We start from the raw sequence: 72,089 nt of genomic DNA on the forward strand, positions 1-72,089 counted from the left end.
TCTCCCCCACCCCACCTTTCTCTCTCTTTTGGTTCTTTTTTCTTTCGGTTCTTTCCCCTTAAACTTTCAACGCTAAATAAAGAAAGAACAACAACAATTGGCGGGAAGGTACCCTAGACAGGGATTTTTTTTTTTTTTTGGGAAGAACAAGAACCAGAAGATCAACAACAAAACTAAAGTAACTGGATATATAGAAATATCAACACAAGGATTCAAGTACAGAACGCAAATTGTATTTTCTTTTTTTCTTTTTATAAAGAAGAATATTAACAGTAGTGATTAATGGAGAGATCTAGCTCAAAACTGTAATCACTGTAGATGTATCCTTGACAGGAAAATTTAATAGAAGAGGAAGCTGCAGCTACAGGACCTAGAAAGAAATCAAAGTAGATATGCAAGCAGAGCACAAATATTGTCTGTTTCTTTTTTTCTTTTCTGAATTTTGCTTCTTAAAAAAACAACAATAACAACGATTAATGGGATCTAGAGATCAAAGAGACAGGAAGAAATCAAATACCAAGAAGCAGGGCAAACAAAATGTGAACGAACAAGAATATATAGTAAGAACAAACACAAACAAGATAGATCTGACAGAGCGTTCTAGAACATGTACTGAATCGTGAATAGGCAATTTCATTTGAAGAAGAAGAAACTATTGTGGCTGAAAAGCATACTCAAAGCGACAACCCAAAACGCAAAAACCTCAGAGGGGAAGAAGAGGCTGTGGTATTGGCTCAAAATACTTAACATGAATTAATCTCTTGGCTCTATAAATCTAAATTTTGAAGGAGTACTGTTCATCTGGAAAGATTTGCTCTTGCTTTTGGTTTGGTTAAAGTGGGTCTTTTTTGGATGAGAAAATGGGGCTCCCCTCCCCGTATTTGCTCTAAACGCGGGTGAGTATTTTTCATTTTTTTCATTATTGTTTTTCCTCAACTTCAATCATATTAATAAAAAAATCATTAAAAATAAATTTGTTTGAGTAATAAGGTTGATAAATGATCATAATTAAAAAAATAAAAAGAAAATAATTATTACCCCAAAAAAATGGGGAGTCTCTTCTAAATTAAGGGTAGAAATATGTTAGACTGAATTAAATTTTAATCAAATAGACCTGAACCTGTTTAGTAAATTACAGGTATGATCTTGGCTTGAAGCTTGTATAAAATTTTTTTTTCACAGTTCAAGCCCAAACCTATTTAAAGCCTGGCTTAACTTGAAAATTTACTTAAATGTAAATATTTTAAATAAACTCACACTTTAGTTTTAAACATCTCAAATATACTTTATGACTATTATAATTTATAATATATATAATTTGATTTATCAATTATAATATATAATAATTGAAAGGACTTACCAACTACAATACAATATAACGATAAAGTAACAACATTAAAATTAATATATAAATCTACTATGATTGAAAACATAACTGAAATAAAACAAAGAATAGATTAATTAAAAATCAAATGGTGAAATTGATGTGTTTGTGATATATGATATAATATACATATATACATATATATGTAAATAGGTTGGTTTGTTGGACTCGTAGGCTATACCTTAAAAAATAAACAATTAAATAGGCATAATTTAAGACTTGAACTTGGCTCAAACCTATTTAATAAATATGATAGATTAGGTCTGAAGTAGATCAAGTTATGTACTCAGAAAATTGACGTATTCTCACCCCTAGTCTTCTCTCTCTTTCTTTCCTCACCTTTTCTTCTCTTTGTTAAAATCCCTTTCTTCTCTTTATGATATATTACATAATATACATATATACATATATATGTAAATAAGTTGAATTATTAGACTCATAGGCTATACCTTAAAAAAATAAATAATTAAATAGACATAATTTAAGACTTGAACTTGGCTCAAATTTATTTAATAAACATAATAAGTTACGTTTGAAGTAGATTAAGTTATGCGCTCTTGCTAGAAAATTGATGTATTCTCACCCTTACTCTTCTCCCTCTCAACCCTGCCTCTTCTCTCTCTCTCCCTCCCTCCCTCCCCCCCCCCCCCCCCCAACCTTTTCTTCTCTTTGTTAAAATCCCTTTCTCCCCTTTTAACCAAGCACAGTATTAGAGGCAACTTTGGTGTTTTGTGTAATTAAATAAAATCAGTTACAAAAACGGTGGGCCTCACACGAAGAAAAGAACGAACCAAAGAAAATAATGCAATGATGGAGACAAAGCTCTATTATTTGAGGATCCTTCAACTTTCCTGTGGGGACGAGATATTTCCGTGTGTTCCTGTTACAAATCATAGGAACTTTTTTATTTTTGAAGTAATCAATTTATTTAATATTCGGCTCACGCTTGTATAAGCTAATGCAGAGTTTAAATCGGATAAATTATAATGCATAATGTCAAAAATATTACTCTTTTCATATCATATTATAAAATATTTTTAAATAAAATTATATATATCAATAAAGTATATTAAATACATTTTATAATTTTTTTAAAATAAAAATATAAACTTTTAAAAATATGTTTAATCTATTACTCTATATGTGAAAGAATAATATAGAGAGAGAATATAATAATAAAAATAATATTAGAAAAGTATAATTAATAAGACCTTATTTTTATTAAAATATCTTATATTTTGAGGTGTCAAATCTCTTAAAAAAGTATCTTATAATTTGAAATGTAAGGAAGATATTTTTCTAAAAAAGTAGTTACATTAAAAAGCGAAAATGATAATTATGAACTTAGATATTAATAACAATTGAAGACCTCATAATATTAAAATAGTAAGGAAGGGCTATAGTCTTTATTTTCAATTAAAATGTATTGCTGATTATTGAAATAAATTATAGAAGGTATGATCGTATATTTAAGAAAAGTTGGTTATAAATTTAAGAAAATTAAGCTCACTTATAAATTTATAAAATGTTAATTATAAATTGATAGATATTAAATAGTTTCATGAATGCACACATCGTAACTTGTAAATTTAAGGATAACCAATTATAAATTTGTAAAAAATTACGTGTAAGAAACATGAAGTGGGTCCTTAAATTCTTGATGTTTAATTAAAACTATTCATATCTATTCACAATTAACATTCATTAAATTCACAACTCTCCATCCCTAAATTACAAGTGGTACATAAACTCATGATACTTTATATTCATTCACAAGAGAATTTTTATAAATTTATTTATAATTAATATTTATATAAGACATGTATAAAATTTTTATCAATAACTTTTTCTTCTACTTAAGAATTAAAAATTTTTTATTTAAATATTTCTGTTTTGTAATCAAATATAAATACTTTATACATCTAAATTATATTATATTATTTTAATTATGATTAATTTGATTCCACGTTAATTTTTAATTAGATCAATAACTCTTAAACCACAGCCCCACTATCAACGTAAGAGCACGAACTAATTTTATCTGCCTTTTTTATTTCTTTTATTTTTATTATTATTATTATTATTTTGTCTGCTGCCTGGGCCCAACATTAGTATCCTTTGCGTGAACCTTTTATGCGGGGCTTTGCGAAGCCGAAAAGCATACTTGCTTTGATAGAGACCAGAGCGACGTGAAACGCTTGAAAATGGGAATGCCACAAAGAAATGGGATTGGTGTGACGAGCAAGAAGAGAATAATAAAAAGAAGAGAAAGCATACAATACAGTGTCTGTTTAATTTCTTTCTTCATTTCTCATCTTTCTCTTCCCTTCTTTTTAGCATCCGACAAAACCCTTGCCAATAATGTGGAGGGCCCACTCAGGAAATAAAGTGACTTGCTGTTTATCTTCATGATCACCCACCCTTCTCAAGTTCGGCTAGGGAGAAAATTTTTGGGAAAATTTTAAATAAGGATCAGAAATATAATTTAATTATTAATAAATCTTAAAAAAATTTAAAATTTCAGTTTAATTTATAAAAATAAAAGTAAAAAGGAAAAATTTTAATTGAGAACTGCCAAAAAAATTTATATCATTTAATAATTATTTGTTGTTAAAATTTAAATGAATACTTATCAATTTGAGTAGTTTTTTTTATCAACAATTATTTATTTAATTTTAACAACAACTTATTCCAAATTAATAAGTGTTCATTCAAGCTTTTTTCTATCTGAATTTTGACAATAGCTAGTCCTTAACTAATATAAATTTTCTCTGATAGTCCTTCATTGTTATTTTCCCAAGTAAAAATAATTTCAACTATAAAAAGACTAAAGTACCCTTTACTTGTTATGCAAAATCACTGGTTGTTAATTTTTTTACTTCACTTGTTAATTTACTACTATGAATTACAACTTATATGAGTTAACATGTCAATGATTATATAAGACTTGACTTTAGTTTTTCAATCATAAACAGCAACATTAATTGTTAAATTGCAAGTTTTATAGGTTAATTTACTAATATCAATTGTAAATTATTGATAAGTCTTGTAATTTACTAGTATTAATTGTAAAAACCTAATAGGTCTTGTAATTTACAACTAATATTAGTAAATTAACAAGTAAAGTTAGTAAATTAACAACTAATATTACTACTTGTTTGAAAAACGAATGCAATTTATGTTGGTGGCAGGTAGGAAATCGAAGCTACTTGAGTGGTGCCGAAGGACACTATCCTTAAGAACTATCCCAACACACTAGTAAGATAGATCAGCCATTCCTTAAGATTAAACAAGCATGTCTTGCGCAAGCAAGGCAACAAAACATTAGGAACTAACAGGAAAGCAACTCAAATAGAACACAGCATAACAGCTAAGGCAGAGGAGGGAAGAAGTAGCTCGAAAACTCAAGAGTCTGGCACTTAGTTCTATCTGCACCCATACCTATATATGGGCCAAAACCATAAACATGAACGTTGGGCTCATAATAACCGGATTAAACACCATTAAGCCTTAGTTACACACACATAAAGTGCCATTAATCTGGAGCTGTTGAGGAACGGACGCATTTAAGAAACTAAATAATCTATTTAAGAATTTTGGTTAAAGTCAGAAAACGATTAAGGTTTGAATCTAAATTTGAATTAGTCAAAAAATAAAGTTTTTTAGTAAGCTCATTTAAATAAATAATTATTCATTTTTGCAAAAATAATTTAATAAAAGGAAGCCAGTGACTCTTGAACTCACGTATAGGTGCGAATTGGTTGTTTTCAATTGCGATTGCTTTATGTAATGTCATCTCTGACGTTACCAAACACACAAAACACATAACATGGAACAACATTATGATAATTGAGATTACATTACATTAATCCCATAAATAGTTATCATGACCCAAGAGTTAAAAAAATATTTGAAAAAAATGGGATCCTAAGAAAACCCTTTTCATTAGTCGTTTGAGCTCAAACTATAGTTCAAAAACCAATTAAATGAGACAACAAAAGTAGGAGAAGTCATCACATAAAAATTTAGCAAAATTGAAAGTTTTTCAACCACTGAGGCACAGTGCACTGCGGCACAATACATTGTTCACCACAGTAGAATGCATAAAAGGAAACACCCCTTTTTGTGCCTCGTGTCGCAGCGCGCAACCAGTGTCATGACAGCTCTTCGGGCCAACTTCCAAAGCATGCCATTTCGCCTTCTGACGTCCAATTCAATTGATTCAAGTATCGACACATAGCTCTTAGAGCCACCTAACTATTAGCATTAGTCTCACACCTAAACACTAAACCAAATGAGATTTGAACATATAAACTTAAAATGGCTCATTTTCTTTAAAAAATCACTACCAAGGTGCCCAAACTCCCAACCCAATTGCCAATAGCTGCGAAATCACTTGAACCAACTCAAATGGACTACAAACAATATATTCAAGCATTTAAATCACAATAATAACAACCCAGATAAGAATTGGTTACCAAAACTTCAATTTTAATATAATTTCCATAAAGGGTAACAACTTTTGAAAAACAACACTATGGTCAATCTAGCACATAAATCAATACAAAACTAACATTTGCACTAGTATCTCGACCTCTCACAGTCATTATAACTCATATACAACAAACTCAGGTTGAGATATCTACAGTTAACAACAAAAATCATGCAAGTGTAACACAAAAAAAAAATATATATATATCCTAAGTTGGCATATGCATATAATACTTGTTACTATTTGTTACAAACCAAAAATAAATGAAAGGACTATGCAACTGTGAGTTAGTCTCCTCGATGCTCAGTTGCATCTTTATTTTTCTTACTCTTATCAGAGCCTTCACCTATAAAATGTAAGCATGGGGTGAGTTGAGGACTCAATAACTAAATAATCTAATCAACTACTCATGTGTGAGAACAGTTTATGCGTATGTGAAGTGACATTCAAACATATAATGAATCATATATCCACACACTTAGTTGTAATATGAAACGCATGATCAACGCACCTCCTTATGCCCTCTTTATGTCCTTTGAATGAATTTGTGGGTTGATAACTCGATAAGATCAAGTGCATGTGACTGAATTAGCCCAAGCTCACCATTAGTAGGAGGCAGCCCCGGCCGAGAATGCCTTCACCTACTATGGATCACAGATTCTCCTTGTCCACGAATATTAAGAATGTCGATGCTCAATCTACCACTCATAGTACTAAGACTTCTAAACAATATAATATTGAGTATCGAGGCCTCTATGATGTTAGTGTACCATATAGATTTTTAAATAATGTCCTAATAACACACTACGATGAATTCCCACCCCCTCACAATGCTCATGCCAACATGCTTAAGGATTCCAACTTATAGTCGTAACATATAAATTATTATAATTTCTCATTTTCACATAAACTATAGAATTTTGCAAGTAATTATACATAAAAATAACATTTAGCTTTTCAAATACAAAAGCATTAAAACAACTTTTCATTCAACTTCATATAATTTCACAATCATAACTTTATATTATTACTAGGCTAGTATCAAACCAAAACATTACTTTTAAATCTAACATACTACCATCCAAACATACAAAAAGAGAGATTAGACAATCCAGTTACCTCAACTCTTTTGTCACTAAAAGGGTTACTGTGCTCAACTAACGGCTTCATACGTGTTCACTAACACCATAATGCTTGATCAAAGGTTAATCTATACAATTAAATCCTTAATTATTAATTCACACACTAACTACCCCATTCATAACACAAATTTGGGTACCCATTATACCCAAAACCTCCATTTAAGCCCAACCGTTCTTACAGCACACTTCATTAATCATATTTAACATCCCAACACATAGATAACACCATTACATTACCCCATATTATCCTCTATCTTCCAATTTCTACCTAGAGTTCATCCAAACAACTCCAAATCAATATATAATCTATAAATCTAGATTTAGAGGCTTGATTTAACTTTCCAAGGCCTTAACTAAGGCAATGGGTTTAGCCATTACCTAAGAAAACACAAAATAAAAGCTCCACAATACCCAAATCATCAGAAAGTTTAAATATAGGGAGAAGGAGGAGTGGAAGAAGCTTACCCAAAGCTAAATCTTGCTCTAAATGCTTCTAAAATGACCCGAAGGCCAAGCCCTAGCACTCATAAGTTGTCTACCGTTGTCTCATCGTGATCTTTCTTTCTCACTTTTAATTTTTTGTTCTAATTCATGAACTGATAAATGTAAATTTATGTACATGCGTCGCAACACGCTTCACACTTAGATTGAATTTCTCCCCGTGCCACAGCCTGCTCGTACTCCAATCTAGCCCTCTTCTACAGCTGTCTAATGATCCATAAGCTCTATTAGTCTCCCAAAAATTTATTTAATTTGACTAAAATATCCTTATAAACATTGAAAATTTTTAAAGTTAAAATCCAGGATGTTACACCCTGAGTTGGCCTATTTCATGCGCATAAGCCCACTTCTCCAAGCCCATTTTACTAGCCTATTTCATTCTTTAGTATTTATACATTAGGAGTTCTCTTCATTTAGGCAATGTGGGACTTCTTTTAACATACACATACACACACAATTACTACAATAATTTACAAGTGATATTGGTAAACTAATAAGTGAAATAAGAAAATTAGTGATTAGTGATTTTGTATAACAAGTGAATGGTAAGTCTTTTCACAATTAAAATTATTTTCACTTTTATTTTCTAGATTGAACTGAAATTTTAGAATTTTTTTGGGGACCCACTAATAATTAAGTTACATTCTTAATTTTTATTTGAAATTCTCTCAAAATTTTTTCAATAATGTGAATAGCTAAGAGTATGACCTCAGACTCTTGGTCCACTTTGTTAACAGCATTACACTTATTCGATGGATTATTCCAACAAGTATTAATGTATTGTCTAAAAAATGTTTGATATCTTTCTTAATCTTGATGGGTTGGACACATTATATATTCTAATTAACAGTTCAAATGTTCAAAGCTTATGTGAAGGCGTAAACCCCATATTCTTGAGGATGTAAGCTATGGAGGAAGATTTCATGCCAATAAGTATAACTAGCTCTCAAGTGTTTGATTTAGGAAGAATCACATACAACTCCTAAAAAAGTAAATTAATTATCAATACCTCATAACTTCTTCTAAATAAAGATAGATGTTTGACTTGTAAATGAAATTAAGGAAGCGATTTTTTTTTTTAGTTGGGATGTGTATGCATGTAATTCTCCTTTTCTTTTATTATTATTGGAAAATCTAGTGAGAAATATGATTCGAGTCGTGCTTAAAGATACTATCTTTAAGAGCTATTTTGCCACACACAATTTAATGTGACAACTCCCTAGATTAAAGGAATCCTTCTTGTAGAAAGCTGTAGGGTCTCAAAATAGAGGAAATCAAATAATAGCTTGGGAAAAGCAAGGGGAGGGGAGGGGAATGCTTGAAAGCTTAGGACAGTCTATCCAACTTTGCAGTATGGACTACCTTTTATAGGCAAAAATTCATGAACATTGGACAAGTAAACACCATTAATGACATCTTAATGCTATTAAAAATAGTTTCAGGAAATAATGAGAAATAAATAGTTTTAACTTTTAAATAGTAATTAATATTATTAATCAATTCATAATTTCTTTTGAATACCACAAGATCGATAGTATTAAATATCCAACAATTATCACATAGTTGCTTATTTTAATTTCTATCATACCTCATAATCAGGAAATTAGAATATTGAGAAGATATAAATACTTTGACCCAATTAAACTTCTCTCCCTACACCCTGGGCTCTCTGGGTTCATGGTTTAATTAGGTGGTTTTTAAATAAAAGTGTGACAGCTATACCATGAATATTGCTTTTTTCTATTTTTACATCTTATTGTGATAATTTAAAATTTATATACAGTTAAAAATCAACTATTAAACCAATAAAATCAACTATATATCAACAAGGACCTCATTAATCATCTTCCAAATTTTTCAACATAGCTATTATAAATCAAGCCTATACATAATTTTATGGATGCAAAATGGCTCAGAGTTGAAACTAATAGTTTGCTAGGATCAGGGACGAATCCAGGGGGCCAAGGGAGATGTTGGGCTCCCCACAATTTCACTACTCCTTGGGAAATTTTTCTCATTAAAATTGTAAAAATTAGTATATTTCCCCATATTTTAAATAGTTTTTCATTTTGCGCCCCATACATGTTTTTGAATTCGTCACCAGCTAGGATTGTTATTGTACATATTAGATCTACATCATCTATTTCACTTTGTTATTTGCACTCTTTTGTGATCTCATTCACTTTGTGTGAACTATTTGTTAAGGAGATTTATTTGAACTTAGTGTGACTGAAAAAATCGCTCTTTAACTTTTGCTTACCAATTTTTAGAACTTGAGTTTACGTAAGGCTATTATGTTCATGGGCTTCTTCATAATTCACTACTGTAGATTTACTAATATATGACGAGACTTATTGGACAGTTATATGATAAACCATCTAATAAGCTTATGTGGGGATGAATATTGGATGATTATGTGGTCAACCATCCAATATTTAGAGATATATTGGACGGTTATCTTTAGAACTGTTTAATATAAGATTTGAATTTTGAATTTTTGACAATTTTTTCATTCTGGCATTGATATTAGACAGTTATGTTGTATAATTGTCCAATATGTGGCACGTTTATTAGATGGTTAAGTGGATAACCATCCAATATACGTTTAACTTATACTTTTCCTCTCCTATTTCAGATCAGATTTCAGTTTTGCAGCTCCTTCTCCGCCCCTTGTCTTCTCTGTTTTCTAGTCTCTCCTCTCAATCGAGCAGCATCTTCTCCCTTGAAGCTCGTGTTCTTCAATATTCCTTAAGCTTGCATGGGTCTGCTCTTCTCTTTCATTGACTTCATTTTCTGAACTCCATAAGTGCTTGCCTCTTCTCTCCTTATTTCTTCATATTTCTTCTTAATCTCTTGAGTGTTATTTGAAACCATTTAAATGGATTTTAGTGTTTGATTGTTGTTTGGAATTGATTAGGCATGTTTTATTTTTGATTTGGTTTGGGTTTATCAAATTGCATTATGTTGATTTGGTGTGTTATTTGTGTTGCCCATAAGGTGTTTGATAAAATATCTTGTAGAAAAAAAAAATTATCTTTAGCCAAAACCCATATGAAATTTAAATTATGGATAAGTTTAAGACGTATGTTAGACTAATAATATTTGATTAGATGGGAGTTATATATAGTTTTTACTTTTATCCGAATTTACAACCCATTTTTTGTGTATTTTTTGTTTGAACAATATTTAACTGATTTAATTGAAAATTTTTTATCGTTTGATTCTTTAATTGATAGTTGAGTAGTATATGAAGTTTTATATTAATTGAAATTGTGTATGAGTACTATGAGATTATTCAAAATTGTTACTCATGTATATCTTTTAGCTTAAAATACTATATATTGCTGTTGTTGTTGCTGTTGTTGTTATTGTTATTGTTGTTGATGGTGTTCTGATTGAAATGAGGCAAAATGCCTTAGAAAGTTTCATTTTTATACCGTTATGTTGCCTAATTTTTATTTAAAATTTTGTTTAATTTTTTTAAGTAAAAAGCATAAAACAATTAGGACTGTATGTTAATATTAATATTCAAATATATATTTTTCTTATTATAATTATAAGTAATTTTTTTTTTGTGATTGTAACCAAACATAAAACAATTACATTCCTTTTTTTTAAATCTCTAAATTATTTAAAAATCACTTATTTTTTATTTTAAATAAAGGAGCCCTAATGTTGTTTGGATTATATATGTTCAAATACAATGCCTAAAGAAATCATGAAAATAAATGTTATAAATTATTTAGAACTTACAAATTAAAAAATTCACTTATTGGCAAGTTTTTGTTTAAAATAAATTACTTACAATTAATTTAATATAATTATAAATATTATCTTAAATTTAATTAGCTTAGAGAGGGATGATATACATGTGAAAGCATGTGGCTCATGATTGATTGAGTTAATAGTTAATTTATTCATTAAACTAACTCTTCCAATATGATTGAGTCACTAATATCATTTTCCTCGACAATTCTTGTTAGATTGGGAGGGATTATGGACAAGGAATGGATGTTCGTGAATAGAGTCTCAAAAGAATATTTACATGAGGTAAAGGAGTTCATTAGATTTGTATTAGAGCATGAAGTAAATCATAATAGCATTATGTGCCCTTGTATCAAGTGTGGCCTCTTGAAGTGGGTTAGTATGAGTGAGTTGAAAGACCATTTAGTGTGCTATAGAATTGATCATACTTCCACATGTTGGCATAAGCATGGTGAGTCAAGGGATACAATCGATAAAAGCCATAGGAATAGTGGTTCAACGTATGCGTCACATGATTTCAAAACAAGTATAAACAAGGAAGATCGTGTTGAAGAGATGATGAATTCTGTTGAAGAGAAACTCTGAGATTGTCTTGAAATGCTTGAGAGGTTGAGAAATAATGCGGGAACACCTTTATATAATGGTTGCACTGGATTCTCAAAATTAACTGTTGTGCTAAGATTGTATAACTTGAAAGTGAGAGGGGGTTTAACTGATATGATCTTCACTGAATTTCTTTCTCTTATTCATGAAATGCTATTGAAGGGTAATAAGCTTCCAACCTGAACATATGATGCAAAACAAGTATTGCGATCTGTGGGCATAAGCTATGAGAAAATACATACTTGCCCCAATGATTGTACTTTGTTCAGGAATGAATATGCATTATTAACTGAGTGTTTTAAATGTAATGCATCACGTTATGAGGATAATGGAAAGAATTTGGACAAGGTGGTATGGTACATTTCCATAGTGCCTAGGTTTAAATGCTTATATAGCAGTGTAGTAGATTCCAAAATTTGACACGACGTGTAGACAAAAGGATTAGATATGGTATGCTAAGGCATCCTGCTGACTCTGCTCAATGGGAAAAGGTTGATTGAGAGTATCCAGACTTTGCAAGAGATTTTAGAAACCTATGCCTCGTACTAGCTACTGATGGAATGAATCCACATGGCATACAAAGCAGTACTATAGTACATGGCCAGTGATGTTAATTATTTACAACCTACCTCTATAGTTATGCATGAAGCACAAGTATTTGATGATGTCTGCGTTAGTTTTTAGGCCAAAACAACCTGAAAATGACATAGACATATACTTGGCTCCTTTAATTGAAGATTTGAAGATATTATAGGAGATAGGTGTCAAAGTGTATGATGGGTATAAGAAGGAAACATTTAATTTAAGAGTCATGCTATTTGGTACAATCGATGACTTACTAGCTTATGGTAATTTGTCTGGGTATAGTATTAAAGAAAACTTGGATGCTCTATTTGTGAAAATAGTTCACAGCCAGTGAGATTAGAACATGGTATGAAGAATGTCTACATGGGACATCGCAGATGGTTGCCTCAACAACATTATTATTGAAGATTAAGAAAATCTTTTGATGGTAATCCAAAAAAAGGTGGGCCTCCCCCATTTTTATTCGGTGATTAGCTGTTTGAAAATGTTAAGGATTTAGGTATTGAATTTGAAAAACCTTTATGTGTTACACAACTCTAAAAAGGTGGATGAGTATGCAGATAAGCTCAAGTCCAACATTAGGAAGGATAATCGAGGAAGAACAGAAACTTGGTATGAGAAAGAATATAATAAACATTTCACAAGTTGGCTAAACAAATATGTTTTTGACAAGTATAATTCCAATTATAATTCTGTTTCTCTGAATAGAATCATATTGAAACAATTTGCCATTAATGACTATTCAATAACCACATGTTCCTTTCTATCAAGCACTAGACCAACCCTTCATTTGATGTGGAAAGAAAATAGATAGGAGAAAAGAGTAGAAAAAATATTTTTTTCCTTCCTAACATAAAAAATTTTCTCCTCTTTGGGAAGAAAAAATAAGGGTGAAAAATGTTTTTCTCTAGTTTTCTCTTCTTTATGATTTCTTCTCTTTCCAAACAAAGCTAAAAGTGTTTTTGGGGGAAAAAATTGCAAGAAGAAGGCACAATTTTTTTATGTGGAAAACTCTCTCAATGTGACAGATAAAATGAAGCATTTTTGCTTTTTTCCATCAAATTTTTAATGTTGATTGTTAGAAATTTTTACTATGCCTCAAACATTGATTGTTGGAAATTTGATGGAAAGGAAAAAAAAATGCTCCATTTTAATTACTTTAAAAACAAATTTGCTTTAAAAAATACATCAGGGTATTAGGTACTCTTTGAAAAATACTTCAGAAGTAAAAATACACTTTTACCTATAATTAAATAATGAATAATTAAATAAGTATTTAGTAAATTAATACTTATTTAAGAAGTAATTAGCAATAATAAAACAATAAGATAGTTTTAATTTAATGATTTATTTACTAATATTTATTAAAATATAAAATTATTTATTAGTAAATATTAAAAAGATGATAGGTGGCTTCTCCCTAGATCATAAGTGCCACCTGTCAGTATTTTTATATAATCAATTTATTTTTTTATTTATTTTTAAAAAATAAAATTATTACACAAAGATGGAAAATAATTACCTTCTATAACAATTTATCCAACAATAATACATTTATTCCATTTATTTGCCAACATAGACTAGCATCCTCATATTGAATATTTTATCAAACACATTTCGTGCATTCAAAATTAAAGCATACAACAACCAATTTATTCATTAAATCTCTTCCCAAAAATTTTCTAGACATCTAAATAAATTTTCTATACTTACAAAATTCATTTATTTATCCAAAGTAAATTTAAATCCGTTAAAACAGAACCTAAGTCCATAGAAATCAAAATTTGCATTTATAATTTAGCATTCAAAGATGAGAACATGACCATAAAAATTCATTATATACAGAAAACAAATTAAATGTCTTGGACCAACAAAGTGAAATATTTTTGGAGAGAAAAGGTTTAGAGAAACTTGTCTATCTCCCCTCAAAATGTGAGACAGTTACAATATTGATGGAACATGACTCATTATTTTCTAGAGCTTTCTTTGCTGCACAAGACATTGTTTGCCTGAAGATGAATGCAGGTTGTCTTGGTGGAGGAATATCTATAATCTCACTTTGAAGCATTGACATTACAAATGCCATAATGGGCCTGTCCTTTGCAAGTTCTTGCACACACAAAAGACCTATATGAATACACCTCAATATATCGTTCTGAAAGCTTGGATCATAAATTTGTGGATCTATTAGAGGTATAACATTGGCATCCATCCATAATTTCCACGCCTAGAAAAATTAACAAGAAAAAATGGTAGCAGTTATAAAAGGTATTTTGGAGCTTTTGCAATAAAGAAAGTTGCAAATGAGAGAGGCTTACAAATCCTAAAAGTGTCAAACATTCTGCATCTTCATAAAAACTTGTGTTTTTTCTTCCACTAATAATTTCTAGTAGCAAAACACCAAAGCTAAAAACATCAGATTTCTCTGAATAGAATCCTTCAGTTGCGTATTCGGGAGAAATGTAGCCACTGCATTCAAAGACATCTTTGAGCTCACAATATGCTGTTAATATTATTTTCAATGACAAAGGAAAAGGAGAACTTACAATGTTCCAACAACTCTTTTTGTATTAGCTTGATCTTGATCACCTCCAAAAAGTTTAGCCATCCCAAAATCTGATATCTTTGCATTCATCTCTCCATCTAACAATATATTACTAGCTTTTACATCTCTATGTATAATTCTTAATCTTGAATCTCTATGAAGATAAAGTAATCCTCTAGCTATTCCTTCTATTATGTTGAAGCGCTTCCCCCAATCTAAATGCTTTTGTTGCAGTGGATCTTCCAGTTGAATTAAGAACAAGGATTAAAAAAAAAAGCATAATTAAGAGAAACACAGATAATTTTGAGCCATATCTAATTAAAAATGACAAAATTTTGATAATGATATTATACATTTTTAAATATCCATTAATTCATCCCCTCATCCAACAGTATATTATTTTGTACCACATCTCTATGTAAAATTCTTAATATTGAATCTTTATAAAGATAAAGTAATCCCCAAGTTATTCCTTCAACTATGTTGAAGTACTTCACCCAATCTAAGTACTTTTGTTTCAGTGAATCTACAAAAGATTATTTTAGGAAAAAGAGAAGGAAGGCAAATGTTCATAAGACTTTATGACTCTTCAATCATTTCCTACAATTTGCTAGTACATGGTGGCAGTATTTGGTAAGCTAGGTGATCTTGTGACTTGGTTACTTCAACCTGAATGAAGACTCCATTAATAAACCACATCAAATGCACATACACTACATTGAACTTCCATACCAAGAGATACAAAAGCAAAAAAACATGGCAACCATTGCCACAAATGTCAAGCGGCAAGATGGAAAATTAAGAGTTGAAGTACTAAACTTGTGACATTCATGAACACTGTGAATCCAGATTTCCGTTGTTTGTTTTTCGGCCCCTCTCTACCACTTTTAATGTGCAAGGCGTATAAACATGGGATTAATTAGTATACTATCATATGCTTATAGAAGATGAGCACTAACCAAAGATATAAGCATCTAAACTCTTGTTTGGCAAGTATTCGTAAACTAATATCTCTTCTTCTTCAATGCAACAGCCAAGAAGTCTAACAAGGTTTCGGTGTTGAAGTTTAGAAATCAATTCCACTTCATTGATAAATTCTTCCACACCCTGTCCAGATGATCTTGACAATCTTTTTACTGCTATTTCTTGTCCAGCTTCCAACTTTCCCTAAAATAAAAAAAAAATGTCTTACAAACACTAATTTTTTACAATTGGAAAGATAATAAACTTAAAAATAAATGAAAATCACCTTGTAAACTGGGCCAAAACCACCCTGCCCGATTTTATTTGCCAAGTCAAAGTTGTTTGTTGCAGTAGCCAACTTTCTAAAATCAAACAAAGATAACTCTTGAATTTTGGCTTGCTTCAGTTTTGTATTCCTTCTTTCGTCAACAATTTGCTTATGTACTCCCCCTGTGTTTTACACACATCTTTTCCTATTTAATAAACATAACATAAAATTTTGTAGCAAACCACAATATTTGCAAATAATTACTAGTTCCCCTCGTTGTTCAGACTCCATACATAGGCATAAGAAAACTTGTGTAGTTTCATTTTAGAAACATATACTGCTATCTAATATAAGGTTATTAGTGTCATGAATTAACTATATGTTGTTCTCATATAGTATGTATAGGGAAAGAGGGAGAGAGTGTGTGCGTGAGAGAGAGATGGGGGTTTGACTTCAATCAACAAAAATTACTTATGCTATGTTTGGATATTCATGGATTTGAATTTGGATTTCGATTCAAGCTAAATTCATTGTTTGAATAATTAAAAATGTATGGATTTGGTCCAAATTCAAATCCAAGTTCTCCTTTAATCTCTTTATAATTTAAAATCCTTTCTAAACTCTCATTATTTCAAATCCTAACTCAAACTCTTTTATTATTTGACCCAAATACATTAAAGCTTGATCAACCTGTTAATGGTAATTGGACCGAACCACCAAAGTTGACAGAAAAGAACTGCCACTGTTGATCGAGACGAGACGATCGACTTCCACTGGGGCCAAACCGATGGTGATGACGGGGACCGGATGGCTGACTTCTTTTAGGGCCAGACCGATGGCGACGAAGGGGATGGGACAACCAACTTCCAGAGGGACCGGAGCGGCGACGGCGATATGGACTGGATGGAAATTGGCCATCTAGTCCCCATTGTTACCGTCGGTCTAGTCCTGATGGAAGTCGGCAGTCTAATCCCCATCGTCATTGTTGGTCCAGCCCCAATGGAAGTTGGCAGTTCGTCCCCATTGTCGCCGTCGGTCTAGTCCCGGTGGGAGTTAGCCGTCCGATCCTCGTCTTTATCATCAATCCGATTTCGATGGGAGTTAGTCGTCCAATCCCTGTCGTTGCCATTGGTCTGGTCTCGATGGGAGTCAACTGTCTGGTCCCGTCATCGCCATCAGTATGGGCTCTATGGAAGTCGATCATCCGGTCCCCATTGTCGTCGTTGGTCCTACCTCAATGGAAGTCGGCCGTCTAGTCCTCGTAGTTGCAATGGTTCGATCTCAGTTGAAGTCAGAGGTCCCGTCCCGATTGTCACCAATGCCACAGTCCCAGTCAACTTTGTTTGTCTAATCTCGTTAGAAGTTAGCCATTCGAATCATCAGGTTTGATTAATCTTTCAAATTTCTTTTAAATTCAAATATAGAATTTAAAATTTAAAATTTTACTTTAGATCCAAACAAAAAATTTTAATATTGTAATTTAAAATTTTTATATCATCCAAACAAAGAATTTAGAATCCATAAATTTTAAATATAATATTTCAAATATGTGATTTTAAATCCAAATTTTCAACTTAAATTCAGCCATCCAAACACACATAATATTTTATGATTATCTAATTACCTCTCAGTAACCCGTTTCTTATATTCATATATTTATTTCAAGCAAGAGCTAACAATCAGAAACAAAACCATTGATTCCTTGAATAAAATCTAATATTAAAATAGAATTTTACCTTTTTGCTTTGACCATTTTTTCCATAGGAAAAATCCAGAGGCAATAATGACAACTGTTCCTGTCAGAATTGATATTACAATTGGTGCTGTCATGTTACTCCTCCCAACTGTATCTAAGAAAAGAAGAAGAAAGTTCATATAGTCTTCATCTCAGACAATAAGTTCAACGTTATATCAAAGGAGGCATAAAAAGGATAAAAAACAATAAAGATTTCAAAGTGTTTTTTCCCTTCAAATTCACCCATAAATATAATCAACCACAACACTAGTTAATTAACTCCTTAGAAAAATAGCAACCGCACGTCAGAAATCTATTGAAAAAGCATTAACAACGCAAATCACACATGCAAAGTAGTAGCATTACATGAAACAATCCAATAAGAAAATAGCCATACTAAGAAATATATAAAGTTGACATGATATTCAAGTTTTGTAATATCAAATCTAATAAACCTGTTTCATTCATAGGCGTTTCAGTGAGTTTTCAGTAATTAAAGAAGGTACCAAGTTCTGAGGAGGCTAAACGTAAGTAAAGATCCACTCCTCCAGGTGAATTGCTCAAGATGTCAAGTAAATCTACACTCCAAACCATACAGCCAAGGCCTGGGTCATATGCATAAGCTTTACAAGAGCAACTCTTCAGACATGGAGTTCGACAATCAACAACATCTCTGAAGTTATATGGTAATGACTCTGCTTGATCTGGTACTTTCACCCTCTCCAGCTTGAAAAACCCATCTGTTGTGCTAGTAGCTTGAGAGCCATTATTGTTTTTCACACACTGAAGTGCTTCCCTTCTCACGCATCCACTGGTCCAGTTCTGCTTTTCCCATTCTTCTTTGTTCTTAGGTTCAAACCCTCTCAAGCAGCTACAGATTGGGGAGCTCTGTGAATTGCAGATCCCAAATGGACCACATTTTCCATAAAAATCACACTCAGAATCCCCAATTCTCCACCGCAATTCCCATGCATTTTTCTGGAAATCCCAACTCTGTTCTGACACTTTTCCTTGAGAATCTAAATCGTAAGTTATCAACAGAGACTTTTCTATGAAATGAAAAGAAATTTCAAAAATTCCTTCATCTTCTTTCACTTGGAAGCCATCTCCAATCATAGATGACGTCCCAGGTACCCCAAGAAAGTTTGTACCATTCCAAGGACCACTACGAAAGTGAGGACGATTTTCTTTCCAAATGAACACTTGAGTAAAATTAAGATGCTCTAGACCTAAAGAAAATCTTCCACGGGATGGATCAGATGTACTTTTCCATGATGTAAGTTTCACTTTCTCGCCTGTTTGTTGATTAGTACTGAGTTTTATGTCTTGTAATAATGTATCACAGGGATGTTGGAAACTCTGCCACACCATTGCTCCGGTAGTCCTATCAGTGAGGACAAGGTTGCCGGAATCCAAGAGTTGAACACTGGAATTTGATGCAATATGTGAGACATTTGTTGACCAGACAACTTGTTTTTGCCCATTCAAAACAACAAGATTGCCATTCTCCGATATTGTAAGAATCCCAGAAGAATCTGTAACTGGGTCGTCTCTGTTTGCCACCCAAACAATAGTTGATTCAGACATAAGCCAGATTCCTAAGTAGCGATTCGTGGAATTCTCAGGACTAAAGAATCCTAGAGTAAACATGCTATTATTTGACCTTATTGTTTGGGGTTCATGGATCTCTAGAGATGGTGGGACGGTGTCCAAGGCACAAACCAGAACGGAAAAAGAGAACAAATACATAAAAAAGAGGAGTAGCGAGCAAGAACTTGAACCAAATCCTGTAAGAAACATGATGATCATCAGAAACGGAGGCAGAGAACCGGTTTTGGAATGTTGTGAAGGATACTCTGCGGCTGCATTGGCCCTAAAAGGAAAAAACAGAAAAAAAAAAAAAAAAGAAAAAAGAAAACAGAATTCCACGCCGATAAGTTGGAATTGTCGAAGTTGCTTGGCCGCCGACTAAGACTTCGAAGTCAAGAACACAACTTTTGAATCTTCTCATTCACTAAACAATTTTTCCTGGAACCGGGACCACTTTCCAGTCGAAGCTGTCGAGAGTAAACGATCAACTTCCGATCCTTGAAAAAAGAAAATCCTTAAAAAAAACATATCCGAACCATAAGTCAGACAAACTGATTTTATTTACACGACTAACTCAACTGAAGTTCTCATTAGATATCAAATTATAAAATATTATTGAATAAAATTTTATATATTAATAAATTTCATTAAATATATTCAATTAAAAGAGATAAAAATTAATTATAAAAAAAGGATAATATAACAATTAATACATTTAATAAAAATTTAATTTATTTAAATTATTTTATATTTTGAGATAAAAATTTTTTTAAAAATACTCTATAATTTAAGATGAAAAGAGTATTACGTAACACTGATTATAAAATCATTCACCAGCATTGGCGTTCCACTTAGGGGAATCACTGCATCTTGACCTCCACAGTACGGAAATACATTTTCTTGCCCTATAATCTGCGTCATGTGCATGTATCATATTTGGCAACTCTGTAACAGAGTGAAACTAGTGTTAATATATTTTAATTAGATTATCATTTGTATATATAAATATATTGTACAGCTCTACAAGTGACACTTCTAATGCGAAATGAGGAAGTCGAGGCTTGCTCACCAAAATTAAACATGTCAGAAATCACAAAGAGGATGTTCAGTTTGAATTTGGGTTTTGATTGAATCTAGAATCTGAATTTTGCTACTTCGCTGTTGATTGAACACTCATTTTTATTACTCTTTTTTTTTAATTTCATAAAATGAAACGCACTATTTTTTTTTTTAATTTTCCTACATTTAGTCAATCCTTAAAGTCATTTCAGATAATAGAAGTTATTTCTTTAAAGAGTTAAAGATCCCCCCACCCAAATGCTAAACTTTTTTTCAAAGAGCACTAGACATTATGTATTGATAAGTGAAGTAATTATTCTATAGATTATTTTTTTAAAGGAGCAAAAAAACCTTCTGTTAGGAAATCGTATATCTCACTGTTATTTGCATACATATATTATGTGGATTCCATTACCATCTAACATGACTTATTGTTGTAAGGTTAAAGTGTTAATTTATTCCTAAACTTTTTTAAAAGCATTTGGCACCCTGAAACTTTGTAAAATACAATAAAATAAATATTTATTTTAATACTTTTTTTAGAAGCATTTGGCACCCTGAAATTTTGTAAAATAAAATATAATAAATATTTATTTTAATAAAATTTTATTGATGACTCATTTAGTTTTTAGAAATTTATAGGTAATTTGTAAATTAAAAAAATATGCTAAATTATAAGTCTTCCCCCAAAACTACATGAAAGAAGAAAAGATTAGAATATTTGACTTAAACAGTATTAATTTTTTATAAGGCCTTTTTCTATAATTTATTTATAAATATTGTTATTATTTACAAATCTTCACACACAATTTATAAGTCAGCTTTTAAGATAAATGATTTTTTTAAGGAGGACTTAAATAATATTAATTTTTTATAAGGTCCTTTTATGTAGTTTATATATATATATATATATTATTTATAAATATTTACACATAATTTACAAGTCAAATTTTAAGATACATAAATTTTTAAAGGAGGACTTATTAATTTTGGAGGAAGACTTATAATTTAGTATATTCTTTTAGTTTACAAATCATCTATAAATTTCTATAAAATTAATTAATTCATTAATAGTTAGAAGATAGTTTATAAATTTTGGATGGGTATTTATAAATAATAATATTTAAATTATCAAAATATTAAAATATTTAATATTTTAATAAGATTTTATTAAAATAAATATTTATTAAATTTTATTTTAATAAGATTTTAAAGTGTAAAGCTCTCCATATTTTCCAAATTTTAAACTGCTACACCCCAACAAGAAAATGGATGCGTGACTAACACGCAATAGCTTTCGCGCCAGTGTGCTTTGGGCGTTGCATGTTCTAACATGCAAGAGAAAATCCTGCCTCATTTAAGTAATTGGCTAAAGTTATATACTGAAACTATAATGTGTAAATCATGTTGGTGTGGACCCTCAAATTCTTGGTAGTTGATTATGGTCATGCTGATACTGGAAGGAAATTTATTAGACTTGAAGAAAGGCTATTAAATTTTCTTTCATATTGAATAGGATGTTTGGAGGGAAGAAGATTTGGCTTGATATAAGTTCAAGTGTGTAATTATGTCTTAAACATTTTGGTTGTTGTAGGAGGAAAATGTGTTCAAATAATATTCTTTTCATATTTGGATTGATTATTATATACGGACTGAAATTGGGGAGCTGGATAAACCCAAATATTGACACTGGAAATTTTGGGAGATTTGAACAAAAAAGAGCTTAGAATTTTAATTTGGAGATTTATGCTTGTAAGGTGTTTGATAAAATGTTTGAAAGGAAAAATTGAGTTATGATAAAAAATGCATGCAATAATTGTTTTCTTGTTGATTAAATTATCGGTTGTTAATTTAAAGGGCAAAGTTGCTTGTTTCTATAATAATCTTAGGTATACTTTTATAGAGAGAGTTTGATGCAATGTTCTCGAGAAGGTTTTGAAGTTAAGATTTTTTCCTTTTCTACTTTCCCACATGAGTTTGGATTGAAAAATTTGGGTTATAAATTATATAAAGAAGAAAATGATGATGGTATTGCTTAGGGATACATCACTAGGGATTTAAGAACTGTCACGTCCCAACAAAAATGAAAGTGACTAGTGTGGGATATATGTGCAAACAACAAACACACTTACAGGGATATATGTACAAACAACATACGCACTTACACTGGCGACCTTGAAGGCGGAGGAGGAGGGAGGAGAAAGTGAATATAGCAAACATGCTTCTGGTTCAGCGTTTCCCCCTGTCTCTCGATGATTCTTGAAAAATCAGAAAAATGGAGAATGGAGAAAGAGAAGACAGCAGCGTGTGCTTTAATCTCTTTTATTATTATTTTAATCAAAAGGGTATTACGGTAATTTAACCATAAGCTCGAATAAAAAGACTGGCTTTATGTAGGTTCGAACACAAGACCTAATAAATATGTAACTTACATAAAATCCACTAGACCGCCACTCCTTTCTGATTTATCTGCTCCATAATTAATAAATTTATAATCAAAATAGTTCTTCACAAATTATTATTATAATTAATATATATAACTTTTTATTTTTAAAATCAAAAATTCTAGATTATTACATTTTCCCCCCTAGGAAATTGGGCCGGCCTCTGAATTTAAACATGTTTGCCCCAATCATTAAATAAGCACATATGCTCAGTGCATGTACCGCTTTTAATTTTTCAAGTAGCCTCTTTTGAGAATGGTTGCATCACAATACCTTCATTGATGTGATTTCTTTTGATCTTAGCTTCTTTATTTGTTTATGAAGAATAATCACAAGGTCTTCCTTATAAAAGAAGTCTAAGTTTATTTGATCAACTTAGGAATATTTTTGTAGCATTAATATATGAAACATCGAATAAATGCCCAATAATCAAGGTGGTAATACCAACCAATAAGCGACAGTGCCAACTCTCTTAAGATCTTGAATGAGCCAATATACCTCAGGCTCAATTTGCCCCTTTTTCCAAACCTCATCACCCCTCTCATAGAAAACACCTTAATAGATATTTTGTCCCCAACTTCCTCCAAGAACCAAAATACCATATCTTAGCATAATGTCTAGAATTTGAACTGTGCTTTCATATATATAATTAGTTAATGATAGTAACTAAAGCTTCTTGAAAGACTTGCTACAAGCACAAGCTAATTTAATTAAAATTTTTGATCAAAAACTAAGATAATAAAGCTGTATGCAATTCTACACTCTTTCAATCTTTATGTGATCATATATCAATTTCTCATGTTTGGCCTTAACTTGCACACAAACTAAGTAGCATGAAATAAAGTCTATTATGTCCTTCCTCATACCACCTTATAACACAAATATGTTAACTATTTTCTAATTTTATAAATCTGAGTACATCTTCACTAACCTTGTGAATACTATTTGTTGTACAATGAGCTCAATCTACTTCTTATAATACCCCCCTAGTCAACAGCAATTTCAACACCATTCCATCCTCTTACCACTATCAATCACTTGCATAAATTTGGTTTACACTTCAAGCACCAATAACCTTATTGATTAAAGAAGAATCATTTTCCACACAAGTTAAAATACTCCTATCTCAAATTTGAAATTTATTCTATATTGCTCAAATTCATGAATTTTTCTGCTTAAATAATTCATTTTTATATAAACTCTACCAAAAACTGATGAAAACATTATAATAATAATCCTTGAGCAATCCCATCATATTATTCTTAAAATTGAAAACATTATAATAAAACCGATGAAAACATTATAATAATAATCCTTTGATAACAACTTTTAAAGACTTTTACAAGATTTAAATCCTACCAAAATTCCACTTTCCTCTGACTTGACTTTGTCAAAAAAAAAATGTTATAGAAAACAATGATAATGCCCAAGTAAAACCCAAGAATATTTGAATCCATCAACCATAATGGTAATTGTCAATTCTGAACTCTTACCATACTTGATATGTCTAAATTTCATCTAGGCATAACATAGCATAAAAGATTACTTGACTTACCATAATTCATGTTTTTAAGAATTTTGGCATAATCATTGTGAACTCCTTTAATTAGGTCAAAGTTTTATCTATACATTTTATCATAAATTTATCAAAAAATTATCTAAACATCATACTCATCTTATTCATAAATGATATTACTACTCTCGCTCTTAGTCATATTTTTCCTTTTCATTTCACTTGCTCTCTCTACACTATTCGCCACCAAAGACCATTTTAACTCACTTAGGATGCTTAAAACATCTTATCAGTATCCAATGTAGTTAATTTAAGAATAATAAAGCTTAATCCTTCTCTACCTAGTTTAGTACATTATGAACACATAATTGATTCTAGAATTTAGATGGACGGAACTAGAGCTAGGAACATCCAATTGAAGCAAGCTAGGATTCCGTGAAAAGATATATTTATCCACTATACTGTTAAAATTTCAGATTCATTGGAATCTGTTTAGTCCAAGAAAATCATAAAACATTAGAGCTGGTACAAAAGATGCAAAACTATTTCATGACAACTTTCTGAACTAAATTCAAAAATTTATAAAATATTCTATAGTGCTTCAAAAATTACCATATTTGGGCGAATGAAACTTCTACATGCCCCCTAAAAGCATGCCAAATTTCAGCTTGAAACTCAACATGTAGGACCAACAAGTGCAGACATGAGTCTTACTGCTCCTTTGGTTCTGTTTTGAAGACTCAAATTCTTAAACTTGTATTCTCTTGTAATTGTTTATTACAAACATATTTCTAACCATTTAGATAACATATAAATGTGGTTCAATATTTATGATTGTCCACATAACTCAAAATGACCACTTGACTTGCATTAACACATATTAAGTCATGTATAATTCATATTAAACCAAATTAGTTCCTACGATCCCCTTTATGCCATAATTCAAGTTTCTCATCTTCAAATCTTATTCTCACATTATATATGACCTGTTTAACTTCCAACAAACTCATTTGAACCCCCATTATGAGTCAAAAGTTTAAATTTTTACACTTTGCTCTTCATGCCTTATCCTTAGCCTAGAGTTTGGTATTTCAGAATTACACGTTTCTCATTAAAATGATGATTCAATTGGTGTTCATAATTCTTACTTCCACATCTTTTATAATAATTTAATCAAATAAACCCAGATAGGCATTTATGAAAAGTCATCATGAAATCTTGTACCTTGAATCAATGGTAAAAGTTTTATACATCTGATCAGCCAAAAACTATCTCACTAATAAGACTCGCTAACATGTAAATATACTCAGTCATATAATAACTAGTAGCATTAAAATCAAATGATACATGAGTCTTGTGAGAGCTAAATATTATAATACTTGCATATGATTGCTATATTATGTCATTGGGTTTCTTATCTAGTGAAGTTAAGTATTGCACATAAGATTTGACAATGATTTCTAAATCCCTTTCTTGGAATATATTTGCTTATCGTCTAGACAAACCCAGCCAATAATGACATAGAACTTAGAGTATGCTGAATTAATCTATGACTCAAATTATATGATTTATAGAGCTATTCTTCTAAACATGAATTGAAGTAATTCCTACACAAACTTTTCATCTTTTCCCTTTTTTTTTTCTTTTCTTGAGTAGATGTTGTGTGTGTGTGTGTATTCTTGGAATTGAAGAGGGATCCTTCTACACTTTAAGGTAAAGCATCTACTAAGGGTCTTAGAGTTCTACCTCTTCAGTCATGCCCCTATGGCACTTTTGATCTTGGGTGTATCAGCTTCTTTCTAAAATGAAAACGCAAAAATCGTTAAGCTTAATAAAATTTATAATACATAGAAGAAAATGAGCTTTAAAAGTAAGAACATATTACTAAGTTGAGTTTAGGCTTTATGAAAAACTCTTTTGCTTCAAATCCTTTTACTTGATACTTAGTGTCTAGACAACATTTCTCACTATGCAAAGAGTTAAAGTAAATCTTTAGCTCGAGATAAAAAACTATAGATTAAGGAAAGGTAATAACAAAGAAAGGAACAACATTCAAGGACCCTCTATAAGACCTTTATTAATGCATCAATTATGATTATGCTTGGATTTATAATGATAATTGAAACCCTAATGAAAAGTCCTTGCTCTACATAGCTATAGAAAACCTAGGTTCTGATATCATCTGTCACGTCCCAACAAAAATGAAAGTGACTGGCATGGGATATATGCATAAACATATATTCCTTAAGTCTTGATTAAGAAAACTCTAATATGATATTTTAATTCATTTGAAATAGGATTAAAATTCATTGCAACATTTTTATATAAATAAAAGTTTACCAGACTTCTTGAAAAAAATTTAGGCAAAAACCCCCTTCTTAATAAAACCTCCCAAAAAGAAATCCACTACCATTTTACAAACAATAGTAGCAGCAAGAAACTCTATTCCCAACAACAGATAACAAAAATATAAATAATAAAGATAAGGATGCTAACTACAGCTTATGTGGAGCACCTGATATAAGAGTTGACAAAAAATAATACATAGATTTAAGTTTACATTAAAATAAGCTTGATCTAGAATTTCCCACTTCAATTGAATACTACAACCTCTCAATGGTCAGCAGAAGGTACAACATCAGCTAACGTATCTGAGGCCAAACAAAAATACTTTCTCGTGAATAACGTCCCAACAATAAATAATTGAACATAAATAAATGAAAAATTTAAAACAATTTTGTAAGTTAAAGAGAGAGAATAATCCTCATAAAAATTTAATACACTTCAAAATTAAAGAATTCTTTATAATTTTAAATGATATCTTGAACTATTAAATTATTACATCAAATATTATCACTTGATTTCCAAGATGCAGTTAAACGAAATAAATAATTATAAATAAATTACTAATTAAAGTCAATGTGATATAAAATCATCAAATAATTAAATTCATATTTTACAGGAACTTATCAAAATAATTAACAAATGTGAATACATAGTCCACGAGGGTAAATAATCAAATGTGGCTTATGTCATGAAAACAAACGTGGACACATAATCTATAAAGGTAAGTAACCAAATATAGCATGAGTTATAAAATAAATGTAAACATACAGTCCATGAGAGTAATCTAATCAAATGCGGCTTAAAGCCACGAAAATGAATGCAGGTGCAAAACTCATTAATAATAAATGTGAAAACAGAGTTCACGAATATCACACTAACTAGTTATTAACTATGACGCACTAAGTATATAAAGTTCCCTTTTAAATTCACTTTCAAAATGCGAGAAAAAAATTATCAATTTTAAAATATAATTTCTCATTTTAATATTAAACTTGCATAGAACATATAAAAATATAAATTTTTTTAAATACAAAAATTCATAATTAATATTTTATAAATTATCCATCAATTTTATAATTAGCTTTATTAAATAAAAAATTATTAAAATTTATAAAAGCATCTTCACTAATTTTAAATATATATCATAACTTTAGTGTGCCTAAGTACAATAATTCATTTTTTGAAACTTCATTCAAATTTCCCTTCGCACCTGGGAATTCAGATAGGGAGGGAGAAGAGCTCAACGCCTATATCTGTAGCTGTACGAACGAGAGACGAGCAGAAGATTCTTCAGCGAAAAAAAAAAAAAAACAGGGGAAGGAAGAAGGAATTGATGTAGTGAACGGGGATGGAAATAACAAAATCAGACCTTCATCAACAGCCTAGCTGGTCGTGCGCTCACCACCATTGATCGACTAGAATGCAGGAGAAAGGAAAAGAAAATCAGTGACGAGAAACAGAGGAGATGCGAACTTAGCGGAACAGCAACAACATACACACCTGCACTAGCGACCTTGAAGACGGAGAAGGAGGGAGGAGAAAGTGAATGTAGCAAAGATGCTTCTGGTTCAGCGTTTCCCTCTGTCTCTCGATGGTTCTCGAAAAATCAGAAAATGGAGAACGGAGAAAGAGAAGACAGCAGCGTGTGTTTTAATCTCTGTTATTATTATTTTAATCAAAAGGGTATTACGGTAATTTAATCATAAGCTGAAACACAAAGATAAAAATATGACTATTGGCTTCATCTAGGTTTGAACGCAAGACCTAATGAATATGTAATTCACATAAAATTTGCCACACTACCATTCCTTCTTGATGTACCTACTCCGTAATCAATAAATTTATAATCAAAATAGCTCTTCACAAATTATTATTATCATTATATAAAACTTTTTATTTTTAAAACAAAAAATTCTAAATTATTACAAGAACTAAACATGGTTGCAAGAGGGTCAATTGAAAGTAAGTTATATCTATTTAAAAATGCATTAAATAAATGGATAGCATCCCAATTAAATTATAAATAAATTTTCTTTTGTTATTAAAAATATTACTAATATTAATATATTTCAAATACCGATTACTTTTGCTAATTAATTTACTCTTAAAATCACAAAATGTACTTTAAGATTTACAAAAATACTTTTGCAAGACATAGTAATCCTTTATTTGATAGAAAATACCATGGAAATTAGTGAAGAATTTTTTTTTGAAACTTTAGTTAAGAATTTCAATATTGAGAGGGACTGAAATTTTAAATAATTCATGCGATTTTGACTTTAAATAGAAAGCTTATCTTCATAATGATTATGTTCTCTCATGTTTGTAAAGCTGATTTCAAAAAGACTATATACAAAACACTGATTGTTAACGATAGTTTCATTGGCCCTTGGTACATCACAATTAACATCTAGCTAGATTGATTTTTATAAGCATTGTACTCACATTTTTTATTCATAAGCTTTGTACTTGCGTTTGTTTTTGTAACTTTGAGTCGCATTTGGTTAGCAGTAATCTCATAGACTATGTATCCACATTTATTTTCATGGCCTTAAATTGTGTTTGGCTAATTACTCTCTTATACTGTATATCCACATTTATCTTTGTGATTTTAAACTACGTTTGATTGATTACAACCCTTATAGACTACGTATATACATTTATTTTTTGTTTTGACAAGTCCTTAAAAAGTAAAATTTGCGTTTAATTTGTTTATCTATACACACACATATAGATCAGCTCTATTTGATTTAAAAAAAATATATATTTACCAAATGTTACTACTTCATTTTCCATTTATTTAGTATAACGATTTGATTTAAATGTCAATCACTTACCATTGTATAATGTGAAAACAAATATTGTTTGAGACAATGCTACTGTTTATAAGGACAAAATGTTAGGGAAGATTCTTTGATTTCAATGCATAGTGATTGTTATATTGAAGTACTTCTTTATTAATTGGTATTCCTCACCATTCTTTAAACTTATATAATTGAGTTATTATTCACTGAAAAATATTTTTAATCTCAAATAATGTAAATAACTTTAGACTTCTAGATGATTGTTGAGGGTATACTTTCAAATTGGAGTTGAAGCGTTATTTTGGTTAAATTTTTTATTGTTGTAAAACTTAAATTCATATATTATACTTTGTAATTTGTAAATTTTGTTCTAAATGCTACACACTGACTATAGTTAGGATTTTTATTTGATTGAATTTGTTATTAGTCTGTTAATAGAAGCTTAGCTCTTGATTGTTGTTTTGTATAATAATAATGTTATAGAGTTTTCGAGACAATCTATTATCAAGGTAGGCTTTTTCTTAAATCATTACAAATTGGGGTTAAGGTGCATTTTTATTCCTAACCTTTTTTTCGAGGAGTAATTTTACTTTTGTACTGATAATTAAGACAATTTTATCATTAAATTATTTTTTTGAGAAACACTAGGCACCTTATATAAGGTTTTTTTTACTACTAAAAAAATAGCTCAAATGTAAAATTGTTTCACTTATTGAGTACAAGGATAAAATTACTTCTCAAGAAACAAAATTCAGTGATAAAAATGCACATTAACCAATGCATATATATGAGTTAGGATCTAATCCCATGTAAAAAATGTGTATGATTTATAATTAGAAACTTTTCAAGTTAAGACTTAAAGGATATAAGTTTACTCATATTTTGAGCCAATCATACCTTAAATTTTTGGGCATGACATGAATAGTTAAAAAAAGCTGCAAGAAGTTAGTTATCATTTGCTACTTAATTCTAATCAATAGCTTACAAATTTGAATTAATCATTGACTTCTAGATCCTTGCACTTCAATAGCTTAAAAAAGTTACAACAAGATAATTGTCATTTGCAACTCAGTTCTATTCAAAAGCCTATAATTGAAGTTATCATTTACAAATTTAAAATAGTCATCAACTTACAAACCCTTGAAGTGGTTGAAAATAGTTGGAAAATGCTAGTTATTATTCACTACTCATTTCTAACCAATAGTCTAATTAAAATAGTCATTTATAGATTTGAAAAAATTACTCATTTTCGTATTCTTGTAATTAAATGCTTTAAAAATGTTGCAAAAAAATAGTTGTCATTTGCTACTTAGTTTAATCGAAATAATCATTTATAAATATGAAATAGTCATTGACTTTTAAACCCTTGTGCTTGAATGGTTTAAAAACGATACAAAAAGTTAATTGTCATTCATTACTTTGTTCTAGTTAGTAACTAATTGAAGTAGTTTTTTTACAAATTTAAAATAATTAATGACTTCCAAACCATTGCAGTAGAATGTTAAAGCTGCAAAATGTTAATTGTCATTTGGTATTGAGTTTTAGTCAATGACCCAAATGAAGAAGTCATTTTAAATGGGAGCAATCTTGTAATTTATCAAAAGACCTAAATATTAGATAAGTTCATAAGGACTGCATAATAATTATCACAATTTACAAATCTCTTTTGTCATTTGCATATTTAGAGGGCATTTTTTTGTCATTCTCTCAACTTTACTTTTTATAAGCATGTGGAGTAGGCTCTATTAATAACAGAAGATATCTCCCTTGAGGTGTGTAGTGAGAAAAAATAATAGACTTCTCACAACTAAATTATTATATACACAAAGACTAAGATTTGAACCCTCAAAATTCTTTGAAACATTTGAGAATGCACCTATTTTGTGTCTAATGTGTTCCCTATACTAAAATGAGATTCAATTAAAACACAACTAGAAAAATTGAAAATAGTAATAGACAAATATGTTACTAAACAACAAAATCTATCAATAATTTTGGATTTCATGATGGATTGTCCATCATTGATTTCAGGCAGAAATATGGAGTCACTAATTTAGTAATAGAAATGAATCCATCATTAAATTAGTGATGAAAAACATCCATCACTAATTGATAAACTTTTATCATTAACTTATTTTATAATTAAATTTTTTTTGTACGTTCAATTATTGCCATATCATCTCTCATGTCACTCCTAAAGTACGTGTCACCCACCACTTGTCATATCATCACTACTTCGGCCTCCATGTCATGTCACATAATTTTTATCATTAACCCCTATAATAAATGATGGATTGAAAATTTGCCATCATATATCCATAACTAATTTTAATTTTTTTAATAGTGAAAAGGCTAAATTTAATAAGAGTAATTTTTTTTTACCAATTAATAAGAGTAAGTTGAAAAATTTCTTTTTTTAAATAATATTTATCAATTACTTAACCATCTCTCTTTAGTTTTAGTGAGATAGTTAAAAATAATTTATATATAAGATTAAAGGAAGTAAATTCCTAATTATTTCAACCCTTCATGTTAGAAGGTCTACTACCATCCAATGACAACCTAGAAAATTGGGTGCTAACAACCTTACCCAAAGCCCGCCAACATGTCCAAAGATAGGTCGACAAATCCTACGGCAACAAATCCAGCATTACATACATTATTAGCACCAATTCTCAGCGCATTTTTATTTACACATTTTCTTAATTTTTAGAGTAAAAATTTTGAGTTTAAAATAAACCAAATCAATTTCAATTACCATGAAATTTTAATCATAAAACCCTTGTTATCTGAAGCTTATAACCTAGTTAATTCCTTGGGTAAACATCATCTGATTTGCTTTAATAAAAAATCCCTTAAAAATTCATATTAAATACTCCAAAATTAAAAAATCTGACATGATCAACAACAACAAATTCAAGTTCTCACAAGTATAATAGAGTTACCAAGGATAAGCATTGAAGTTTCCAATAAGCATGTCCTTCATAATTTGACATTCCACCCCTAGTGTCACACTCCAAAATATAAAAGTGACCGACATAGAATATGTGTATAAAACACAAATCTCTTAAGCTTTAACTCAAGAAAATTTTCTATTACTTAATTATATTTATATTAAATTTAGAAAATCCTGAATAATAAATCAATTTTTTTTATTTTTTTTATAAAAGCTTTATTATTTTTGTAATAATTTCAACAGCATCTCCCTTATAAGTATGACTTCTCAACAATCCTACAATACAATTTTTTTATTTATAAGCAGAATATCACTAAGATCAAGAGTACGACTCCATCCAGCTAGCAAATAGAGTATATAACCAAATAAGAACCCTAATTATAGTTTATGTGGAACACCTAACCATATTTTCAAAACATAGCACATAAATTTCATAAGTACATTAAAATACATTTTTATAAACAAATCTTCACCTTGCTTAGCAAAAAATTCCTCAATAGTCAGCAGGACATATAATGTCGGTTGCACTATCTAAGACCAAAAATAATATTCCAACGAATAACGTCCCAATTATGATTGATATAAATAATGGAAGGTACAACAATGAGTTTCTTATATACTTAATAAAATAATCAATTGAAAATAATATAACACTTACCTCATATATATATATATATATATATATCAACGGTTATGTAAATGAAAAAAAAAACTATGAAGGTATGAATTCAATTAAAATTTTATCAAAAGTTCAATTAACATGTTTAAACACTTTGAGAATTATATAGCTCAATACAAAATCTAAAAATGGTAAAAATAACAATTTGCTTTAAAATATCAAATTTTAAGAAAAGCTAATTTCCAAAATTCACTCTTAGTAGGATTTGATCAAAACGATTATCAAGCATGAATACACAATTCATGAGAATAAATAACCAACAAGTGCAATTTGAAGGCATGAAAACAAGCATGAGCATCCACAAAATCAAGCACATGCACAAGGCCTATGAAAACAAGCGTAAATACTATACTCATGAATAACTATCCCTTTATTTCACGTGTGTTAGCTATCGCACAAGACTAACACCTCCTAAACACTCTGCTAGCTAGGCATACCATAGCACGTCAAAGGCTAATGATATTATCGTTAGCAACTAGTGTTCTAATTCAATCTCACATTTTAAATCAAACATGCATGGGTCAATAAAATGAATATGATCTCTTTTCGACATTTCTCATCATACTCAGTATAAATGAATTTATCTATATATTTATATATTCCATACATGAATCATGATAGCTAATTGTTCTTTAAACACATAACCAACATTTCCATGTAAGACAGCTAATAATAAAATTAAGATTATAAACCATATAAATCAATTAATTAATTAATACACAAATTAATTAAAATACTCTATCATTTGTTCTTGTAGAATAAAAATAGTTATGTAAATAAAAGAGAGAGCATGTAAATATACTACACTAATATTTTTATAAAAATGAATTTGCTAATGGATCATTAGGGCACTATTTACTTACCTGAAATGTTTCTAAAATTCAAAGTTCATCTTTTATAACTTTAATTAAATTTTTTTTTCTAAACACCTTATAAAATATATCAAGGTCTTAGTTGACACTGAATGAGTTCAAGAGTTCCCTCCCCACATTATCACTCCCAACTATAATAAATTTAAAATTTTTGAACTAAGACTTTACACATGAAAGTTGCTCAATAGTGATTACTAATTACTCCATTAAATTAAGCTTTTTGTTAGGACATCAAGTGTACATTACTTCCAAAACCACAAAATAAAGCTTTTAAATTAACATTCAACTAGCCACACACATACCTCTACCACACTTCATCTTTAAATTCCTTTATAATATTCAAGTTAGATTCAAAAATTATTAACATCCAAATTAGATATACTTCTTATATGCAAGTTAGTTAAATTTCAAAATACATATTCAGACAAAATTCTTTCTCGCAAGTATTTTATCAAACACTTCATAAACATCAAGTCATAAACTACTACCAACTTTTCCCTCATCAATTATCCATCGAACTCCAATATATATATATATATATATATATATTATATGCCTTAATAGTAAATTAATCTCAACCACAAATAAGTCCCAATTCTTATCTATGCATTTCACACAGTTAAAGGAAAATAAGAGTCCACAACCAAGCCAAAACACACGCACAAGACAGCAAAAAGAAAGTGAACTTAAAGTTCCATACCTCATATTACCAACCAGAGACAGAGAAGGGAAGGAGAATTCGAAACTCATGCAGAACAGGGGAAGGGAGACTTTCAGTTATTGCAGCAACAGAGGAAGAAAATAAAGGGACCAACAGCAACCTCTTTCAGCACAACAATTTTTCAGCTAGATTCCAGCTGAATCACGTTGACAGCAGCAAAAAGAGGAAGAAGAAGGTGTAGCTCAGCAACTGTGAAGGAGGAGGAGGAGAAAATCTGAAGCACTCCCACCAACACGCCGACAATGAGAAAAAAGAGAGGAAGTCGGACGGGAAGCAGAGTAGGGAGAACTGAAATTTGAGGTCCACACGCACACCAGACGACGTTGCAGCAAGGGAGGGGAAAACGATCGACAACGCACCTAGGAGAACTCGCGACTCAAACTCTTAGCAGTGGCGGACGAAACTCTGGACTCGTCAGTACCAGCAACAGCTGAAAACCAAGAAGGAAGTACAGGGGAAAAGCTTCCCGATCTGTCTCTATTGGCGGTGAAGAATCAGAGCGTTCGTGTCGGTGAAGGAAAGGAAGGAGATGGACTGGACGAGTGTCTCTTTTCGCGTGAGTGATATAAATTCTGAAAAAAAAAAAAAATAATTGGAAAAACTACAAGAATGGCACAAGAAACAATTACGACAAAGAGGTACAAAGTCTTAAAAAATTTAAGATAAGTTTCTTTAAATTATTATTCTTCGTTAATTTAAATAAAATATTAATTAAAAAATTAATTTACATTAACTTAGAAAAAATTTGGATCATTACACCTAGTAGCCTTGGGTTTTAGTCTAACAACCAAATACTTTAATTCTCACCATTTTATGACTTGCTTGTTTAAGATTTTAAAAAAATAATTTTTAGTTAATTTAGAGATTTTATAAAAAAAAATTTATTTTATAAAGACTTTATAAAAAGCAGACATTATTTTATATTTAATTATAATAATAAAAAATAATTATTGGTTAGTCGTTTTTAAAATTTATAATATTTTTTTATTTTTTATTAAAAATTTATTGTATATTATTATAAAATTTTATAATATCTTCATGTATCGCGCTTCTTTAAAAGCACTCTCTGTCATCCACCATATTAGATTATTTTTAAAAGCTACTTCAAGTAGCTTCATAAAATAATTAAAAAGTTTATTTTTTTATTTTAATTATTTTAAAAAATTTAAATAAACATAATAAAAACTCATAAAATAATTTTTTAAAAAAATAAGTGATTTGTTTATAAAATAAGTTAAAACAAACGCGCCTTTAATTTAATAAGACTAGAGAAAGCTTTGGCTTTGAGATTGGGGAACTCTGTGAATTGCAGATCCCAAATGGGCCACATTGTCCATAAAAATCACACTCAGAATCCCCAATTCTCCACCTCAATTCGCGTGCATTTTTCTGGAAATCCAGAGTATGATCTGACAGTTTACCTTGAGAATCTAAAGGGTAAGTCGTCAACAGAAACTTGTCAATGAAATAAAAAGAAATTTCAAAAATTCCTTCATCTTCTTTCATTTGAAGGCATTTTCCAATCGTAGATGACCTCCCAGGTACTCCAATAAAGTTTGTACCATTCCACGGACAACTCCGCCAGTGAGGACTATTTTCTTTCCATATGAACAATTGAGTAACATTATGATGCTCTAGACCTAAAGAAAATCTTCCATAGGATGGATCAGATGTACTTTTCCATGATGTAAATTTCACTTTCTCGCCTGTTTGTTGATTAGTACTGAGTTTTATGTCTTGTAATAATGTATCACAGGGATATTGGAAACTCTGCCACGTCATTGCTCCGGTAGTTCTGTCAGTGAGGACAAGGTTGCCGGAATCCAATAGTTGAACAATTTGATGCAATTGAGACATTTATTGACCAGACAATTTGTTTTTGCCCATTCAAAACAAGATTGCCATTGTCTGATATTGTAAGAATCCCAGAAGAATCTGTTACTGGGTCGTCTCTGTTTGCCACCCAAACAATAGTTGATTCAGACATAAGCCAGATTCCTAAGTAGCGATTCGTGGAATTCTCAGGACTAAAGAATCCTAGAGTAAACATGCTATTATTTGACCTTATTGTTTGGGGTTCATGGATCTCTAGAGATGGTGTGACGGTGTCCAAGGCACAAACAAGAACGGGAAAAGAGAACAAATATATAAAAAAAGGAAGTAGCGAGCAAGAACTTGAACCAAATCCTGTAAGAAACAAGATGATCATCGGAAACGGAGGCAGAGAATGGGTTTTGGAATGTTGTGAAGGATTGTCTGTGGCTGCATTGGCCCTAAATTGGAATTATCGAAGTTGCTTGGTCGAGTAAGACTTCGAAGTCAAGAACCAAACAACTTTCGAATCTTCTCATTCACTGAACAACTTTTTGCTGAAGACCACTTTCTAGTCGAAGCTGATGAGAGTAAACAATCAACTTTCGATGCTTGAAAAAAATTCCTTAACAATAATCATATCCGAACAATAAGTCAGACAAACTGATTTGATTGACACGATCAATTCAACTGAATGGAATCACTGCATCTTGACCTCCACTGTATCAAAATAGATTTTCTTGTTTATAAAAATTTTATTTGATGAGTCAAGGGAATTGATAAAACAGATCTACATCTTCAAGTTATCAAGAGAAAATCAATTTGGAGACTTGACTTCACAAGTTTCTTGAGGATAGGAATTTTTGGTATCTGTGCATCTTGTGCGCATGCCATATTTGGCAACTCTGTGACAGAATGAAACTAGTGTTAATATATTTTAATTAGATTATCATCATTTCTATATATAAATATATTGTACAGCTCTACAAGTGACAGTTCTAAGGCGAACCGTGGGTGTCGAGGTTTGTTCTCTAAAATTAAATATCTCAGAAATTACAAAGAGGTTTGGGTTTCGATTGAATCTGGATTCTGAAATTTTCTATTTTGTTGTTGATTGAACTAAATAAAGTGGTTCGTCCAAAAAAAAAAGAAAAAGAAAAAACAACTGAATAAAGTGGCTACAGGTCCTGATTTGGATGGTGAAGAACTGAAGATGCATCAAGATAAAGTGATTGATTTTTAATTTGTTAAAAATTTATTTAATAAAAATCTGTTGAAATGAAATTTATATTTAGATATATTTTAAAAAAATTAATTTAGTAAACAAGTTATTTGGATTATTATAATAAAATTTACTTTTGAATATACAATCACTAGAAAGAATATTAATTTATGATTATTTATAATTTTTATTATATAAATATAATATATTTAAAATATTTAAAAAAATATGACAAAGATTTTAAATAATATAAAATTTGATCTCTAATTATTTGTAATCTTTTAATTTGTAATTTTAAAAAATGTGAAAAAGATTTTTAATTTTTATTATATATTAATACTAAAAATTAACATGATTAATTATTTAATTTATAATGTTAAAAACTTGATATCTATTTATTATTATTTAAGTGATAATTGTATTTTTAATAAATTAATTATTTTTTAAGTAAAAGAATAAAATATTAAATTTGGAGTAGTATGATCAAATAATATCATATTTTTCAAAAGTTCCAACATTTTACGTTTACCAAATCCACTTTCAATAATATTCTTAAATTACTTTTAGATACACTCTCATTTTCTTATCTTTTTTTCCCAAACAATATCTCACATCTCAAATGTGAGAATACTTTTCAAAAGTTAAAATGGATTACTCAAACATACCTGTACTACTTCATGGATACGAGTTAAAGGTAAAAATATCTAGGAACGTTTTTGCTAGGAACATCTTGTATTCTTAAGTCAACAAATGACAATGAATCAACGATCTTCTCCCCTCCCATTCTTCCTTTGCGTCAAAGAACTTACCATAGACAAATCAATTTTCCAGCTAGACATAGAGTCACTTCCAGCCCATCAACCCATCAACCATAATCATAGTTTACAAAAGTTGGTTAGAGCCCGTGAGTTCTTACTAAACAGTCTAATTCTTTAGGAATTAATGTCTCAATTAAACATAGACGATATGATAAAAAGAAAAAAACAAAGAGAATATGATAAAAAGAAAAAAACAATTCAAGTACCCGATTAAAATTTAGGGAAAACTACAAGGATTTTTGAATTAATTTTCCCTTCAACAAACAACAGGTTTCATTTCATCAAATACATTTTTTTTCTTTTCCTACATTTAGTCAATCCAAAAAGTTTTTTAGTCATTTCAAATAGAAGAATTTATTTCTTTACGAGTTAAAGACTATTTTTTTAACTTTGTTTTAAAAGTTTTAGACATCTTATATTAATAAGTGAATCAATTTTTTCTCTAAACTATATTTTTTAGTAGCAAAAAGCTCTTTCATCAAGAAGCTATCCTGCCTAGTTCACTGTTATCTATCTACATGTATTAAGTGCGAACCCCATTACCATATGACATGGCGTATTATTGTCAGTTTAAAGTGTTAATTTGTTCTAGAATTTTTTTTAAGAGTATTAGACACTTTGAAATCTTATTAAAATAAAATTTAATAAATATTTATTTAATAAAATCTTGATAAATTATTAAATATTGTGATATTTTATAATTTAAATATTATTATTTATAAATATTTATAAAAAATTATAAATTATTTTTTAAATATTAACAGCTCAACTAGGTTTTTTTATAGAAATTTTTAGGTGATTTGTAAATTAAAAAAATGCTAAATTATAAGTCTTCCTCCAAAATTAATAAGTTCTCATTAAAAAATTGAATAAAGCATACTTTTTATCCTCTAACTTTATATAAGGTTTCAATTTAGTCCCTACATTTTATAAAATATATTTTTAATCCTTTAACCGTAATATCATTAGTTTCAAATACTTGTTTTTTGTATCAATCAATTATTGTTTTGAAAAATTAAACTTAATATGTCAACATTTAAAAGTATTTTTTCAATATTTGAAAGTTTAATGTAAAAATTTCTTAGAATAAAACTAATAATATTAAAGTTAAAGGACTAAAAAGACACTTTATAAAGTTAAGAACTTAAAATAAAACTTTATGTAAAGTTAAAGCTCTAAATGTATACTTTAACCTAAAAAAATTTGTATAAGTTGACTTGTAAATTGTGTGAAGATTTATAAATAATAATAATATTTATAGATAAATTGCAAAAAATGACTTAATAAAAGAACTAATACTATTTAAGTATTAAAATGTTTAATATTGTAACAAGATTTTATTAAATTAAATATTTATTAAATTTTATTTTAACAATATTTTAGAATGCCAAATATTCCTAGAAAAAAGTTCAAAAATAAATTAGCACTTTAATTCTACAATATTAGGCCGCATCATATGGTAATGGGGCCCACAGATAATACATATATGCATATAACAATGAAATAGATGGTTTCTTGATGGAAAGGATTTTTGCTCTTTGAAAAATTAATTTATAGGAGAATTGCCTAACTTATTAATATAAGATATTCAGTGCTCCTCCAAAAAAAAAAAATACAAGGGAAAAATAGTCTTTAACCATTTCTTTAATTCATGCAGTAATTTGTGTGCAATTTACACAATAAAAGTTAATTTATTAAAAAGAATTGCAAAAACTTAATTGTCATACTAAGTTTTAGTAAATAACCTAAATGAAATAGTCATTTAAAAATTTGAAATAGTCACTCACTTCTAGACCTTGCACTTGAATAGTAAAAAAAAGTTGCTATTCATTACTCAATTTTAGTCAACAATCTAATCATAGTGGTCATTTACAAGTATGAAATAGCCACCAACTTACAGACTCTTGCACTTAAATGGTTAAAAAAAGTTACAAGAAGTTAGTTGTTATTTGCTATTCAATTATAATCAATACCCGAATCAAAATAGTTATTTACAAATTTGAAGTACTCACTGAATTCTAGACCCTTGTACTTCAATATAGTTTTAAAAAGTTGCATTATTTGCTATTTAATTCTAGTCAAAAGCCTAATTGAAGTAATAATTTACAAATTTAAAATAGTCACTGACTTATCAACCTTTACACTTGAATTGGTTTCAAAAAGATTGCAAAAAGTTAGTTGTAATTCACTACTCAATTTTAATCAATAGTCTAATTGAAACAGTCATTTATAAATTTAAAATAGTTACTCATTTTCATATTCTTGTACTCAAATACTTTGAAAATTTTATAAAAAGTTAGTTGTCATATGCTATTTAACTCTAGTCTATCAATAACCTAATCAAAGTAGTCATTTATTAATATGAAATAGTTATTAACTTTTAAACCCATGATGGTTTAAAAAAGTAACAAAAAGTTAGTTGTACTCTGTTCTAATCAACAACATAATTGATCATTTACAAATATAAAATAGTCAATAACTTTCAAACCATTGAAGTATCAAAAAGTTGCAAAATGTTAGTTGTCATTCGCTATTGAGCTTTAGTCAATGACCCAAATAAAGAAGCCATTTTAAGTTAGGGGTATTCTTATAATTTGCCAAAAAGCCTAAAATACCAGACAAGTTTATGAGGTGTACAAAATAATTATCATATTTTGTGAATCTCTTTGTAATTTTGCACCTTTGGAGGGTTTTTTTTTCTTTGTTTTGTCATTCTCTCAAAACTCTACATTTTGTAAGTATAAAAAATATAAAAAAAAAAAACGTCATCTCATTTGCTCTAATAAAAAAAATCCCTTAAAAATTCATATTAAATACTCCAAAATTCAAAAATCTAACATGATCGCCAAAACTTCTACAAGTTCAAGTTCTCATAAGTATAATACAGTTACCAAGGCAAAACGTTGAAGTTTCCAATAGGCTGGTCCTTTATAATTTGAAATTCCTCGTCTAGCAGCCTAGGGTTTTAGTCTAACAATCAAATACTTAAATTCCCATCGATTAAAATTAATAAGACTAGAGAAAGCTTTTTGGTTAACATCAAATTCACTAGAAAATCTTCTATATCCCAAGAAAATTCGCATTCTCCACTGCCACCCAACCAAAGTCCCATTAACAACAATTCCATTAATTTAATGTTTGGTGGTTCAAATCCCCTTGATTCTTGATGAAAATGGTTTAGGAACTTGAAGAAAGTTGTAACATCCTAAAAATTTAATCTAAGGATTAGATGAATTAATTGAGGAGCTTAATTTGGATGAAATTATCTAAAGGGTAATTATAGAGTTTGGATGATCATTTGAGTCTATTAGATCCAATATGAAGCTAAGAAATGGGTTAGATTTGAAGCTATTTGGGCCATTTAAGGCCTAAATTAATGGGCTTAAGTGAGAGAATTTGAATTGTATCATCAGCCGTGGTGGATAGCACTATGTGCCGGCGAACATAGTGAATTTTAAAATTCAAACTGTTAAGAAGAAACAAAAAGGCAATTTGATGAAGAGTTTGAAGGAGAAATCAAAGAGGTCTGTTAGGGTTTGCTTGCGAAGGTGTTTGGAGTCAGTCTAGGGTATTCAAGACCTTGGATAAGCTTCCACTTCCTTCATTCTTTCTTCTTCTTAGTTTCTCTACAATTTTTAGGATTGTTGGAGTGAGTTTTGAATTTTGAGCTAAGTTCCAGCTACCTTTTTGACTTCAATAGAGTTTATGGGTAATACTAAATGTTCGAATATTGGGTTTTTGGTTGTTAGTAGAATTTAATATCATTTATATCACACCCTAAAAATCAAGTATGACCCACACAGGATATCTTAAGCTTTGATCGGAGAAACACCTAAGCTAATACTTTGAACACATAAATAGAATGATTAGAAGTTTTTACACTATTAAATCAGATATTCAATCTTAAAAGAAATATGAGTGTCCTACTTGTAGTCCACATATAACACTTATGGCCAGACTCTAGGATAAGTATAAAGCTCAAATTTTCATCAAATTAGGATTTGTCTAAAATAACTCTTTCGCTTTAATTCAGCAATAAAGCTCCTCAATGAACACCTTGATATACAAGTTTAGCTATACCATCTAAAATCAAAAATATCTTTTCTAGTGAATAGCATCTCAAATTAAAATTAAAGGAAATAAAAGAAATAAATATAAATAGAATAAACATGAATTTAATTGAAATAGTCATTTAGAATAGTAGGAATGACTCAACTCAAATAATTTTATTTAAGCATTTAATCCAAAAACATTGTCATACCCAACAATCATATTCTACTTTATAACTCCCAAGCTTGTATCAAACAATTAAAAAATGCACATCTCATTATAAATAGATCAAATCATGAAAATCAACTTGTTTAATAAGATTAATTTAAAATCAAAAATTTCAAAATATTTTTTACCAGGATTTTATTAGAACAATAGCAAGCATGAATACAAAATCTACGAGAATAAATAACCAACGAGCGTGGACACACAGTTCACGAGAATAAATAACCAAGTACGGTTAAAAGTCACAAAACAAGCATGAGTATAATGCTCAGGAATATCCATCCCTCCATTCCATGTGTGTTGGCCTGTACACGAGGCTAGCACCTCCTACAAACACCTTATTAGCTAGGTGTATTATAGCGTGCCAAGGGATAACAAAACCGCTATTAGAAACCAGTGTTCTGATTCAATCTCACACTTTAAATCAAGCATGCATGAGTCATAATAATAAAATCATTCCTTAAACTATAAAATCAAACATTATCAATATATTAAATAATGGTAGATAACCAATCACAAAATAATTCTAACTATTCTTATAAAACTTTGTACAATAAAAATATTTTTATTCATGATAGTTGATAACAAAATATAAAATATAAAGATATAAATAGTCATGAATGTATTTCAACATTTTTGTGAAAAAAATAAATTTACTAATAAGTCATTTAGGATGTTATTCACTTACTTGAGACATTCCCTACTATAAAACTTACTCCTAATTAGCCATTTTTGAAATATTATCTAAGCCTTAATTCCTTGATGTCCAAAGTGACACCAATATTATTTCTTTTGCACACTATATACACCCAAAAATTAAACCCAACTAATTTATCAAGCTTTAACATATATATATATATATATATATATTTGGGGATGGGTTAGGGAGTGGATAAAATTAATATGTTGATATTAACCCTCCCTAAAAGGTTCACTTATTCAAAGGAACAAATTTAGAACACATAGTATAAGCTTATTCATATTTTGCACTTGGGAAAAAAACTAAGCAACTTGAGTAAACAAAGAACAAGCCAACAACTTCACTTTTAAATGCATTACAATTTCAGTCATATTTATAATAAAATTTTAACACTGCAAAAAAAATGACTTTTAACGGCGACAGTAAAAGCCGTCGTTGATTGTCAAACTTTCAGCGGCAACTTTTACCATTGCTGCTGAAAGTTGAGAATCAGCGATGACTTTTTAGTGTCGCCGCTGATTGTCGACATATTTTAAAATATGTTATAATTTTTTTAAAAAAATTATATTGTAAGTCTGAAAGTTGAGAATCAGTAGTGACTTTTTAGTGTCACTGCGGATTGTCAACATATTTTAAAATATGTTATAATTTTTTTAAAAATTTATGTTGTAAGTTTCAGCAGTGACATACAAGTCGCCACTGAAAGTTGAGAATCAACAGAGACTTTTTAGTGTTACCGCTGATTGTCAATATATTTTAAAATATGTTATAATTTTTTTTAAAAAAATTTATGTTGTAAGTTTTAGCGAGTTGAGAATTAGCAGCGATGTTTTAGTGTCACCGTTGAAAGTTTAATTTTATATTATTATCATAATTTTTTATTTTTATTTATCTAATATTTAACATTTTAAGAAATTAATTTTGTTGTATTATTGTTATTTTATAATGAATATATAAAATAACATAATGAGTTTTCATTTAATATATTCTATGGTTAAATTATAACTTTAAGATAAGGTTAAGGTATTATTTAATGCTAATGAGCTAAAGTAAAGAATTAAGCCAAACCATATTATTTTATGTGTGTGTTTGTATTAAAAATTTACAACTAAGGCTAAGATTCAACCAAGGTTAGCAAACTAATGTTAGAAAAAAAGTCAATAAATATAATATGATTTATGTTTGGATATGTTTTTTTGTAAAACTCTGTTAGATAAACTAAAATTTATTTGAATAATTTTATTTAAAAGTCAGTTGAGATGTTTAATGGCCAAAATAAGCATGAAATTTTTAATATATATTTTTTGACTAATTAATAACTAAAAAAATTAAATTTAAAATTATAATTAATAAGTAAAAAAATCTTAAATATTCAAGATAGGAGAGAAGAGAGAGAAAGCATAGTTATCGGATCAATGTAGAAATCAATAACACTACTTGTTTATAATAATTAAACATGTAATATTTAAATTTATTCATTCATAGAATGATATTTTATCTAATCTAATTTTTCAATTTAAATTCTACATTTAACACTAGTAACTTTAAAGCTTGATGCTAGTTTAGAAACATAAATAATTATAAACTAATGTATAATTATCAGTATTTTTACTATTTATTCTTAGATATTTTTTATATTATAATTATAAATATGAATATTAAAATAAATAATATAACAACCTCAAAAAGTAAAAAAAGTTAAAATAAATAATACAAATGATATTGTATCAATTATATTTATAGTTTAATTTAAACAAAATAAATAATATAATTTTTAATTTTATAAATTAAAAGAATTAAATTGAAGTATTTAAGGATAGTAATGATATTTTATAATATTTAATATTTAATATATATGTGTGTTTGTATAGTTTAATAATGTGTGTGTGTGTGTATATATATATATATTTAATTATGCAATAATAGACTACATGCAATAATAGACTACAGGTTTATTCCAGTTCAGTGGCAAAATGGTTGAACACAAATGGAGGAGGTCATGGGTTCAAACTTTGGAGGAGACAACTTTCAAAATGGAAATATAAATTGGTGACATGATGACACGTGACGTGTGGTGAGAGCGACACATGGAGAGTGACATGGTGCCATATGGCATGAGGTGGGGGCTACACATGGAAGATGACATGACGCCACGTGGTGCGAGGTGGGGTGCCACATGGCATGTGGTGAGAGCAACACATGGAGAGTAACATAGTGCCACGTGACGTGATGTAGGGGCGACACATGGAAGATGACATGGCACCACGTGGTGCAAGGTGGGGCCCTATGTGGAGGGTGACATGGCGCCACGTGGCGTGAGGTGGGGCGCCACGTGAATAGTGATGTGGTGCCATGTGTGTAAGTGAACTAACATTATTGTTCAGCGGTGACAAAAAAGTTGTCGTTAATTGGTAGCTTCCACGGTGACAAATGTCGTCACTAATACTTAACATTCAGCGATAACAAAATAGTCACCACCGATGTGTGGTTTTTGCGGCGACAAAATGTCGCCGTTGATTTTTAACTTTTAATGGCGACTATCATTTGGCTGCGATAAATTTTCTTTTCTGCGGCGACAAAAAATTCTTAACTTTCAACGGTGACTTTTATTATCGCCACAAATTAAATCAGCAACAAGAGCTCTCGTGGTGACATAATGGCAAATTTTTGTTGTCGCTGAAAACTTTCAGTGGCAACTTTTTGACTTTCAGCGGCAACAGATGTTATCGTTGAAAGTCAATTTTTTTGTAGTGTAAATCAAGAATCACAACAAGTTTTAGTATGTAAACGACACTTTTTAGAAAATCAAACAAACCCCAAAGACTTGTATCTAGATTCTAGGCATTCATACTAAGAGCTTGTTTAATTATGTTTTCATTTATCATAAACTACATTTCTCAAACATTTTATCAAACAATTTATATGCATCAATATTCCAACTATAATACCAAGCTTACTCCTCTCCTTTTTTTTTTTAATTTCCAACGCCAGCATTTAAATTAATCAAACTTATTAAATTTCATTGCTAGAAAATTAAGAATAGAAAATATTTCAACTTTAACCTTCCCCATGCGACATGTCATGGTGAATTTAATCCATAAATCTCCAATATATATATATATATATATATATAACTAATATCCACAGTTTCCAATTCTCAAAGTATAAGAATAGATAACCTATATTATGATTCTTCCAACATTGCTACTGAGGTTTATCCAATTTTATTAACTTCATTTGTCAAACCTTTTATCAGGCATTTTATATGTACCCAACAACGACCAACATAAGAACAAACCAACTTGGTCATGAAATCACTAACCAACTATGATTGCCCTCAATAATAATTTAATCAACAACAATATCTTTACAAGATTTATTTACCCTTAGAGATGAAAATTCTTCTATCAAAAATTTTATCAAATACCTCATGTGCACCTCAAAATTTAATCATGAAACAACACCATAGTTTACAAATTATCACTATTTAACTCCCAAGAATCTAGTCTCACAATAACTTCTTACTTTAAATTCTTCACAACACCTGGTCTAAATTCACAAATGAGCGTGAGCATCACCCAAGTTAGTACATGATTTTTGTAAAATATAACCAAGTAAAGATTACATATTCAAGCATCTTCTTCTTCGACACTATAATAATAACTTCTTTCCCCAAAATTCCTTTCCTATTTAAACTCCCATAAGCACAAATAATAGAAACTTCAACATCCATTCCATATCATCACAGCACGCAAGAAAAAAATATGAATCACCGCCCACAGATGCAATAAAAAGAATCTAAGGTTTAGGCTTACCCAAACAACACACCAAGGGAGAGAAGAATCCGGTGACACCCATGGCAGTAGTGCAAATAGAGGAGGAAAGAACGAGCTCTGTCACACCGGCAAAACGTCGACATGTCCATAGAAGGGGAAGGCTTCAACGATGCGTAACAGAGGGAGAAGATTCTAGTGACTCCCAGCAATGATCGCGGGAAAATCTCTCGCTCACCTGCTCACTCTCATCAGTAACGAAAGAGAAGGAGAAAGGCAGAGAAGGGTTTTCTGGTCGAAGTTCCATCTAACCAGATTAACAACAATAGCTCAATAGAGGAAAGGGAGGTTCTGTGGACGCAGAGCACAACAGAGAATGAGAAAAGTCCAGCAGTGATGTACCCATGGCAACGGCGGATGCATAGACGAGTTGCTGCACCTGTCGACGGCAAGAACGGAAGGTTTGAACTGAGCATTCTCTCTCTCACTCTTCTGGAGCATTTGAAAATGGGAGAGGATAAAAGGACTAGCTGATGCGTGAGTTTGATTCCTATTTGTCTCCTCTCTTTTTTGTAAGAAGGCTGTTTCAGTAGTTTCGTCGGACAAGGCGAAATAAAATATTCTACTTAAACAAAAAGAGGATTCAAACCTAGAACTTGAGGATGTTTAGCAAGCAAGGTTTCCACTTAGTCACCAATACATCTTGATAAATTTTTCCCAAAACTTATAAAAATACTTTTAAAATACTTTATCATAAATTTTAATTCTCACTAAAATACTTGGGTTATTACAATTTATGAGGAGTTTAAGATTTAAGATTAACCGTAATACTAAATAAGCTAGTGTAAGTTAAAAAGAATAGCCAACAGTATTCACTAAACTTAAAGGGAGTTAAATAACCTAATGGAAGTGAGTTTTGGGGTTAGTTATGATTAATCATGCTTAATGAAAGTATTAGACCTTAATTATGATTAATGATTAATTAATAACAATTAGTCGTTAATGTTGTTTTCTAGCCATTGCTTGTAGAGTATTGTTTTTGAAGCTTGTGTCGGCGGGAAGCTCTTTTGGGGTGGTGAAACTAATAGTTTAATTTTAGTATCTGATTGTGCTTGTTTATATAAAATTTTGATATTGTTATTGATGGCATAATTTGATGTTATAATCATGAGCTTATAGATATGTTTTATTGGTTGAAAATGAGTAATGGAAGTGGACTCTTGGGATGGAAATTATGCATGGTGATTGCAAGAATCACTTGATTTTATGGTTATGACATTGTTGTTTCGAAGTACTTATGTAATGATCATGTGCTCATGAGGTTGTGGTTTTATGTTGGGGCACGATATTTGTTGTAGTGAATACATGCAAGCTTTTGAGCTATGTAAATGAGTATGCCATGTTTCTATAATTACATGAGATGTCAAGAAGCATGAAAATATTGGCATGTAACCAATGAACTTACATGATCATGATGAGTGGGAGTTCACCTTAGAGTAGTAGAGGGTATCGTTGGAAATATTCATGTGGTATAGCCTCTATTGAGTTGCACAAAGTGATTGGCAAAGGTATTTTATATGTGCTTAGTATTACTATCAACCTTTAGGAATGTCATAGGTCCGCGGGCACAATATTCAATATCACTAATCTCTACGAAGTTGATGTAGGTTGGGCAATTACGAAACCTCAAATTCAAGTAGGGGGAATCTATGGTTCAAGAGTGAGTATAGGAGCATTTGGTCTGGTAATCCCTCATAATTGGAGAGTGGGACTAGCCCAGTCACACGAGTTAGAGCTATTAGAATTAGTAGCCTATGGATTCAATCAGAAGATATAAAGAGTCATATAAGATGGCTACATTGATCATGTGGATTGTAAGTACTTGATACATTATGTTAAGTGCTTGCCTTGTTTGATAGTTGAGTTTGCTTATATTGTTGCCATACTTTTACATGCTTTAATGAAATTGTTTAGTTATTGAGATTGTTAAATTTCACTCTTGTGTGTTAATATCTTTCCAGGAGACAACAAAGTAGAGGGCAAAGGGAAAGCCTCTGAGGTTAAGCACTAAGGGTTTGTTTTGTAATATCTCTAGTTACCTTTTGTTGTAATGGAATATATATTTGCCAACACCAGAATTATAGTTGTATGTTTGGATTATTTGTCATTTGCATGTTAGCCCTATTTGTTGACTTGGGTATTTTTGATTGCTTGGCCTTATTTTTAGGAAGGGTAAAGGATTCAAATGAGTGGACATGATGGTTGATCTTAATTTCTACCAGGATCATGTTATGACACTATTGATATGTCTCATAAATGAAAGAGTTATATGCATGTGAATTGCGATGGTTAAATGGCTTATCGAAGGGGGACAGTTAGTTTGAGTTGCCTTTAGAATAAAGGCTTCTTTTTACACTAAGTATTTCAAGATCTTCATTTAGTACTATATTGTAATGTAACTGGAGCCATTAGTTAGATCTCTTAATTATTTGCATGTGAGTGCTTGGTCTACCTTAATTGGAGGTCTAAGCAGTTTATTAGGCTCTTTGAAAGTTTAATTTTTCCAACTATTTTTATCTGTGCTAATTAAGGGTTGTGTTGTAGTAAATATGGCCATTGGCTGTGGCGAAGTTTTCCTTATACCACATCTGCAACAAATGAGCATTTAGCTGCAATGATTTGTTAATTATTGTTGGTCGCAAGGGAATGTGGTTCAGCTGCGATGGATGTTCTAGTTTTGCCGTGTTCACATATTTTCCCATTTTAATCCATTCTCAATGTTGAACCTATCTCCATGTTTTCGTAGACTATTATGCTCTAATTTTTAAGTGGTTTCAGGAATTGATACTTCAATGTGCACTTTTAAATGATTTTTAGGATCACAATACTCTTAAGTGTTTGTAAAGTCTATTATTTAAAGTTAATCTTAGGTTGATCCTCATTCATAAGGGTTGGTGTAATTAGTGGAGTTTAAGTTAGGTTAATGATGGATGTCATTACCAAAGTCACTACCTCTAGAACCCTCTTTCAAAAACCCATCATAGCATTTGGGTTGATGGATATGAATTTTATATTTAAAATTTTGCATTTATGTATTTAAAATTCCTTATTTTTGGTAATTTAAAAAGTTTCAAATGAAGAGAAATGAATTGAGATTCAAAATAAAAAAAGAAAAAATATCAATTATGGACCACTAAAGGAAATTAATATCAGTTAAAGATTACTTATTGTCAAAACTCGAATAGATAGTTATTGATTTGAGTTAGTTTTTTTTTAACAAGTATCCATTCGATTAAGTTTTAACAATAACTCATTTCAAATTAAAAATAGTCCATTCGAGTTTGTTTTCAATTTGAGTTTTGATAACAACTTTTTTTTGACTGATATAAATTTTCTCCAACGGTTCTTTACTGCTATTTTCCCTAAAAAAAAGGAAATGATGAATTTATTTCTATATTTTAATTGACAAAAGATAAAAAAATATAAGAGTCATAGAGGTATTAATAGTGAAAATATATATAGAATGGAATATTTGAAGTAATCAGAATTTTAAATGATTAGGGTGTAGATAGAATTTGGATTTACAAAAGAATTATAATTTGAAATTGATTTGAATTTGAATCAAATATAAATTTTTAATACTTTTGTACATCCAAATGAAGGATTTGGTCCAAATTTAAATCCTCATTAATTCAAACACCCCATAAAATTTTGTTTGTTTTCCTCTCATATAGCTGCTGTCTATTATCAAATTTGATAGTGGATGTGCTCATTGATTCTACAATTGGTGTCAAACACACTTGTGTATTTTAATCGTTCTTGCAAATGTATGAGAAAAATAAATCATCCGGAATATTTCAGGTGTCAAACCCATAGAAAAGTTATGCTTTTACTAATTTAAATAATTAATAGTTCGAGAAAAATAGATAAAATGGATAATTTGATGAAAATCTAAATAATAAAAATAAATTAATAAAAGAATGATGATGAAAACAAAATCACTTGAAGCATTGGGGTTTAGGATTCAACATATAGGTTGTTAGTTTCTACCCTTTGAGTTGACTCTGACCAATTATAGTGACAACTATTTCTAAAGTATCCTAATATTCTCTCGAATTATTAGTCCCTTTTTAATTAGCGTTGAATTTGTTCCTATAATACCCAAGCAACTAATTAAATCGTGAAGCTATAGTTTAAGTCACCACAAATTTCTAGAACTATCCTTAGCCTAGTTATTTATGTTCATTTTTCTAGATTTAGGTTCTTTCTTCACCTCCCAGTCTATCAAAATTACGCATAGATTTGATTAAATGGTAGCCAATTGTTAAATCAATATGAAAAATAAGAGAAATAAATATAATTAAAAAATAAAAATATTCATAAATATAAATGCAAAAAGTCAAAACAAAGAAAATAGAAAACTAACTCTCCGATAGGGCTACATCGCTACCCCAATTGGGTAATTTAAAAATACATAATAAAATCAAATAACACTATTCTAAAATTCTCAATTATGAAAAATGATCATAGAAAAAATTAAGGAGTAAAAAAGAAATAATTATGAATTGTAGAACTTCTCAACAATTTCGCTTTTAGCTTTCAAAATACTTTTACAAACTCCAAATATCTCAAAAAAAATTCTTGAAATACTTAGATAAGTGATTGCATGACTCTCCAATTGATGGAGGGAGTATTTATAATCAAAGTGGAAACTCTTTCTTTCTTTTTTTTTTATTAACATGGGACCTTAATACACACACATTATTTCCACATGTATCTCTTCTATATTCCTTGAAAATTGCGCACGGCATCTCTCCTCAGAACGTTTAGTCTCAAAGCATATATTGACATGCTTGTGACAATTGCTTCCAACGTTCCTTCCTTTATATATATATATATATATATATATATATATTATATATTTTCTTTCTTTTCTTCTATCGAGTTTACTCTTTTCTCTGTAAAATATAAAAATAAAAAAATATAAATAAATTTTATATTAAAATCCCTTTCTGTCTTATAATTAAATGATGAATGAAAAATATATAAATATTAACCAATATTTACACTTATTTAATTATAAAATATGTACTTATCATATTTGACTAGGCAACTCTAGTGTCCATAGTCAGATGTAACTTGAACAGTTTTTGTTCGACACTAGACATTGACACAGACAATATTAGTTCCTTATGCCTATGTTTGCGACTAGATGTCTCAAATTGTTCCCTTGTTTGCGGGTAGACATAGCCAGAAACTTGGTTCTAAAAACTTTTTAAAACCTAGTTAATATTGATACAGAAACTAGAAAAAATAGGAAAAGAACTCTGGAAGTGTATTTCTCTCAATTTGTCTATGTTCCATTCACAGTGTAAAATATTCTATTTATACTACTAAGATAGGGAGGGGATTACAACTAAAATCAATAAAAGGGATTAATGCTTATTATTGAAATAAACATATATGTAAAAAGGATGTATGAGTGTTAATGGAAATGAATGGCGTAACGTTAATGCTACAATGCTGTGGCTAGCTGGCGTTATTCTATTTCATGCTTCCCGGGTTGGATGAAACTTGCCCTTGTGTCAAGTTTAGCATCATCATCAAGATAAGGTAATAAGGTAGCAACACTAAAAGTTGCAGAAACTCCATAAGTACTAGGTAATTCAATCTTATAAGCATTATTGTTGATCTTTTGCATAATTTTGAATGGACCATCAGCTTTAGGTGCCAACTTGGCATTGGATTGTTTAGGAAAATGTTTTGCCACAGATGTATCCAAACCAAGTCTCCCACATTAAAGATTTGTTGCTTGCAATGCTTGTCTTACTGTGTTTTGAGCTTGGAACTCTACTTTTGGATTCTTTCATGGATTTGTTCATGCAATTTCTTGATTTCCTTAGTCCTTTAATCTACATCAAAACTATATTGTTGCTTATTAATTGAAGGGGTCAAGTCTAGTGGACTAAGAGGACAAGTATCTTAAACAACTTCAAACGGATACTTCCCGATTGTTTGGTTGACAGAGTTATTGAAGGAAAATTCAACTTGAGCAAGAATTAGGTCCTACTGCTTCAAATTCTTTCCCATGAAACTACAAAGAAGATTTCCAAGAACCTTGTTTCTAGCTTCAATTTGTTCGTCCATCTAGGGATGATTAGCACTACTGAATTGGAGCTTAATTCCTATATTCTTCCATAACGTTCGCCAAAAGTAGCTAAGAAACTTAATATCATGATCAAAAGTTACAGTCTTGGGAATGTCATGGAGACAAACAATCTCTTTAAAGCACAAATTTGCAACTTGGACAGCATTATTGGGCTTCTAACATGGAATAAAATGGGTCATCTTTGAGAATCGATCTACAACTACCATGACAGAATCTTTCTACCTTTGAGTCCGTGGTAAACCAAGAACAAAATTCATGTTGGCATCTTCCCACAATGCTTCTGGAATTGGCAATGGCAGGTATAATCCTATATTTTAATTCTTAGCCTTAGCCAAATGACTATTCTACATTGTTGTATATGCTAATTGGCATCTCGTTCAAGCCTTAGCCAATAAAAATTCACCTTAACTAGATTAACTATTTTATCTCTACCAAAATGACTTGCTAATCCTCCATCATGAGCTTCCCATATTATGGCCTCTCTTAAAGAACCCTGTGGAATATATAGGGTTTGCCTTGAAATAGAAACCTATCATGTTTGTAAAATTGGTGGAAATATCAATTTTTTGCTTCCAAGTTTCCTTGAAATTTAGGATCATCTTGATACAACTATTTGAAAAGTTCAAACCTAGCAACTTTGCTCTCCATTGTTATGAGCAGCATATGTCGACAACTAACAATATCAGCTATGGAGTTTAAAGTTCCAACCTTATACTTAATAAGGAATGGATGAGACTGTAAGGGTTCACTCCAACAAGTATGCCTTTGGCTGATCTTTTACTAAAGATTCAAATACTTAAGGGCTTCATAATCAAAAAAGAGTATGAACTCTTTATTCAAGAGATACTGACTCTAATATTAAAGAGCTTGGATAATGGCATAAAATTCTTTATCATAGGTAGAATACTAAAGATTAGCATTATTGAGCTTCTCACTGAAAAAGGTGATGAGATGGCCCTCCTAGCTTAAGACAGCACCAATGCTAATGTTAGAAGCATCACAACTAACTTCAAACACTTGGTTAAAATTGAGAAGAGCTAGGGTAAGAGCTTCAGTCAACTTCTTTTTAAGCTTCTTAAAACTTTTTAAGTTTGCTTTGTCCATTAAAATTTATCTCTTTTGGTGCAATCTGTAAGTGGTGCAACAATAAAGCTAAAATTATGGATGAATCTCTTATAGAAAGAAGTTAATCTGTGGAAGCTTCAAAACTCTTCAATAGATCTTGGAATTGGTCAATCATTAATGGCTGTAACTTTGCTTGGATCAACTCGAACATCCTTTGCAGTTATAATGTAATCTAAGAACACAACTTTATTGGTGAGGAAGGTGCATTTCTTCATGTTAGTGTAATGACCCTAAATTTTAAATTAAATAAAAAAAAATTTCAATTTCTATCTTATATAAATTAGTTTTACACCAAATGGAGAGTGGTGACTCACTGAAATTTAAGTTAATAGCTTACCTAAAAGTCCAAAGTTTAAATTCTTTTGAGCAATTAGCTAATTTTATTTAGTTTAAAATTATGAAAAAAATTATGAAAGTGTTCATGTTTTTATGTTATTAGAGAAAAATATTGTGCCCTCTCTTGTAATTGTCACAATTTCCTAATGTTCAGATTTCTCGTTCCTCTCTCTCAGTCAGACGCACAGATCGGAAGAAAAAAAATCTGGATCCTTTGACTCAGTCTGCATTTTCATTGCTGTCTCCCTTCGTTTCTCTTCGGGTTTTCTGGTGATCTCTCGCTGCTGTGCCTCCAATCACCATCCTGCTCTTCTCTCTTCCACTCTATTCAGTTGAATCATCTGGAGATTGAGAGCATTTTTGAGGTCAAGACCCCTGTTATTCTTCATCGTTTTCATTCTCCTTCCCTGCTATTTTATTCGTCGTCGATGTCCAAGTTTTCTGTGGATTCACCGCTGACAAGGTTGGAGTCACGATCATTGTGCTTCTCTTTTTCCTCGGTTCGTGTGCGCTGTGGGGTGTTGATATCGAAGCCTCTCCTTCATCATCTTCCCCTGTTTCAAGGGTTGAAATCCCTCTTCCTTCTCTGTCATTGCTGTGGTATGGAGTGCACCAGACCTTATTCTTTCTTCTTCATGTTCGTGTGGTGTCAACCTTCTCCTCATTTTTGCTTCTGTCATCGTGGATTGAGGTAAGGATATCTGAATCTCTTCCTCTCTGCTGGTCTTGTGCGTGAATAGGAGAGGTAATAGGATATAAATAAGTTGAAGTTCAAGTTTTAAAAGCATGATTTTTAATATGTTATTTATTATAGTTGTTTGATTCAAACTTGGGAAGGATAGAAGTGAGTTTAAATCTTCATCAAGATTAACTAATTAATTCTTGGTAGGGAGTTGAACATGAGAAGCATAACTGATTTGATTGTCTTTAATTTTATTATTGATTTGTGTTGAAGGAATGGAATTGAATGGGAGGAAGGGTGACATTAGTTTGAGAATTAATTCCTGTGAGCTATTTGATAAAATGTATAAATGTGAGTTTTGACATATTATGGTAAGATATGTGTGGTGAACGTATTGTTATTAATTAAATAATTATTGAAAGATAATTATTCTCTTTAGTGGAAGTTGGAAAGTTTGAATTGTTCCAATTATCATTATAAGATAACTTTTGGAAAGGAAATTTAAGCAAAAGAAGCTTGATAGTTTGTGATGTTGTGTTAAGTATTAAGAAAGACATAAACAAGATGGGAAGATTTGCTTTTGTTCTTGTTAGGTTATTGTTAAGTTAATAATTTGTTAAGAAAATAGTTGGCTATGTATGTATAGTTGAGATGTTATTTGAAATTTTTAAATGTCACTAATTGTTTGAAGAATTAATTGATAAGTGAAACTGAAGGAGGAAGAAGACTTATTAAGATTAAAAAGGATCTTGTTAATTGTTAATGGTTAGCATATTAAGTACTTATTATTTATATTAAGAAAAGAATAAAATAAGTGATTTTAGAATTTTGATTGACTTATTAGGAAAATTAATGGTACCCTTAGAATTAAGTGAGAAGTTAAAGTGAATCAAGCTATAAAATCCTTGAAAAACTTTCAGGTGAGTAGGTAGCGTTCCAAATAAATTTTTGATAATGTTTTTATAAAAATTTCCTTATTTGAATTTTAATATAATTCCCTTGTAAATTGGATTAATATCCTTTTCAATTCAATTTTTATAATAATTGTTTTATTAATGATCATGTTTTGATTTTATCAATAATTTTTGTTATTGCAACTTAATTATTTAATTTCATGTTTAATTTGAAAAATGAATCTGAGTAGTGAAAATTAATAGTAGAATAGCATGGTTGAAAATAAAAATTTTGAAATTATTTTCTTGCTCTATGCACACTTGATTTTTATTGGGGGACTGAGTTCAGAATAATGGTTGTTAACGATAATTTCGTTAGCTTTTAGCACACTATGGTACACTTAATTAGTAGGGTGCTTGTAGGAGATGCTAGCCCTATGTGTAGGCTAACGTGTGTGGAACGGAGGGATGGATATTCGTGAATATCATACTTATACTTGTTTCAAAGGTTTTATGCCTACACTTGTTTCGTGGCTTTTAGCCAAGTTTGATTATTTCATGACTTTAAGCCACACTTGATTGGTTATTTATCCTTGTGGACTGTGTGTCCACGCTTGTTATTTTTTCTAAAGCCCTCCTAAATTTAAATTAAATTTTATCATTTTTAGATTGGTTCTTCAGAAGAATTTTATTGAATTGCACTACAATTGAAAATTTTATATTTTATAAATAGTATAAATTTTAATACATTTACGTGAGTCTATTAGCATTGTTAAATTTCATGGTTAGGTTATTGAGAAAATTCATTATTTGTTAATTAAGTATATGTTTAATTATTTCATTGAATTGTTTTCCAATTAAATTTATTAGTCACTATCTTCATAAATTCTTTGTATTTATTTATAATTTTAATTGGAATGCTATTCATCAGAAATTCTTTGATCTCAAATACTGTAGTTGACCATACACCTCCTATAGTCATTGAGGGGCCCTATTGTTTTTGGAAAGAGGAAGTGCATTGTGAATATCCTTTTTTGGTGAAATTATGCATTGTATTATGTAATTCCAAGTTAGTGCTCCACGTATACGTAGTTAGATCCTAGTTTTATATTTCTAATATGTAATTTATTGGTATGGAGCTAGTCTCCTTTGCTGGATTAGCTGACAGGTTTGGTATTGTAGAAATTTTAAAAAGTCCAAATTATAGGAGAGATTCTATCAAAATTTCTATAAAATTTTTAAGACTTTACGAATTTTTTTAGATTATAGGTCAATATTTTGGCTTAAACTATGGTTAATTTAGGCTTGTGGAATGTAAGTTATCTCAAATTCCACACTGATCATACCTTTAATATCAAGGTGGACAGTTGGCATAAAGCTTCTGTTCTCGCAAGGCTTGCAAAACTTGCTGTAAGTGATCTGAGTGTTTTTCTTGACTCTTGCTATAAATAAAAATGTCACCAAAGTACACAACAACAAAATTTGCCAATGAAGAGTCTCAATACCTAATTCATCAAGTGTATGAATGTGTTATGGGCATTTGTCAACCTAATAGGCATCACATTCTACTTGTCGCACTTGAAAATGTGACATAGATGGTGCACAAGAGTAGAGTTTTGGCCTTCGGAGGGAAAATTAGTTGAAAAGTAGTTGCCATCAAAATTTTAAAGAAAATCTTGAGAAACCATTTAAAGAAAATAAGAATGGTCTGCAAAATTAAAAATAGGTTCGGGAGTTAATTGAATGTGGAAAAGGTGTTAGGCACTTCACAACACCTATTCGTGAGAATGGTTATCTGAAGTTAATTGTGTTAAATTAATATGGTGTTAAAGTTAATTTAATTATCCCTTTTTTTATTTATATGCTTGATATAAAAATTAATAATAATAAAATGAGAAATATTTATTTATCTACAAAAGAAGACTTGACTTAGAATCAGACTCTGAGGCTTATATACCCTACGATGGGAATCAAAGTTCACATAGTTCGAGATTCTAAATTTGTTGGTGAAAATATTTTTTTGAAGAGAAATTAATTAAAAATAATTCACTATTTTGCAAATGAAATAATTTTCTTAAATTTTGATATTTATGTTTTAGATTGCCAAAAAGTAATTTAATTTTAATTATTTTCTTAATTTTTGAAATTTGGAAAAATGAAAAAGGAATAGAGCTTAAAATTATTTTTTTTAGAGATTTAATTGCTATACTTGTAGAGCTTTATTATCTCATACGGTAATACAATTATTCTAAATATCTATAAAGATTTTAAAATCTTGTACGATAAAAAAGTCTAACAACTTAATTTAATTACTTATTTTTAAGTATTAATAATAATTTTTAAGCACATATATACATGTTTTTCTAAAGAATCTTAATTTTTATATCTGTAAAGACTTATTGATTTATAGGGTAATATGATTATTCTAAATATTTGTGGAGATTTAAAATCATCCCATAAAAAAGAATTAAATAATATTTTTTAAAAATATTTATTTTAATTTATTTGATTTATTATGTATGTATATGTTTCTTTAAAAAAACTTAATTATTATACCTGCAAAATTTTATTAATTCATATGATAATACGATTATCTTAAAATTCTATAGAGATTCATAAATCTCATATGACTAAAAGATTTAACAGTTATTATTCAAATAAATTAAGTTAAATAGTTAATTAGTTAGTTTTATTTTTAAATATTTATTATATTATTATTTTCAAATTTATTTATTTATTTACCATATAAATTAATAATCGCAATAGCTACGAGGACTTATTGTCCCATATAATGAGGCAATTAATTCAAATATCTACGAAGATTCTTTAAATCTCAAAATGATTGTGTTTAAATATTTTTAATTGATTAAAATTATATTTGATAAAAGATAAGAATAAAATTGTCAATTTAAATAATGGGTCATTGAAACCTATGTTTAATATATATAAATTGAATTTTTATACCTGCGAACTCTTGTTAATTTACATAGTAGAAGATCAGCTTAATTGTCTATGAAAATTTTTAAAATCTCACGGGACAAACAAATAAAATATAAATATATCTTCTCTTATTATATTCTTTTCTTTTCTTCTTCTTCTTCTTTTTTTTAATTTCAATCTTTTATAAGGAAACTCCCCAAACATGGCAATGTGTGCCTTTCATCATGATTATACCAAATTTGTACATATAAATCAAAGGAAACTAAAAAAAAAAAAAAACATCATGTATGGTGTCAATTTGAACATGGCAACCTATTCTCATAAACACCTTTCATAAATGAATATATCAAAACAATCAACACCAAATGTAGACATTAGTAAGTTTTTCATATTGGCAAGCAAGCATGGTGATAAACTTTCAAATGCTAAAAACCTTGAAGTTCGATTGAACTATATTCTTTGATCATTAAGAAGTATAAAATCATATTTAATCTCATAGGTAGTTGGACAGTAATTCATAAAAACATGGAAAAGAAAATAAAGATAATAATGATGATGATGATGATATGATTCAAAATCATAACCTTTATCCGAACCTTTAATAAGAGCATGCTCTTATATTCATCAATATATTTTTTTTAGGCATTTTAATTTAAATATATCTCTCACAAATCAAGCAACATCATCATGAAATCAGATTTTTTTTTTTTTTGAGAAAGGAGAAAGAAAAATAAGACTTTCGCGAAAACTCATCCCCTGAAACTTAAATGCCTTTGAACATACATGAAAAACTACAGAAGAACAAGTATCCCACAGCATAGGCATATATACCAAAAATGAAAAATCAAAACAGAAATCGTACTGTGCCAATGTCCTCATCTATCCACTCTAACAATATATATGTACAAAGAGGATCTATCAAAGATCTAACAAAATCTACAAGCAAAAACTATTGAACAAATCCTTGTCAAGGCAAACATCAATTTGAAAATTCTCAAATGATAGCTAAAGGATTATTTTGAGCATTCAAACAGCATAACCGTGACTTAAGCTTCCTCAGCCCCAAAATTTATCTCATCTTTGCACGCTTAACATTAACTTGCTTAGAAATTAAGAACAAGAACTAGACGTAAATATTTCAAATCTGTCCACAAAGGTAGATTTGAAACCTATTAGACTACTCCCTCCTTGCTCGTTATCTTGACTCTGTTCCTCCTCTATGAATGCTTCGATCGTTCTTCACAGGCTCTCCATCTTCCTCCGAATGCCTCAATCGCTCAACATCCTCTACTCTTATTCTTTCTTCTCTCTTTCGAACTCAGATCTCCTTTCCTCTCCAAACTCGGGTCTCTCTTCAACTCTGTCCTTCGCCCATTCCTTCCAATCACTTCATCGATCTTATCGAGAGAGTAGAGGGGATGGATTTTTTCAAAAATCATGATAACACCACTGTCTGCTACTCCAATCCCACACGCTTCAGTCTTAGATTTGCTTTTCCTCATCTTTCTCTGCATCGTCGACTTCCTGCCGCTTTAGTCGTACACTCTCCTCGCTTCCTTTCTCTCTTGGCTGTCTCTGTTTTGCTCTTCCTCTTCCTGCTTGCGTGCGCCTCTCCCTTCTGCTCTTGCTCTTTCTGCTTTCCTTTTTGCCATCCTTGGCTTTTCTCTTTGCGCTGAGGAAAGCGTTTAGGGTTGTGGTCAAATGCTGCATTATCAACATTTCATTAATTTTTTAACTTTTTGAATGCCTTTTTTTTTGTTAATTAATTTTAAAAATTAGGTTAAGAGAGAAAAAAAATTTAATTTTGAATTAAACAAGAATATTTTTTTTTTAAATGAAAAACAACAAAATTTAAAGAAAGAAATTTAAAAATATTGAACTCTCAAAAAATTGATTCTTATGATCTTGAATTGTTGAGATAATTTGGGAGAGATTTTTAAAAAATATAAGTAAGATTTTTTTTTTCATTTTCAAAATTGATTTTGAAGAGAAATTAAATTTATTTATCTTCTTTATTTTTTTATTATTTTTTTGAAAAATAATCCTAAAAAGTATTAAATTTTATTTTTACAATTACTAGATTTTTTTGGAATATAATTCTTAAAAAATAATTAATATTTCTTTTGGAAATTAACTCTTAAAAAAAGAATTAAATTTTTATATTATTTTATATATATACACATATATTTTGGTTGTTTTAACTAACTAAAAGAAATAAAATCCTAGCCAATAGGAGATCACTTAGGCTAAAAATAAAACCAATCCTTATTTAATTAATTTTTTTATTTTATCTATATTATTAGAATTTCATTTTTTTGGTTGAATTTTTTATTATTATTATTATTATTATTATTATTATTATTATTATTATTATATTTAAAAAATGCTCGAACAAAATACAGTGTTCACACCACTTATACAAATCATCTCTGTTCTTTAAAACAGTCTTCCACTCATCTCTTAACCGAATTCTGATTTGGTGATATCTACTATAAAGGTTAATTTTAGAAAAGGTAGTGGCACCATACAATTGATCTAACATATCATCAAGTCGGGGTATCAGAAACCGATACTTGATAGTGATCCTATTGATAGCTCAGTAATCAATACACATTTTCCAACTCTCATCCTTCTTAGGTACTAGAAGAACAGGTATAACACAAGGGCTGACACTTTCTCAAACAAAACCTTTCTTCAATAGCTCTTCAACTTGTCACTGGACTTTGGCATGTTCTTGGGGACTTATCTTGTAAGTAGGTTTGTTAGGAATGATTGCTTCTGGAATAAAGTCAATGGTATACTATATGTCTCGCATGGGTGGCAACCCTAGTGGTATCTCATCAGATATCACATCTGAAAATTTAGTTAATAAAGGCATGACTCCTGGCAGATTGGAAGGCTCATTGTTCATCTCAAGCATCAGAATGAAACTCATCGTTTAAGCTTTGGATTTTGTCATCTTGAACTCCTCCTTAGTCACTAAAGACATTAATAGCTTAAATTCCCTCAAAGATTAGCTAATTTTAGTGGGCGGTAGAGAACCTAATGTGAACTTGGCATCATCTTTCATGAAAGAATAGGTGTTTGCACGCCTATTATGCTTAGCATGTCGATCATACTGTCATGGTCTCCCCAAAAAAAGGTGGCATGCATCTATGGGAAGAGCATTACACAAAACCTGATCATAATACCTATTCACAATAAAAAAAATCACAAGGCATTGCTTAAAAACTTTTGCCTCACTCTTTTTATTAAGCCAGTGAAGCTTGTAAGGATGCAGATGGTCGTGTGTTAGAAACTTCAATTTCTCTACCATGTAGTCAGACATTACATTTTCATAGCTTCCATTATCAATGATGACATTATAAACTTTTTCTTGGTGATGCAACGAGTGTGAAAAAATATTGCATTGTAGCCAAAGTTCTTCCTTAACTATAGTTGTATGTGGACTTCATCTAATCACCAATGCTTCAACTTGATTTACAGGCATAACCTCTTTATCATATACTTGATCAGTTCCTTAAGACTTAGTTTCCTCCTTATCTTCTTCAGGCGCTTCATACACTTGCCCTTCCCTAATGGTGACAACCTTATGGGTAGGACAGTCCGCAGTAATGTGGCTAAATTCTTAGTATTTAAAACATTTGGGTGCTTTAGAGCCAGATTCCTTGGCAACATTTGGTGGTGACTTGCAGCGTTAGATTGCGACTTGCTTGAGGGACTGGATTGTTGAAACTTTACCTTGTAGGCATCTGAATAACCCTTGGAGGAAGAAGGCTAGAAAGATGATTTCTTAGGGTCTACTTCTCAACACGAATGGCTAAACAGATGATATCATCCAAGGTCCAATACTACTAAAGCTGGACTAGATGATTGATGTCAGCATTTAGGCATGCAAGGTATTGGGCTATTGTCTGCTCATCCTTCTCTTGGATGTCACATTTCATCATGAGTTTCTCAAACTCTCTAATATACTCTTCCACAAACAAGGACCTATGTCGAAGATTTTACAGCTGGAGAAAGTTATCCTAGTGGTAATGGTCTGGGAGAAATTTTCTAGTAAGCTGGCATCTCATTTTTTTTTAGGTCTCAATCTTGTGTTTTCCCTCACGTTCTCACTTTCGCTTGATGTTTTTCCACTAAATGGAGGCATGTTTTTTGAGTTTGAGGGCAACAATCTTTGATTTTTTGTGCATTTGGAATATTCTTATATTTAAATACATGTTTATCAATTTAGAGTCTTCCCTCGAATTCAAGAATGTCTACTTTGATGTCATTAAGACGGAATGGTTGTTGCCGAGGATGGGTTGTAAATGAATGATGAACTTTTGCTTCTCAAATCTCCTTCTAGGTTTTCTCTACGAGTTTGTAGCAAAGCTTGCTGCATTTCTATGGTATCCTACGTCTCATCTCTTCCATTTCAACCTCATGCATATTCTTGCTTCTTGGAGGCATCTTGGAATTTTTCTATAAGGTTAGGACTTTGGAAAAGAAAATATAGGGGCGAAAATGTAATTTTATAAGAGTGCAAGGGTGAAAGGGTAATTTCAGAATTTTGGGACAAATATGTAATTTTTGAAAATATGGGGTCAAAATGAAATTTATGTTAAAGTAAGAGTCAAAGTGTAATTTTGAGAAATATGGGTTCAAAATGGAATTTATATAAAGTTACAAGGTTGAAGTATAATTTTCAAAAAAATGTGGAGTCAAAATGGAATTCAGGAGAGTTTAGGGTCAAAATGAAAATATTGAAAGGTTAAGTGTCAAACTGCAATTTAGGAAAATAGGGTTGACTGGGTAGGATGATGTGGCAGTTGTGACATGTGGCAATCTCTAGCTAGGCTGACTTGTTGTTGACCAGTTAGAGAAGCTGACGTAGTTGATGATGTTCGCGTCATCAACCTTCAGCAAACATGTGTGGCGGTAGTGGCGGCGCATGATGGTGCGTGTGGAGGTTTCAAGCAGTGGGACGACTCCGATTCCACTTTTTTGAACCTTCTGAGCATGATAGTGAGGTTAAAAAGTGAAAAAAAAAAAAGAAGCTGGAAACGGAACTTTTGAGAGCAACAATAACCTCTTTTGCCGGTGTCATCTCCAACTCAATTCTAGAAGGGGTTTCCACTAGTTCTCCAGCTTTGGAACCCTACTCTGATATAATAAATGGTACAGAAATCAGAAAAAATAGGAAAAGAACTCTGGAAGTTTATTTCTCTCAATTTGTTCATGTCCCATACACAGTGTAAAATATTCTATTTATACTACTGAGATAGGGGGGGATTACAACTGAAATAAATAAAAGGGATTAATGCTTATTATTGAGCTGTACATTTATGTAAAACGGATGTATGAGCATTAATGGAAATGAATGGGATAATATTGGTGCTGTAACGCTGTGGCTAGCTGGTGTTATTCCGTTCCAAATATGTTGCTTGAAAAGTTTGTTTTGGCTTCCATGTCTTCATAACAAAAATATGTCCTCTTAGTTCTTGTATTCTCCTAGTGAACGCTTTTGTTCTCTCTTTTGTCTTCTTATATGATGATTAAACAAACTACTGGATATCCACGGTCCTTTCACAATTTTGTGAGAGGCAGAGGATGTTTACAATATTTGTCTTTGATCACATTACTTGTATATATGTCATCTATTTTCTACAACAAGAATTTGTGCTTGTAGTAAATGAATCTCTGGAGAAAATTGCAGAAGTGTTGCAATGTGTCTCAGGAGTTTAAATCCTAAAAAAAGATAAAGCTATAGTTTCGTATAGTATTTTCCTTCCAGAAACTTCCCATCAAAAATTGATTTGATTCTTTCCTTTTCTGTAGCATGTTTTCAACTATTGTCAATAGGACGGGAGATTAAACCATAGCTCTTAATGACCCCATTTTGCAAAATTCACCAGAAAGAAATAATTGCCCAGCCCTACACGCTTTTGCTACTTAGCAAATTTCTTATGGTGTCACACCATTTCTTATGCTGTAACACCACCAGCGGATAGAAGAAGAGCATTTTTTTTTGTTTTTTTAATTAGAACTTTGCCCGATTTGGAGGATCTAACCTTATATAATCAGATATGATGATTGGAATGAACACAGAAATCACATCATAGATTCACAAACTAGCATTCGGAAGAGGAACCATGACCATAAATATTCATGAACTATAGCAAATTAACATATTAAACATTTAGTACTATCAATGTAGAAGATTTATATATATATATATATAATTTAGAGCTACCCTGTTGAAGATTTGAAAGTATACTGAGGAAGATCGTATTTAAGATCTCTCAAATGGAATAGAAACAGAAAAACACCCAAGTCTATCCCCTCAAAATTTGAGACAGTTACTTTATTAATGAAACATAACTCATCATTGTTTGTTGTTTGCTCTGCTGCACAAGACATTGATGGATCTAATGATCTTTTGGATATCTCATATGCATCAGCAGAACATTGCCCAGCTACACATTATCAGTATGAAAATTGTCCCCAAGCCTCTTGGTACATTATTTTAGCCTTGGCTTCTCTTAATCAGTCTTCTATCTCCCTTGTATGTTTGTGAGAGTTACACTGTTGTTGGAGCATGATTTGTTGCTTTGTTGAGAAGATTCTGAACTCGATACAGCCTGCCTTTGATTGAATGCTGGCTGACATGGAGGAGGAAGATTAACAATGTCACTGTTAAGCATTGACATTACTGTGGCCATAGAAGGTCTGTCTCTTGCAAGTTCTTGCACACATAGAAGTCCAATGTGCAGACATCTTATAACTTCATTGATAAAATCTGGAGCTGATATCTCAGGGTCTATAAAAGATATGATGTCCCCTTCATTCCATGATTTCCATGCCTGAAAATAAAATCAAAGGTAGCAAAAATAATACACATCCATGTAGCTTTGCTAAAATTATACCAAAGTTAAATTTGAGAGACTTACAAATCCTAAGAGGCTCAATGAGTGTTCATAGACATAAAAACTTGTGACTTTCATACCACTAATAATCTCTAGCAGCAAAACTCCAAAGCTAAACACATTTGATTTATCTGAAAATAACCCTTCCATTGTATATTCAGGTGACATGTAGCCACTGCGTTTAATCCTTAAAAGTAAGATTAAATGATATGAATATTTCGTGGTTATAACAATATTATGTATAGAAAGATAGAAAACATGCTCACTATGTTCCAACAACCCTTCTTGTATTTCCCTCATCTTCATTGTCTTGGAAGATTCTTGCCATACCAAAGTCAGATATCTTTAGATTAAACTCTTCATCCAACAAGATATTATTAGGCTTTAGATCTCTATGAATAATTTTTAATCTAGAATCTCTATGGAGATAAAGTAGACCACGAGAGATTCCTTCGATTATGTTAAATCACTTTTTCCAATCAAAAGCCTTCTTTTTTATAGGATCTGCATCAACAAGAGAAATGATGCTTTATGTAATGATTCACAAAATATGAAAGTGTTTGAATTAAGAAAAGTACAAGGCTTTTGCTTTCTTAAACAAAAACTATATAAGATCCTTTTTTCTAAATTCAGTTTCAAACTTCAAAGGACTTAGAAAAGCAGGAAGAATATATGAAATTCATATAGGAAAAGCTAAGGATTTATAATAAATTTGGGGGTTGAACAAGAAAAATTTTAAGATGGCTAAGTCCACATATAAGATAGAGGTAAGCAATTAACTAACCAAATACAAAAGCATCCAAACTCTTGTTAGGCATGTACTCATAGATCAACATCTTTTCCTCTCCTTCAATACAACAACCTAGAAGTCTTACTAGGTTATGATGTTGAAGCTTTGAAATAACAACCACTTCATTCAAAAATTCTTCTAGCCCCTGTCCAGATGCTCTTGAGAGCCTCTTCACTGCAATTTCCTGTCCATCTTGCAACTCTCCCTACAAGAATATGTTAAGAAAAAGAGAATACTTCATAAATATTATTTGAAACTTTACATTGTTAAGTTACCTTATATACTGTACCAAAGCCACCTCTTCCAAGCTTATTAGAAAAACGAAAGTTGTTTGTTGCAGTAACAATTATTCCAAAATCAAATAGTGGCAGCTCCTCTAATTTAGCTATTTTCAAGTCTTCAATTAGGTTTGCCCTGTGGTTTTTTAAATGGGATTCTTCTATTTCCAGCGTTAATGTTCCATTATTTCCTTTCCTTCTAGCTGAATTCAAGCATGATAAGAATTTAAAAAAAAAAAACAAGAGTGAAAATAGGACAGTTGGACATGAGAAACAGGACATAAATATTCTTCAAATAACTTAAATAGAGAAATGGCAAACATACCATAATGTCTTGTAGCCCACCACCATACAATACATGCTGCAGCAGCAACAACAACAACAACAAGCCTTTATCCCACTAGGTGGGGTCGGCTACATGGATTGCAAGACGTCATTGTGCTCTATCATTTATCAAGCTTTTAGGAATATTATTAATTAAGAGATCACGTTCAACAACTTTCAAGAGTGTTCTCTTAGGCCTTCCTCTATCTCTCTTAATCGGACTCAAAGTTATATGTTCCACTCTTTTCACTGGTGCCTCCCTTGGTCTTCTTTGTACATGCCCAAACCATCTCAACCGATTTTCTATCATTTTTTCCTCAATAGGTGCCACCCTCACTTTCTCGCGTATGTACTCATTTCAAATTTTATCTTTACGTGTATGTCCGCACATCCATCGTAACATTCTCATCCCTGCTGGTCCAACTTTATGCTCTTGTTGTCCCGTTAGAGCCCAGCATTCACTACTATATAACATTGCTGGTCTGAAAGCAGTGCGATAAAACTTTTCTTTAAGTTTATTAGGCACCTTACGGTCACAAATAACTCCTTTAGCTTTTCTCCAATTAAACCACCCAGCTTGAATTCTATGTGAAATATCTCCACTGATTTCGCCATCATTTTGAATAATGGCTCCCAAATATCTAAACTTTTCCACTTGAGGTATAATTTGATCTCCCAATTTCACTTCCAAATTATTTTCGAATAGTCCTTTACCAAATTTACAATATAAATATTCCGTCTTACTTCTACTCAGACGAAAACCTTTCGACTCCAATGTCCTCCTCCATAACTCAAGTTTGCAATTAACCTCTTCTCTTGTCTCTACTATAAGAACTATATCATCCGTGAAGAGCATACATTTTGGGATTTCCTCTTGAATATGTTCCGTCAAAACATTTAAAATCAAGTTGAACAAATAAGGGCTCAGAGATGATCCCTGATGTAGTCCAATCTTTATAGGAAAATCCTTTGTTTGACCACTAGGCGTTCTTATACTAGTTTTTACCCCCTCATACATATCTTGTATGGCTTTAATATAAGCAATCCGTACTCCCTTTTTTTTCCAACGCTTTCCAAAGCACTTCTCTTGGTATACGGTCATAAGCTTTTTCCAAATGAATAAAAGCCATGTGTAGATCTTTATCTTTACAACGATACTTTTCCATTAATCCCCTTAGTAGATAAATCGCCTCTGTAGTTGATCTACCTGGCATAAAACCAAATTGATTCTCAGAAATACTTGTCTCCAATCTCAACCTGTGCTCAATTACTTTCTCCCACAATTTCATTGTGTGGCTCATGAGTTTAATCCCTCTATAGTTAGTACAATTCTGAATATCTCCTTTATTTTTATAAATAGGAATTAATGTACTTCTCCTCCACTCATCAGGCATTTTCTTGGACCGTAAAATCACATTAAATAACTTAGTTAACCATCTTACCCCTTCTTCACCTAAACATTTCCACACTTCGATAGATATACAATCAGGTCCGTTGGCTCTACCATTTGCCATTTTCTTAAGAGCTTCCTTTACCTCCTTATCACGTATTATTCGATAGAATGACAAATTTTTTCTCCTTCACCAGTTACTAAATTCTCCAAGTTACTAGATGAATCCTCTCCATCATTGAAAAGTTTAGAAAAATAAGTTTCCCATCTATTTTTAATTTCATCATCTGTAACTAAAATTCTTCCCTCTTCATCCTTAATACACCTTACCTGTTCTAAATCTCTTGATTTTCTTTCCCTACTCTTGGCAATCTTATAAATATTTGCTCTCCTTTCTTTGTCTTAAGGTTCTTATAAAATTCTTCAAAAGCTTTAGAACGAGCTTTACCCACAGCTCTCTTAGTTTCCTTCTTAGCCATACGGTACCTCTCCCAATTCCTCATTGTTATACTTGATTTTGTCCTGTACACTATTATTCCACCACCAAGACTCCTTATCTCTCGGACCAGAACCTTTCGATTCTCCCAAAACTACTTTTGCAACCTCCCGTATCTTTTTAGCCATATCCTCCCATATGATGTTAGCACTTCCCTGAAAATCCCAAATTCCTTTATCCAAAAGATTTCGCATGAAAATATCTTGCTTCTCACCTTTTAATTGCCACCACCTAATCCTTGGTGTTACTACTTGTCGATGTTTTTGGATCACCTTACAATTTTTACAAAGTTTTCTATCTGTGTTCCTAACCAAAAGAAAATCAATCTGTGACTTTGAGGCTCTATTTTTGTAAATGATGAGATGCTCATCTCTCTTCTTGAAACAAGTGTTGGCAATCTTAAAATCATACGCCAATGAGAAATCAAGAAGAGTTTGTCCTTCATTGTTTAGCTCTCCAAAACCAAAACCACCATGCACCTTCGCATACTGACCAGCTTCCCTCCCGACATGCCCATTAAAGTCTCCTCCAATAAAAATCTTTTCACTCTGTGGTATGTGTCGAATCAACCCTTCCAGATCCTCCCAAAATAATTCCTTAAGACTGGCTTCTGTCCTGACTTGCGGCGCATAAGCGCTAACAATATTAACAGTCTCACATCCAATTATCATTTTTAAAGAAATAATTCTGTCTCCAATTCTGCTAACTTCTACAACGTTCTTCTTCCACTCTTTATCTATAATGATGCCTACTCCATTGCGTGCACTTATTTTTCCTGTATACCAAAGTTTAAAACCTTGAATATCCTTAGCTTCTTCTCCACGCCATTTTGTTTCTTGCAAGCAAAGGATATTGATTTTCCTTTGAATCATAACCCTTACAACCTCTACAGATTTACAATTTAATGTCCCAACATTCCAAGTACCAAATCTAATTTTGCTCTTATGGACTAACTTCTTTAGCCGCGTGCGTCTAGGATGACGCGGTAGCCCTTGCTCATTTAACACTACATCCGGGCGTCGATGCAGCGGCTCTAACTCACTTATCACTGTACTCGAGCCATGCAACGTGTTACTTACAGGCAACGACCTAGCATTAACATTATAACGTCCATTGTCCATGTTCATGATAGATTCAACAAATTTTTACATTGACTGTTGATGGCCTAACACAACCCTCCTCCTTTACCCGGGCTTGGGACCGGCTATAAACATAGGCGGAGTTATACAATACATGCAGCAACAACGATAATTACTCCTACTGCCACTGTAACTGTGATGACTAATTTCAACTCTTTCTTTTCTCCTTCTGTATTCATTGCAGTAAATAGTTTAGAATATATATATTGGGGAAGCTGAGAAATAAACTTAGTAAAAAAATATCAAAATATTAAATGTTTTGTTAAAATACTAAATCTACCAAGTTCAGAATAGGCTTCTCGGATGTAAAGATCCACTCCTCCACTTGAGAATCTTACAATGTCAATTAAGTTTCCAGTCCAAGAGATGCAGCCAAGTGCAGCATCATATGCATATGCTGTACAATTACAATTATTTAGGCATTGAATTCTGCACATGTCCTCAGAATCATATGACTTCTCTGCAAAATCTGGCACTTTTGTCATTGGAAGTTTCAAAAACCCGTCATCTTTATCTGTATCACTCCCACTTTTCATCTTCCCACACTGCAATGATGCCTTTCTCACACATCCACTAATCCAGTTTCGTCGATTCCATTCCTCAGCATTCCTTGGCTCAAATCCTCTCAAACAGCTGCAGATTGGGGAATTTCTAGGATCGCAGCTTCCAAATGTCCCCCATAAGCCATACATATCACAGATTGAATCTTGAACAGTTCGCATCCCAACTTTGTGTTTGTTCATCCAGGTGGTTAAAACTAGTTTTCCTTCAGAACTCAAAACAAGGGTTAAAAAGAAAGATTCATTTGGCAAAGAATATGTTATGTGAACAGACCCACTCTCTTCCCTTCCAATGTCAAAGCCATTTAGATATGAGGAAGTATACATCTTGGATAACCCAATGAACACTTGACCATTCCATGGACCTGACCTCCAATATGGCTGTGTTTGATTCCAGATGAACTCTTCAGGCGTACTGAGGCGTTCAAGACCGCTGGAGAAGCTTCCAACGGACGGATCCGAAGGGCTCTTCCATGAAATAACCTTCAG

The 72,089-nt window shown here is 30.8% G+C and overlaps 2 protein-coding genes, 1 long non-coding RNA gene and 1 pseudogene across 5 annotated transcripts; all 4 read right to left on the bottom strand.

The window, feature by feature from the left end:
- Positions 1–14,239: 14,239 nt before the first annotated feature.
- On the bottom strand, positions 14,240–19,928 carry LOC129294919 (G-type lectin S-receptor-like serine/threonine-protein kinase At1g11330). 3 transcript variants are annotated; one of them, XM_054933390.1, is made up of 7 exons: positions 18,490–19,928; positions 17,985–18,092; positions 16,267–16,430; positions 15,977–16,184; positions 15,019–15,256; positions 14,791–14,941; positions 14,240–14,699 (listed from the first exon to the last, which is right to left on the bottom strand). In XM_054933390.1, the coding sequence occupies exons 1-7, from the start codon at positions 19,790–19,792 to the stop codon at positions 14,388–14,390; spliced, it is 2,484 nt and encodes an 827-aa protein (XP_054789365.1). In that variant the 5' UTR covers positions 19,793–19,928; the 3' UTR covers positions 14,240–14,387. The 3 variants fall into 3 exon arrangements, with proteins under 3 accessions (XP_054789365.1, XP_054789366.1, XP_054789364.1); XM_054933391.1 differs by having other exon boundaries at positions 15,019–15,115; positions 17,985–18,098; positions 18,490–19,927; XM_054933389.1 differs by having other exon boundaries at positions 17,985–18,098; positions 18,490–19,927.
- An 8,217-nt stretch (positions 19,929–28,145) lies between these two features.
- LOC129294916 (uncharacterized) lies at positions 28,146–28,586 on the bottom strand. Its single transcript, XR_008589458.1, has 3 exons — positions 28,436–28,586; positions 28,305–28,350; positions 28,146–28,194 (listed from the first exon to the last, which is right to left on the bottom strand). It is a non-coding gene; the product is annotated as an uncharacterized LOC129294916 (long non-coding RNA).
- Positions 28,587–35,088: 6,502 nt separating this feature from the next.
- Positions 35,089–36,749, bottom strand: LOC129294923 (G-type lectin S-receptor-like serine/threonine-protein kinase At1g11330). The gene is made up of 3 exons (XM_054933392.1): positions 36,266–36,749; positions 35,350–35,397; positions 35,089–35,255 (listed from the first exon to the last, which is right to left on the bottom strand). The coding sequence occupies exons 1-3, from the start codon at positions 36,747–36,749 to the stop codon at positions 35,089–35,091; spliced, it is 699 nt and encodes a 232-aa protein (XP_054789367.1).
- Positions 36,750–66,238: 29,489 nt separating this feature from the next.
- LOC129294924 (G-type lectin S-receptor-like serine/threonine-protein kinase SD1-13) overlaps positions 66,239–72,089 on the bottom strand; it is a 6,449-nt pseudogene continuing 598 nt past the window's right edge.

This window comes from Prosopis cineraria, unplaced genomic scaffold (assembly GCF_029017545.1).
Source record: "Prosopis cineraria cultivar Desert tree isolate PC_DT_omini unplaced genomic scaffold, ASM2901754v1 PC20, whole genome shotgun sequence".
NCBI classification, from domain to species: domain Eukaryota; kingdom Viridiplantae; phylum Streptophyta; class Magnoliopsida; order Fabales; family Fabaceae; genus Prosopis; species Prosopis cineraria.

Coding starts and splice junctions, on each gene's coding strand:
- LOC129294919 (XM_054933389.1), bottom strand. CDS start 19,792: ATGATCATCATGTTTCTTACAGGATTTGGTTCAAGTTCTTGCTCGCTA. Junction 16,431..17,984: donor AAAATGGTCAAAGCAAAAAG/GTAAAATTCTAT, acceptor TGTAAAACACAG/GGGGAGTACATAAGCAAATT. Junction 15,257..15,976: donor TTTAGATGCTTATATCTTTG/GTTAGTGCTCAT, acceptor TTCAACTGGAAG/ATCCACTGCAACAAAAGCAT.
- LOC129294923 (XM_054933392.1), bottom strand. CDS start 36,749: ATGACGTGGCAGAGTTTCCAATATCCCTGTGATACATTATTACAAGAC. Junction 35,398..36,265: donor TGGGATCTGCAATTCACAGA/GTTCCCCAATCT, acceptor CTTGGTTTTCAG/CTGTTGCTGGTACTGACGAG. Junction 35,256..35,349: donor TTCGTCCGCCACTGCTAAGA/GTTTGAGTCGCG, acceptor CTCAAATTTCAG/TTCTCCCTACTCTGCTTCCC.